General features: G+C 33.1%; 2 protein-coding genes, 2 long non-coding RNA genes and 2 other non-coding genes across 6 annotated transcripts; 4 read left to right on the top strand and 2 right to left on the bottom strand.

The window, feature by feature from the left end:
- Positions 1-14,337: 14,337 nt before the first annotated feature.
- On the top strand, positions 14,338-15,858 carry LOC125053410. Its single transcript, XR_007117570.1, has 4 exons — positions 14,338-14,474; positions 14,928-15,006; positions 15,260-15,483; positions 15,727-15,858. It is a non-coding gene; the product is annotated as an uncharacterized LOC125053410 (long non-coding RNA).
- Positions 15,859-17,979: 2,121 nt separating this feature from the next.
- LOC125053393 lies at positions 17,980-19,703 on the top strand. Its single transcript, XR_007117567.1, has 3 exons — positions 17,980-18,067; positions 18,520-18,768; positions 19,483-19,703. It is a non-coding gene; the product is annotated as an uncharacterized LOC125053393 (long non-coding RNA).
- A 21,954-nt stretch (positions 19,704-41,657) lies between these two features.
- Positions 41,658-41,728, bottom strand: Trnag-gcc. The gene has a single exon. It is a non-coding gene; the product is annotated as a tRNA-Gly (tRNA).
- A 77-nt stretch (positions 41,729-41,805) lies between these two features.
- Positions 41,806-41,876, bottom strand: Trnag-gcc. Its single transcript has one exon. It is a non-coding gene; the product is annotated as a tRNA-Gly (tRNA).
- Positions 41,877-52,197: 10,321 nt separating this feature from the next.
- LOC125053262 (pyruvate kinase-like) lies at positions 52,198-59,930 on the top strand. Its single transcript, XM_047654527.1, has 10 exons — positions 52,198-52,366; positions 52,683-52,909; positions 53,735-54,064; positions 54,580-54,723; positions 56,061-56,171; positions 56,450-56,577; positions 57,581-57,695; positions 58,063-58,285; positions 59,174-59,372; positions 59,883-59,930. The coding sequence occupies exons 1-10, from the start codon at positions 52,252-52,254 to the stop codon at positions 59,893-59,895; spliced, it is 1,605 nt and encodes a 534-aa protein (XP_047510483.1). The 5' UTR covers positions 52,198-52,251; the 3' UTR covers positions 59,896-59,930.
- A 1,459-nt stretch (positions 59,931-61,389) lies between these two features.
- LOC125053201 (pyruvate kinase-like) lies at positions 61,390-69,756 on the top strand. Its single transcript, XM_047654448.1, has 9 exons — positions 61,390-61,521; positions 62,063-62,195; positions 62,901-63,124; positions 63,707-64,036; positions 64,644-64,784; positions 65,493-65,594; positions 65,977-66,222; positions 68,153-68,375; positions 69,570-69,756. Exons 1-9 carry the CDS (start codon positions 61,483-61,485, stop codon positions 69,752-69,754), a joined length of 1,623 nt encoding a protein of 540 aa, XP_047510404.1. The 5' UTR covers positions 61,390-61,482; the 3' UTR covers positions 69,755-69,756.
- Positions 69,757-72,089: the final 2,333 nt, after the last annotated feature.

Raw genomic sequence — 72,089 nt, 5'->3', positions numbered from 1 at the left:
AGCGTACACACCCGTTCACACACTCTCACATTCACTCACACTTAATGTCTTATAAGACATAGTTGTAACACTACAATTACTTTTAAAAAAATCTGTTTTAACACGAATAATTGTTATCTAGTTATCCAACACAGAGCCTCCCTAATGTGGGACTAGCGATATATAAATTTTGTCACAACCCTTTTGTCATAAATAAAGTTTTTATTATTATTATTATAATTCGTATTCGTAAAGTACAAGTAGACAGTAGAAAGATCGTCATTTTGTTACAACGAAGCCTAAAATAAATTAAAATATTATTGTAAGAATGAGTCGCTAGATATATATTTAAACAAGTCGAGATAAACTAGTCCTCGAGTCAATTCTCGGGAAACCAGCTCAGACAGTATATTTGCATTTTTATTGGAAACGTTTTGTCGCTAAACTTCGTCACTGTGAAGTATGATAAGTGTTTCAAAACTGAATTAGTTTTAATCCGGTTTAAAAACTTATTCCCCATGTAGGAGACTCTCCCTTTGTTTATTGAAATTTATTGACGCTAAAGATATGAGCAGATAATATATCCATAATGCTGGCAGAATTTCTTCATTAAAGGTAACACTGTCACAGAGACCAAACTTTTTTAATTTGTTTTAAATTTCCATTTATAAAGTATTTTAACCTAAATTTACCATTTAATAACCAGTACTCTACTCCGTCTGTTTAACGCACTTTTAGGGCCTCATTTAAACGCATACTATAGAAAATATTAACAGACCATCAACAAATGATCATAGAGAAAAATAAACATTATCTGTTTATTACCATAAGAAAAAACATAATTATGGTAACCATTATTTCATCTTAAGTCTATGTTTGTAAATGGCTGTTCATAAGATAATTACATGACTTACATACTTTTAATCAGATAATTTTTTGATGACATAAAATTACGTCGAATATAAAACAACATTAGTATTTTTATTTTAATGTGATAATGTTCTCATTTGAGTAAGTCAATGAATTGGTAAACAAAATATTGAAGAAGTAATAAATTACTTAAATAAATTTAAGGATGTACAGTATCATCTTATTAAAAATTACTTTTTTGACAATGTTCGCGTAATGTAAAATAATTTTTGTATTTAGGTATCCAACGGCTTATATAAATTAAAGATCCATATGTAAAAAAAAAATTATTTTAGTTTTAAAAACACAGCCGCCAAAAAATACATACCAAAGAATAAAATACTCAACACACTGCATAAAGGCGAAGTGGTTACAAAAAATACAACTTTCTTACATTCAAAACGAGTACGTCATTCAAAAATTTTCCCTTTTCTCAAGTCTGAAATCTATTCATGTAGTCAGTATATAAAATGCAAAATTACAAAGTAGTTGAGTACTATCGTCAACTCTTTTCGGCTGAAACACAATCCTTCACAAGCTCTTCTTAATATTCCTGTTTTACTCTTATTTCACGTGACATTAGCAGGTCTCGTGAAACGAGATACGAGCGGTATTATTCCGATGCTGAATGCATCGTTGGATGTCATTATTTTCTTGAGGAACATTTGTATAAAGTTTTATTACGTAATGGTCATGTACAGGGATTAATAAATGTTTACAAATTCCTAAACAAAAGGGTTGAAATGGAATTTGGCATTCATCTACGATTTGAAGTTTTCAGTTTTGACAGTTTTACATATGTATATATTATTGAATTTACCTGGGGTTCAAAGTCCCATACTGATGATATTATCTAATATAATAATAGCTTATGAAGTATTTTTAGACCTAGACAATAACATTATCGTCGGACGTCAAGACAGAATACAGAATACCATCCGTATTACCTTGACATCCGTCGTTCCACAACTCAGCGTTTCTTAAGGCAATTTCTGCCGCGCACCACCAATATGTGGAACCAGCCGGCCACTGAAGTATTTCCGAACCAATTCGACTTAGGGTCCTTCAAGAAAAAAGCCTACCATTTCTTAAATAGCCGGCAGCGAGCTTGCGAGCCTTCTGGCAGTGCGGTGTCCATGGGCGGCGGTATCACTTAACACCAGATGAGCTTATTGCCCGTCTGCCTCCTGTAACATAAAAATAAAACAAAAAATCGGTTGTCTGTATAGTCGGTTTAATGACGATAGTTGAACGTGACAACGTCATAAGAAAATACTGATGGAATGGTTGCATTTTTCAAAAGAAAATTTTAATTTTATTTGTTTGATAGATATTTTGTATGATGATATAGAGAAGGAGGTTAATGGAAATCACAATTGAATTGATCAAGTTACATTTATTTGCACGATTAAATACAATTATGTCAATTTTTAACGAAAGAACGCTGTCGAACGCGGAGGCCGATTGTGCCTCTTTGTCGCTCGTTCCACGCTCTCGCTTGCACTTCAAGCCTTAAATGGAATGCCTCAGAGCGTGGCAACGCCGCATGCGTCATGTTTTTTCTTTTTGTGCGTGCAGCCGGCTCCATCGAATTACAAGATGTTGTCACGTCAAAAATATTAATAAAATCCATTAATTTCTTTCATAGCACAATCTGCATCAAAAGAATACGTCTAAAAAGTCAGAGAGCGCTTAAAATATTCTTTAATATGTGAGCTATTTGCGTATAAAACTAACAATGATACTTCCCTTTGCGTAGATGGTCATATACATGTATCTCTGAGAGTACAATTTCTCGCATAAAGACCTTTTTAGTGACAAACATTTTAAAATACCTAAAGTTTGAGAATAACCCTGCTAAATTAGGATGGGCGCATCTGGATGCAGGGATTTCGAGACAGTCTTGTAACGCGATACGTACATAAGCAAGTACAATGCTCTGTCTCCATGCTATTACGCTTTTTATTTTTTTGTGCCCCGACCTCATATTTTCAGTGAGCTTTGATGACAATCTTAACGTGTTTTAGTTCTTTTGTGGTTACAGTGAATGCTGAAAATAAGATAATGAGAATGCTTATGTGTTGCAGGAATTTTATATTATGATCTTCTATAGGATGAGAAATTCCGGACGATATTGTAGAAATGTAGAAATTTTAGATGAAAGTTTTCAACATATCGTTTAGAAGATTTTAAGAAAATCTTTACTAAGTAAATTGTATTTGTCAATTATAGGTTAAATAGTAATTTCGAGATCTATAGAACGGAGAATTAATATTTGAATATTTTTAATTATTACTATGCAGATGCATCTGTATGTAGAATTTATTGCAAGCTTATCTTCTAGCGTCTCACCGTACAGGGAAATTTGAGTATAAAGTAAGATACTATTATATAGGCGTTGAATAAATCTATCAGTAAAAATATTTGGCCTTTTTTATGAATCGGGTGTATTTTTACAATCGTGATGCTATTTCCCTATACAATGGTTGGTAACCATTGTATACTACTATACTAATACTGTTCTAACTACAATCTACTTTTTATAATGCCAAATGTTCTTACATTTATATATGACCGCGAATGCTTAATGTTGAATAAACAAACATACATAAATGAAGACTAATAAAATCTAATTACATTATATTCTACTTTCAGAAGTAGATAATGAGATTTCGTATATCTAACAGCCTGGCCACGGGACATTCGCCGACGCAAATATTCGCGCGGTGCGAACCGCGATGCGTTTAGCGACTGAAATAAACTCATAGCAATGTACTAATCAAGCCACGCGCAACGGCGACCAGCGATGCGACCGGCGAAATGTACCGAGCGAATCGCGCGGGCGACTGACGTCGCGACGGGCGAGCGAAACAAATGCATGAATCAGTATGGTGCAAGCCACGGAGTCGAGCGGCAGTCGCGGCGAATAGAGAAGGGAATAAATAAGTTTAGTCGTGGTCGCGGCGAAAAATGAATATAGAGTTTTTTGTTACTGAAATACTGGCTAGACCAGCTATTTGGAAGTCTGGCCATCCACAGCATTAATTTAATATACCTTAATCTCAAAAACAATTTTTCAGCGGCACTTAAAATTCTATTTGCATTAACTTTTTTCTCCAATTCTGGTTGAATATTCATAAGAATATAATTGAAGGTTTCAATACTCATTCTGGTATACTCAAAAAAATAATTCTGGATATATTCTGAATTTCTCATACTTCTTGTGGAATTCTCCACAATTTCTCCAAATATTAGGTCTTGCGATATGATTTCGATAAAGACATTTCGTTGTCGAACTTCCTTATTGGTCGCGGCGGCAAACGTGACTGGTCCGTGGCCTGCAAACGGCCCCGCGCGAATGGTCGCCTCGCCTCCCGCATCGCCGTTCGCACCGCCGATCCCCGTGGCCAGGCCGTAATAAAGAAATCTGCGCATATATATTTATATATTTCTTATCATGTAAATTTTAACTTTTCTAAAGTAATTCATGATTTTCGAACCTGTTTTTATAAACATAGTATTACTAGATAATCAGCACAAGCATTTATCAAATAACTTGAAATAACAAGATTTCAATGTCATTAAAGTCACATTTTACATTGAATCATTAAAGAAATCATTAACATAATTAAACATCTAATTTCTTTGTTACCTGCGGAAACATCAAATGAGTCGACTAATTAGTAAAAGCCAACCATTATTTGGTTGTAGCCAAAACACTGTCACGTTAATGTTTACCAAACACTTTAACAGATTCCGAGCAAACTAACTGAATTATTAATAACACAAACAATATAATCGCTTTATACCGTTTGTTAAACAACGCTTTGGTTTGATTTAATTACAGTTTCTTGGTCGTTAGAGTTGATTTAGTAAGCCCGAACTGCTGAATCATTTTTCAGTGGAGATGTAATAAACCTTTAGTTCGTAAAAAAGAGTTCCCTAAAAGGCCGGCAACGCTTCAGTTAACTTTATAGGCATCCACGGTCTGAGGTGGTTTTACGACTGACTCGTTGGCTCGTGGGTTGACTGACTAGGGACTACTAGATATGAGAAAAAAAATTAAGTGATAATCTAAGCTAAATAGAAATATTTTAGGGTGCGTCCACATCTGGCGAATGTGCAGCTCGCGAGCCGTTTGCGAGCTGCGCGCGTGCAGTCACGGCAATGGTTTGGTGCGCCTCTTTAGCGCAACTCATGCAAGGCTCGTATAAGGCGTGCACGCACTCAATTCTCGCGCTTACTGGCGTTAGTTAGCGCTTAGTTCCGTTTACTGGCGTGGGCGGAAAGAAGACGTGAGCCGCTAGCGCGCCCGCGCCCGCGCGCTGATCGCGTACGGCGCTTAGGTTGCGAGCGAACTGCGGCGCGCGAACAAAAATGCACGCGCTCAGCTGCACATTCGCGGCATATTCGCCAGATATTGACGCACCCTTACATAACAATAAATGTTCGTTTGAATTTTATAAATTGAAAATAATGATTCATAATTTTTTTATTAAATTTAGGATTACTAATAAAACACATTTTAAAAATAGAATAGATAAACTTTTCACAGCTATGTTATAAACTGCTGCAATGGAGCAGTAATGGTGTTAGTTAGCGTGTGATTCAGAATCATGAGGTCGTACGTTGCAATCTCGGCTGTGCACTAATCGACGATTGTATGGCGCAATTAATACTTGCACGAACAGTAAAGAAACAAGTGAACAAAAGGCGACTTCTCAGACTTAAAAACCGACACGTATCACTTATAAAGAATAGAAACTCTAAATTAGGGATAAATTGTTAAATTTGTTTTAAAAATGAATATTGTTATTAATGACTACTTGAAAATTCACCCTATTAAAAAATATACAAATGTCTTCAACATTATGAACGCGAATTTAATGACACCTCTCAATTGAAATCCATTAAGTGCGGAGGGTGTAAAGAGAATACTGCTTTTAATACATATATATTTACTTCCAAATCTGTACAAATGTATATTTTAAATTTCAAGCTTTATTTGATGTCGTATAAAACTTGAAATCGTTAAAACATGTTTGGTAAAACCGTTGTACTTACAATAAATCTAGGCTTGTACTGTGTAAAAAAAAAGTTTTATTTCCAGGTACAGCCTTGCGATTCTATAACTCACTTTTAGAACTCGCACAGCGGTTTCCGGAGCGGCGGTCGCGCTTAAATCCGTCGTGAAGCAGTCATTCTGATAAACAATAAACGACAAGCTCCCTCCTTATTCGAGTTCGAAAAGTGAGTAACAGAATCGCAAGGCTGTGACCAATAAAAAATAAAGGTATTTGTTTATAAGTACTTATGGTTAATGTAAGTAAGTTATCCAACAACAAAAATGTTGTAAATCGTATATTGATTTATACCATTTGAGCGTTTTTTAAGGCAGTTTTAGCCGCGCGCCACCACTATGTGGGACCAGCTGCCCGCTAAATTCCTAACCAATTCGACGTAGGGTCCTTCAAGAAAAGAGGGTACCAATTCCTAAAAGATTGGCAACGCACTTGGAGCCTTCTGGCAATGCGTCCATGGGCGGTGGTATCACTTAACATCAGGTGATCCTCCTGCGCGTTTGCCTCCTATTAGATAAAAGAAACCAGAGTAATAAAAATTAGGACAATTTAATGGGCAACTCAGGCGAAGACATTCAATTTTAAAAACAAAATTTAAATTAGTCTAAGAAACAAATTTTATCTCTATATTTATAAAAACTAGCTGACCGGGCAAACGGCTTTTGCCATGTATATCATTTATAATGAAAAAAGAAGGGTGAAAATTGAGGATTGTATGTATTTTTGTATGTTGTATCATAAAAAAATAGAAATTAAAATTTTTGTCTAAAAAATTAAAATTAAAATTTAGGGGGATGAAAAATAGATGTTGGCCGAGTCTCATAGATACCGGATAAGCACAAAAAATTTCATCAAAATCGGTCAAGCCGTTTCGGAGGAGTATGGCAACGAAAACTGTGACACGAGAATTTTGTTTAGAAGATGTTATGTTGGTTTGTGTACGCTTCAAAAACTCAAAAAGTTCTGCACCGGTCAAGCTGAAATTTTTGCATGATATATAATCCGCATCAAGGATATTTTTTTTCTACGAGTATTGCAAAATTAAACTTATATGAAATGTATTCTTTGTTTTGTTTCTTATTTCTCAAACAGCGAAGCGTGGCAGGGTACAGCTAGTTATACATAGTTATATGACACGACAGATTCGGTTTTTGTTTCAGGAGACAATACTTACTATAATGATTTATATTAAATGTAAATAAAACTCAGCTAATAAAGATATACTTTAAGTATTATATACACCATTAATTATATATATACTAATGTACTTAATTCGACGTTTTCAATCGTCGTCAAATTCACGGTCAGCGATACAGATTATGTTTTAAATAAAATAGTAATTAGTTTATATTATATATTTAGTTATGACGACTCAACAAACCGAAATCTGATGTTTTCTAGTTTAATGCACAGTACTTCCTGGATAGAACAGGTCATACAAAAGGAAGGTTTGAAATGATACACGTAAACTCAAACATCAAGAGTATAAAATGAAAAGCAGAAAATATCCTTAAGCCCACTTCAGCTTTCCTAAAGAGCAGGTTTACATTAGCATAGGAATGTTTCTTTTTCTCCTCGCTATGAAAATCTTAACCTGCGTCTGGTTCAAGGTGCCCAACTGAATTAATTAAGAAACGTTATGCAAGTATGAATTTTCTACAGAAAATGTAGGCTTTTACATAATAAAAATAATATAAATCAGTGGCGCTACAACCTCTAGGTTCTGGAATCTGTTTCATGATCATTTGCTGCCTCCAGTGCCTGACACACGCCGTCAACTTTTTGGGTCTAAGACATGTCGGTTTCCTCACGACGTTTTCCTTCACCGTTCAAGCAAATGTTAAATGCGCACATAGAAAGAAAGTCCATTGGTGCACAGCCGGGGATCGAACCTACGACCTCAGATATGAGAGTCGCACGCTGCCACTAGGCCAACATTGCTCTTATAATAATAAAACGTTTATTACTTCACACTCAAGTACAATATCGGTGTGAATTTTACTTAATATAAAAGTTAAGTATTTTATTATTAAACAGTATTAGTATAATACGTACAGTAATAGCCTTTTAGAAACATTATCTAGGCCAAGAAAAGCTCCAAAGGTTTGAGTAGCTTTATAGCAAGTTGAGAGTTAGCTCCTTACCCGGTCAACATAGCTCGTTCATGTTGTCGAATCTTGCAGTGGACTTCTAAGACATTTTGTTATACAAAAAGTTGCTCCATAGCACTTTTTGGAGTAACAATAAAGAAGCCAGTCTCTACTTAAAAATGATCTTATACGCCTAACTAAACAACGAATATCAACATTAAATTCATACTATAATTTATTCAAGATATTTAATTAGTGGCTGGTGCCACTTCGTCTGAAAGGATGAAATTATATTTGTCCAAATCATGTAGCGTGAAAGAAATTTTTAATCTGCTTTAAATACCAGAAGCGGTAAATGTATCTATTTTCAATTAGTAATCAATTTATTACTACCAAATTTGCATTAGAAATAAATTATCTATTTTTACTGTAGTTATGGCTCACTATTTTGGCTATAACAGCTTACACATAAGATATAGATGTATACTATGACGGCCTTTTTTGTAGAGCTATTTGAGATAATTATTTCCATCATACATTAATATGTGTAACTAGCGGTTTTGGCAGCGCACGCCAGAATAGCTCGCAGATTTTTTGCTACTTACTTGATATTTTGGAAAAATACAATTAATATCTTTATAAATTGTGCCTATGTGTTTTTCTGATGTAAAATCTATATTTTCGTAAAGTTTCATTCAGTAGTTTTTACTTGAAAGAGTAACAAATATCCATCCATATTTACAAACTTTCGCGTTTATAATATTAGTAGGATTATAAATTACTACCGTAAAATTTAAGTAAAAAATTAAAAATTCATAAATAAATGGCACTACAATCTTTTTAGGTCTCGGCCTCAGATTTCTATATCTGTTTCATGATCATTTGGTAATCTAATAGGCAAGTAGGTGATCAGCCTTCTGTGCCTGACGCACGCCGTTGACTTTTTTGGGTCTAAGGCAAGCCGGGTTCCTCAAGAGTTCCTTCACCGTTCGAGCGAGCGTGCGTTAAATGCGCACATAGAAAGAAAGTCCATTGGTGCACAGCCGGGGATCGAACCTATGAACCTCAGGTATGAGAGTCGCACGCTGAAGGCACTAGGCCAACACTGCTCTAAAAAAAATTGTAGTAGTGTAGTAGCTGTTGTAAAGTTTAAGTAATAAACGTTAAACACACGAATGATTGAAAGCGTTAACCGTACTATGTTAGTAACCAGCAATTAAGCCATTGTTCAGTAATCTGTCGATTAAACTTTAATCAATGAAGTAATGATCGCCATAATTGATACTGATAATTGGGCCTTTGTGACGCATGTGATGTCAGCACTTGGTGAACAGTGCTAAATGAAAAGTAGTTTTGTAGAAATTTTTACAAATCCCCATATCAATATAAACTATACCTACTTTGAATAAATAAATTGTTTTTATGGAACATGGATAAACTATAGCACAGGGAACGCGTGTGTTAGCGGTCTTTGAGGATATGGTATGTTCCTTAAAGTTGTAGCGGTTTAGAAATACTTGTTCGGGCACCAAGTTCCAGATAATCCCGGTGCCGGTCCAAAAAACTGACTTTAAAGGCATTGTTCGGCGTCAAGGTGATACGGATGGAGAATTCAGAGCTGATACAGTGAAGATTTTGAATTTAAGGTATTCTTATAATATAGCTTTATGAGTGATTTAAGTAAATATAATCCCTATATTAAAGGTATTATTTCTCTTGTTGGTCCTTCTATACGAAAGAGCTTCCTACAAAATAATATGCTTACAGTATGTTGTACTGAAACTCACTCTAAAACTAATTTCACAAAGCTTTGTAAACGCAACTTTCGCAAGTTTTTGATTAGGTTATCTCTAGTTTATTATTTAAATTATTAAAATATTTCTAGTAATAATAACACAGTTTGTTACACACACTAAATTTAAAAACATTTTTTAATTTTAATCATTCTGTTAATTTAATAAACAAAACAATTAATATACGAACAACAACAACCTCGAGCAACGTATATATACCGCAAATATATACTATTTATATAAAACAAACAATTATCTTTATGAGAAAGGAATAAAAATTAACAACTTTTTTAATTAACAAAACTATTCATTTAGATTATCAAACTTACGTTACTAGAGTATATTGATATTATACATCAAAGAAGCAAACAAACTCTCCAAGCGTTCGTCACATCCCCAACGCCAAAAACAGCCAAACATGAGAACAAAACGAAACGTCAAACAGCGTCTGGTCGTTTCATTATCTGTATAACACCGATTTCTTTTCTGAAAAAAGCTTTCAGGCACACGTCGTGGAGGCCTCTCAAAAATTCATCGCCCGTCTGCGAGTTTCAATGGCCCTTCGTCCACACTGTGCGCATAATCTGCTTAATAAGTAAGCGGGTATTGCCTACTTCTAGTTCTAGTCTAGTAATTAACTCGCTTTTGTTGCTGGCTTATATCGCAATGCGACGTTCATTTTACTTTTGTATAGATTTATTTACAGTAGTCCTCTGACAAGGTAAATGATAAATTTGCTGTAAAAACCTAAAATAGATTGACAAAAACATAGAAAAGAATATCGCTTAGGATTTAATAACAGTATGAAACACTTACGACCTCCCCTAATCTAAATATATATAAATTACGTGTCACGTTGTTTGTCCGCTATGGACTCCTAAACTACTGAACCGATCAAATTTGCACACCGTGTGCGGTTTGATCTAACTTAAAAGATAGGATAGCTTACATCTCAATTTATACCCGCAATATTATTTTATTGCAAAATATTTGTTTATTATTGATACTCACAATTCTAACAGATGGCGCTGTGTTGAAAGTACCAACGTTTCACATACGCCACAATTTAATGGCATTACCAGCAAAAAAGCATGGTTGGTCCCCATGACTGGTGTTCTCCTACCGTTTCCCTTGAATAGGTTACTACTATGTAATATAACTAAAACCTTAGCCACAGCAACGCTTGGCCGGTCTGCTAGTATTATATATAGAAAATTCATGAAAATTCAGTGAGGCAACATAGTATTGCGACCAGAAACATCGAGACAGATTTATATCCTTAATATGATCTTCAAAGCATTCAAACAGTGACAATATTTTCATAGGCGCCATCTCCAGACGTTGTCTAATGAATATTTCGCTTCATTATAACAGTGTACTGTGTGCAAAATTAACGACACCCCACTCCCGACTAACGAACACATGTATGGGAAGTTTTGGAAATCTGCCCCTTTTTACGTTACTAAGCTAAATGCTTTTCATCGCTAATGGCGAACTTTTACTACTTAACTCTAGAACCTTATAAGCTATTAAATAGTAAAACGATGTTTATTCATAATTAAATACAAAGTAAATACAGTAAATTTTTTATATTATAAATCTTATGATAGTACTAATATAATACTTTGACTCTAGCCACTGGTACATTTTAATAAGGGTTTATTTAATTTAAATAATGAAAGACGATTAATCAATCTAAGGATTTGAAATACCATTGACCTTTTTATTTCTAGCCAAAAAAGTTTTTTGTTACTGAAACAATAATTGTCTTGCCGTGGTAATCAAACCCAGGATTTACAGTGACGAAATAGTCGCGATCAAAGGATAGCAACCTTTGATTCCACTGAAAGATGCCTCAAATAAGTTAATAAAAAAAATCAGTGGCGCTACAACCTCTTTACATCTTGGCCTGAGATTTCAGAATCTATTTCATGATCATTATTAAATCTAATGGCAAATAGGTAATCAGCCTCCAACGCCTGACACACGCCATCGACTTTTTGGGTCTATGACATGTCGGTTTCCTCACGATGTTTTCCTTTACCGTTCGAGCAATGTTCAATTGTTGCAAGCAATATTCGATGGGGGTCGAATCTTCGTAGGTTGAGAGTCGCACGCTGAAGCCACTAGGCCAACACTACTCTGATAATCTAATATATAAAATTCTCGCGTCAGAATGTTCGTTCCCATAGTCCTCAATTCCCAATTTTATATTCATATTCAGTAAGTCTGAGAATCGGCTACTGTCAATCCTTCAACCCAGAGTGATAAGGGGTATTTGATTTTTTAGATTTTTTTTTTGTTTTTTTTTTTATGATACAGCATACAAAAATACATATAACCTCTACTTTTCACCCCTCTACGAACAACGCCTATTTTTTATACTTGAAGATAGATATTTTATTGAACTAAAAAAATGTTTCCTAGAAATAATATACATGGCAAAACAAACGTTTGCCGGATCAGCTAGTAAATTTATATGACTCATTACTATAAGAAAATTAATATCTTCCATTTCCATTTTTTCCGTCTGCCTCCTTAGTTTTCGAGTCGTAATATAACAAAGGACTCCGTTATTCGCCTTTTTAATGAAGTGGAAGACATTCAACTCTAACTCATTACTCTTTCGTCAATAAAATAGAAAAAACATCTAGCTCGGTCAAATAATACGACAGAAGGAAATTATCATTTTTTGTGAACTAAAGATTATTAATGTAATTGTTCGCAGTCAGCGTCTCAGGCACCCTTTTCTCTTACGTTTCGAAGCTAAAAGCTTTCTTTTGGTTCAAACTATGGGAAATCGATGGGAACACTGTATTTAGGATTAAGATATATGTAACTGTAGTTTTAAATCCTAAATTTTTATGATGTTTTTCACTTAACAAAACATATTGCGTTGTTGCTACGATTTTTTTAAAAATATATTTGTCTTAACGAAGACATCATGGAAAATTTAAGGATATTTAACATAAGAAAGTGTCCAATAACACTACTTACTCGTACAGTCTCTAATAAATGGAAGATACTCTGTTCTTGTGTTGCTACAATACATAATCGTTTTATTAGTGTGTTCTTGCTAGTCTAAATTTAAAAAGCTTTGTTTATAATACACTTATATATAAATATCGTTATATAAAACGCATTTAAAATTAATCTAAAATATGTCCATCGGTCTACAACTGTGCGTTTGATATTTTTTTTTTATTTAATAGGAGGCTCACCTGATGTTAAGTGATATCGCCACCCATGGACATTACGATCAGCGTTTAATTTATGTCACCAAAACACTATATAGAATCCAATAGAGATACATTATAAACTCATTATAACGTCATTCGTTGTAACAAAAATCTCAATATAACGTAAAAATTAGTTAAATTTATTTGGTTTAACTCAATACGCATATTTAAATTCTTCTCTATAATGAAACCTCTTTATAACGAATAAATATGCTCGGTCCCTTGAAATTCGTTATAAGTAGTTTACACTGTTTTTCCAAATCAATACCAAAAAAGGCTGAAACCGCTTGTTCTCACAGCTTGAACCGATAACTTAAGGTTCGTTCGAAAGGTGGAGGCGTACGTAAATTTCATTTACCGCTGCAAAGTGCCGAGGAACCAGCTCCAACGCAAACTCCACTTAATTACGCACATAAATTGAAGTGCTCTTCCTATACGATAGATGCCCGCATTTTAACTCGTGAAATATCGGAGCTTAATGAAGAAAAAGTAGGTTTAATGATATATCTCTGACAATTGTTTATCTACCCTACGTTTCTATTGAAACAAGTTTACTTTTGATCTTGATTCAATATAATATTCTACTATTTGGCAGCTACCTCGGAGAAAGAATTAGTCTAGCTATTCAAAGGGGGAACGCTGCCAGTATCTTCGGAACCTTACCTAAAGGGACACCTTTTAATAATGTATTTTAGTTATTATATTTTAAGGTTAGTTATTGTTTTTATTGTTAGTTTTTTTGTATTTGTTAGCTAGGTTAATATATTATTAGTTTATAAGAAAAGGCGCAAACCAAATATTTTACATATAATATCCAATTGATATCAATATGTATGTTACCTATAAGCTGGCCCCTCGAATTTTGATCCGCTTTAATTTTTTTTTAACTTGCCTCAATTTAGTAGCTACATATCAACACATGGAACATTTCGCCCATAGAGACTGTTCGCTTTTCCAATTTCTCCATTTTTTTTTCTCCATAAAAATGTATTTTTCCCTTACCAATTCAATTCAAAAATACTCGAATTCGTCGAGTCGGCTTCGAGTTTGGGTTTAGCAACATATTTTGCAATTCATTTTTATTCATCAAGATATTCTAATTTAGAATTGAAATAGCTTACATCTAGTTGGCCATGAAAGGTATCAGTTGTAAATAAAACACGGAAGGGGTAAATAAGATTATTAAGACTTTTGGTTTATATTTGTATTACTGAGTCTACGCTTCGACTCCACATTATTCATAATCTATAAGAAATATGATTATTTTATTTGCGGTGAGGTCGTAGTTCTTATATCATCCTTCCTTCATTATCTATACCGTAATTGATAATGGTGTGGTGGGTTGATAAATATACTCCAAGTCCGGATATTTGTAGATCTGGGGTGAGTAATGCATGTTAAATTATTAACTTTTATTCTGGGCCACGATATGAAGTCTGATAAATTATTCATTCTGACATGGCCACTGGAACCTAATTTATAAAGTTATAAAAAGGTTTTTTTTTTCAAATAAATGATTATAATTTAAACTTTGTTATACCCTAAACACACTACGGTGCATTGAAGATATAGCTATATATATATTATTAGATACACATTACTATCGCACTTATATTTTATTAATATGATTTAAGGCAAATTTCCATAGACATTTGACCAGTTTATTTAATTTTAAAAAATTTGGTTGATAACGTCATATTAAAACATTGATGCAAAATTGCATACTTTTATTAATTGAATTAATATCTCTAAATTATCATTATTTTTTTATAATACAAAGAATTGAAAATTACATTTTTTTTCACGTCAAAAAATTTAAACTAAATTTATTTCTAGAGTCTGTGCTTTTACCAGTATCAAGATCCAAACGAAGAAGATAGAGTGTTTCCTGCAATAAATATTATTTTTAATTTTTGTAAGTGTTCTAATTATGCTTTATATAACAGTGGTTAAAACAATTTTGCTCTGATCGATTTTTGTTCTATCTATCTCTGTCTATTTTATCACACGTGACTTTTATCGTCAATCGAACTCGTATAGAAGAACGTGAAAAGCTCATGATCTACATAGATTTTCTTATGTTAAGAGAAGTCTGCGAAAAAAGGGCCAGTTGGGCTTGTTTTAGGGCCCAGTGCAATTTATAAATTATTGTTTTTCCTTAATTATAGATAAACGAAGATATACCACGCATGATTTACATACCCTTATAAAGTCGGGTGTAAACATATTCAATATTGATCGAACAGAACACGATGAAGAGTTCTTCAAAGAAACTGTTGCTACGATACTTAAAGCTAAGAGAATGCCAGAGATGTTCCCTTCAGAGTACGAAGTCCCTATAACAATTGCAGTTACACTCTCAATCAACAAACCTATACCTATTGATGACGTAGTAAGTATTTTTTTATATAACAAAACACAGAAGATTCCTATTTCAAATTCATATAAAAACCGATTTGACTGTTGTTTGTGGACTGTTGATTTGGCATTTTGATGTTGTTAATTTATCCGACATATATTACAGATATTAAAATGATAGATGCTACTTAGTTAGAACACGTTACTGTTTGTTCTAAATTATCATAGACAAGATTTTGCGACAAAAATATTTAAAATGTTATAAATTCTTTATCAGGTGGATGTAATAATTATTAAAAATGTGAATAATTTGAACCAATACCTGAAGCTAAAACAAGAGTGCGAGTGGTCTAAAAAAACGATTCTGTTATGGTTAAATAAGTGGGATGATGAAGAAGCGGAACAATTAATCCAAGTAAGATAAAAGACGTTTTCACTATCACCAAATAGAAGTTAAAATCAGTGAAATACAGTTATTTATTTATTAACATTTCGTTACCATAGTATACAAAATCATACATATAAATAACAAAAAAAGAAGGTTACATAAGTTATTAGGCAACGGGCGGCCTTATAACAAACTAGCTAACAAGCGATTTCTTCCAGACAACCCCTTATATGGAACAATAAAAAAAGAAACACCTACAGCGGTTAAACTAAAAGAAGTGCATAATTAATTAATAAAAAATAACTCATAAACATGTAACTATAACGAAAATTAAATAAAGTAAAAATATAAATAATAATATGTAAAAACAAAAATGTAAAAGCTAACCCAAACGTTATAGACCAGTGCCGATAATTTTTGAAACCAAAAAAAATTACAGTAGGATGAAACCCATAAGAAAAGGGGAATATGATCAAAATAAAAGGAAAAATAAATTACGGTCGAACTGAGGTCGGGAAGGGTTAGGGGGGGGGGGGAGGTTTAAGGGTAAAAAACGGTTTATCTCGATTTCCGGCAAAACTAAAAGTCCTATCGAAGAAAACCAAATGGCAAAGTTGTAGGTCATACAAAGATCTACAACTTTTGTATTCACACATTTTTCACATAACCTCAAAATTTATGTGAAAAATTCAAAAAACCAACTTTTTAGTTTTTTATTTCTATCTTTTACAAAAATTTTTTTTTTTATACGAAATTTGGTGAAAACTTACCTTATTATGTCCCAAATATACTGTAATTTATTTGATTAAAAATATTTATTTTTTCACCTTATTTTGAATTAATATCGAAAAAACACCCTAATTTTCAATCGAAAATTCTGACGTTAAAATATCAGCTTTTTTCAAAAAGTTGGTGTGCTTTCAGTTCGTTGAAATCTCTACTTTCCTATGGTAAAAAATATATATATATATATTATATTACCATAGTAAATCTTCTCAGAAAATGCAAAAAATCCCTACTTCTCTATGAAATACGAATATTTTGGAATGGTTCGGGAATAATTTTGCACGAATTGCTTTAATTAGCAGTATAAAAGTATTCATTAGTGTGGTCAAATAGTCATTTATGTAGTAGAATACAATATGTATTTATTGCGCTATCGTACACAAACATGACAATTTTGCGCCAGCTGTCTACTCTCTATCCGTCTTACGAATTTTCGATGAGGTCACGTGTCCTGTCGCGAGTTTAACATTTTTTACCCATTCCAAAAAAAGTGTACAAAGTGCTAAAGAAGTTACTGGTCACATGCCGACTGTAGCGTCACCTGCATTTTAGCCTCGGACCTATTGTCGATTACCACAGTAATAATGCGTTTATTACAAATCGTTTTCTTAATATTATATTATATATAAAACAGGCGTATATACGTTTACACAGCGAGTTCACTTTAACCTTAATTTATTTTCAATTCGCTTGAAAACCACATCTAGGCTAGGGGGTGTTAGTTTTGTGTCTCATAATGAAGTTGCAATATTCTTCAAGGCGTATTACTTTCATATATTTTCAAGTACATTAAAATCAAACATACTTTTTCAAATAAGTTTCCCAATTGGGAATTATATACTGTATGGTTATAACCATACTCAATATGTTAAGAACGGCTCGGTAATGATATTGTAAAGACGGTATTGTATACTAAATATCATTTAATATCAGGAGAGGCTTCTGCCCATTTGCCCTCTGTTCTATAAACAAACAATTTGAGTGATACAAATAGTTAATGAATTTCTCTTTATATTTGCACATTTAATATTTACATGTATGACGATGGAACACTATGAAGCTGGTATAAAATCGACAGCCTTCCGGCTGCTTACATACTTGCCTATACAAAAATAGTTACCACGAAATTTGTCGTCAAAATAGCTATAATTTACCAGTATACAGTATACAGAAATCTCGACGAGCGTCTCTGTTTTTTTAACGAAAACTTTGGTGCGGTTGGGGTCTGTAAGCATATATGAACTGCTATAATTTCGTTGAAGATATGTCCTATTGATTCATAAGTTACTTTGTTATAGTAAATCGCAGCCTATTCGCCTTCATATGGAAGATACCAATAAGATTAATAATTGTATAGTTTTCAGATGGTGTCATACTTGATCATCAGAGAAATAATCTAGTTAGCGAAGAGTATTGTGACTGTGCTTTAAAATTTTGTAAAAAAGTAAGTGATAGAAGTTAATGGTCGTAGTGTGTTATCTCTAAATTAACCTGGACTTAGAACCTAATTAATCGATAATGTAAAACGAATGGCTTCAAAATATAATTCAAATGTAGAATTATATGCTTTCTAGAAAAAATATATAGAAACCTGCTTGGTATCGTCTTTCTCTCTTTGGGTAATTATTATATCTATTAGGTTTAAAGACATATACTATTATATACTAAAGATACAATTTATCACGTAGTGGATCATTGAAGAGCTTCAATTAGCGAAGTAGAACTTGTGTGGACTTTCATTTACGTAGAGAACTGGGACCACATAAGAGATGGTCTTTTAGTCTTAATTATTAAGTACATATTTGTAAAAACGCTTTGACGTTCGGAATTTAAATATTACCACGATATTCGCTACATCTGTGGAAATTTTCAAACAGTTCCATTTTCAAATTTCAGTATTTCAAGCCAGTGTTCTACATCAAGCCAAATATTATAGAAGATTATTACAATTTGGTCGACAGAGATATAAGGATAATTAGTACTATTCATGATGTAGTCAGGAACCAGGTTGATGGTATTGTTGTAACGGACAATGAAAACGTTCAATTACCGCCTCGTGATATTATTAGATCTATCGTCAGAGCTATTAGTTTTGCTGAAAAGAATATCAATTATGAAGATGATTATTTAAAACTGTCATTTATGGTATGTTTATTATTCTTATTAAGTATAATACGCTTTATGAAGTCCGGTCTATCATAACAAAATAATAAGACTCCTGTTCATCTATCGCCTACTGCCAGTGGCGTAACAATAGGGTGGCAGGGCTGGCAAAATGCCACGGGCCCCCGACCCAAGAGGGCCCCTGCCCAAGAGATATTATGTTCTATGGATGAAAGTTAAGTCTGCAATACGTGTGGCTATTGGGCTAGTGTGGGTATTACAGACCATTCCCTCTCGCCAAGAGAGGAGTCCTATGGCCATTAGTGGGACATATTTGTCAGCTGTCTGAATATAGCGTACTCACGCTGTATTCAGTTTCTTCTGAAAATCTCGAAGTTTATTAAAATTAAACTGAGTACAACGTGACGATTTCAACTGATAGGGCCCCATCAAAAGAATTTGCCACGGGCCCCAGATGGTATAGTTACGCCACTGACTACTGCCATGCGATTCTGTAACTCACTTTTCAAACTCTCACAGCGGTTTTCACAGAGGCGGTCGCGCTAAAATCAGTCGTAAAGCAGTCATTTTACGATTTGGCATTCTTATAAACAATAAACTACAAGCCAAATGCCAGAATGCCGTGTGTGTGAGTGCGAAAAGTGAGTTACAAAATCCCAAGGCTGCTCTCGATATTCATGTAACACGTCGTTCTGAACTGCACAAAATACCTTAAGTATTTCGTATATTCCACAGACAAAGATACCAGCACTGCCATCCATAACCATAGCGTTAGCTGCATGCCTTGCCGCTCTCAAGTGCGAAGCAAAAGCGATAATCGTCCTTACAAAATCAGGGATATCGGCTAGATGGTGCGCGTACTCATCGCCTCCCTGCCCAATTATAGCTATAACAACAGAAGAATCTACAACGAGACGCCTACATTTGTATCGGAAAGTTATACCATTGTTTTATAATGGTTAGTTATTTTATAAAATAAAAGAATAACTTGGTCATATTCATAAAAATTTCGCAAGACTTTTTTTCCCGTAATAATAGGCGTAGTATGGGTCAGTAAAATTATTATTGAAGTGAAACTTCTTTATCGGGGTTGGAAAAAAATTTAGTGTAACATTTTTTCGTTACGCGTCACATTTTTCCGTTACGCGCCATGTTGCTTTTTGAAGTCAAACTTCTTTATCGGCATTGGAATGAGTTCTTTATCGACGTATGGGAGAAATTTCGTAGCAAATCGTCACGTTTTTTCAATGATAGTAATAATTCTATTACAATTAATGAAATTCTATAATAATCTTCGTAGTAATAAGGTAAAATGAAATATTTGTATTCATGTCTATGATAATAAAAGCCTTTTGTTAAACTTTATCTAATTTAACGAATTTCTGTAAAGTCGCATATAGTAGATCATTTTTCGAAAAATAAGACCATAAAGAAGTTTCACTTCTTACGTGTGTACACCTAGTACACGCACAATTTTTTTAGCTGCTTATCGAACTCTACTGAGTTGTGTGTGTTGTGTTAAATGTGTTGAATTTACGCCTTATACATAAATAAACCAAGTAAATAACTAACGTAAAAAAATACACACATACATATATAATATATATCCTTATTTCTTTCTTAGAAAACACCGTAACCATGGTCTCCAACATGCTGTAATCTTTGAGCACTTAATATTAGCGTACAAATTATCACGCACTAAATGACTTGATTTTGCATCGCAGTATCCTGAATAGACTACATTAGCATAATGCTTACAGCGCCTCGCGCAAGTTGGCAAGTGGAGTGGCGGAATCGCGTACGTTTTGGCACAACTTTCTCTCTGAAGACTGGTTTGTTTAACCCTGGAGCCAAATTGGTGGTGATATCCGCGTCAGAAGAAAGCTATTGTAATGGATTTCAAGTTTTTACGGCACCGTTTGAATGTGATTCCGAAAAAAAGAGAGAAATTTAATTTTCATATGAACCAATTTATTTCGTGATCAGTCTTCTTTGCCTGACGCTGTGGAATTTTTGAGTCTTAGGCATGCTGGTTTCCTTGAATGTTTTTGTTCGCCGTACGAGCGAGTGTCACATACATACACGGAAAGTTCATTGGTGCGCCAGAAATCGAATCTACGACCTCCGGGATGGTGAACACTTCTCTGAATTGTTATAACAAAATATTCATAAAAACTGAGTTATAATGCACTTTGTTAAGTGTAGACATTTTAGGATCTTCAGTCAAAGTGTGTACACTTAGTAATAGTAAAAAAAGATAAATACAATAAATTTAGTTTTAATGAACAAAATTATTGTATTGATTTTATTTAAAACAATAATATTATATACTTTATACTACTATTTTTCTATTCAATCGGCGAGACAAAAATAAACGTTAGTTCAGTGTTAGTAGGGACATGTTGTATATCTAAAATATAAAATTCTCGTGTCGCGGTGTTTGTAGTTAAACTCCTCCGAAATGGCTTGACCGATTCTCATGAAATTTTGTGTGCATATTGGGTATAACTGAGAATCGGACAACATCTATTTTTCATCCCCCTAAATGTTAAGGGTAGTCCACCCCTAATTTTTTTTTTTTATTATAGATAAAAAAATATTTTTATTTTTTTATGATACAGCATTAAAAAATACATACAACCCCTAATTTTCACCCTCTACGATCAACCCCTATTTTTTATTATACATGATTTACATGGCAAAACGACGTTTGCCAGGTCAGCTAGTATTTTATAAAAATAAACTGTGTATACAAGTTTTTATCATTAACAGTAACAAAAGCGGAAAAATAATCTGAAGGCTTCAAGTACGACCACACAATCTAACATAATCTAAATTTATTTTAGATTCTAAGTTTATAAATCATATATTTGTAAAGCCATAGTCACTTCCGCTAGTTATTATATAATTAATTAGTGTCCTGAAACATGTCTTGATAAGCATGTCTTTGTTCTGTGTGACAAAGCAGAGACGTCCGGCACTCCAGTGAAGTTTGGCAAGTGGCATCAGAACTCCGATGCTTGTACATACTAGAACGACTAATATTTTTATAATTCAAATAAAGTTCTAAAGACTAGGCTAGTTTTTAAGTCGAGTAACCGAAGGGATTAAGTGTACAAGTGTATGTACGCAGTTGACGTTCATTAATTTCTTTAAGTAAAATCGAATAGTTTGATTATAAAGAAATAATTGATAGATAATGCTAACATATGTAACAATAGGCTAAAGACAGTATAAAGATGTACTACAAATGAGAGTAATCTGTATAAAACCTTACTTAAAAAAGACTTAAAATAATAAAAAACTAAATGATAAAAACAAAAAAGTATAACAATAAAAAACAAACAATATAAACAAAAAACGTAAAATAATATAAAAAAACCGCCGCCCATGGACACTCTCAATGCCAGAGGGCTAGCGACTGCGTTGCCGGCCTTTAATACAAAATAAAATCCATAATTAAAAACAAGAGGGTCACATATCTTCTCCTGTCTAATGCTAATATTGATATTATATATATTATTGACAATGATTGAGATTAATATAATTAACTAAAAGAGAGTTTACTTAGTCAGAGACTATTTTTTGTCAAAATTTAATATAATATGTGTAAATCTCGATTCTATATATACTTAACTTACCTACCTATAAGATTCTTCGAATATTCTTACGAAAAATTGCGTGTATTTTTAAAGAGTTCTTTGAAGAATAGTTGTCCAAGTATGAACATGCCTGTATCCTTAACAAGAGCTACACGGTGTAGGGTGCTCGACCTTCCCCAATAAAGGGAAGCCTGTTTTAACTTGATCTTAGCGATACTTGTCGCTATTGATTAATAATCTAATTCTTACATATTTCGTCGTTTATAAATAATATACTGGCGTGAGATACGTAACGAAACTTTAGTTAAGTTACATATAAATATGTTAGTTAGTAATTAGAAGCTTAAAAAAAATTTAGAAATTTTTTGTTTGAAGCCAATGAGTACCACACTCATAAATTGTAATTTAACATTCGCTTTTCCGATAATGTCCAATAGCATGTGTCATTTAGATTTGTGTACCCTTAGATAGGCCACGTTAGTTTTTGTAAGCGTCTCAATCTCACTACCGGTAATTTTATGTTAGTTATAAGCTCCAATTTTAAACCATTAAAATTAGTTGTTAACCGGTTTCAGACACTTTGAACATAATATCCATACAAAAAACCGCCACCAAACTTAATTCGTGTAAGAAATTTAAAATATATATTTTTTAAACAACACCTTTTACTAGTGATAGATGTATATTATCACAACCATATTTATTTGTCATAAATAAAGTTTATTGTTTTAAGACAAAAGAGGTTTATTGAATAGATTAAAGTTGTTTTTGTCGTTAATATAATTAAAGTAAAGGCAAGCTTTCGAAAGTGTAAGGCGTGTCGTGTTATTAAACAATCCATCAATCAACACACACTATCATCAAATATTATGTTAAAATTTTAATACCCTACCCGTTGTATGCCATTTTCATAGAAAACATCTAGTCTATAATTCCTTTGTAGCGTATTTTTCTGAAATGTCAGAAAAAATAGTTTACATAATTTTGAAGGTTTTTTACTTCGTGATCATTATGTTTTCTTACAAGTGTTTGTCAAATTAAATGTTGTTTTTTTCTTCTTGTAACAATGAGTCAGTATGCTAAGCGTTAGAAAGCTCTTTTAAACATTTTTTTTAATCCTCCAGCTGTTTGAGGCGAATAAATACGATGAGTCTGAGAATGTCTACCTATACGTACGTGCCATAATCAGCTGATGCTTATCCACATCACGCTTGCAGGTTTAGTCTCGAAAGCCACCCTCCGAACTACGTATTTCTTAGAATTCGATAATTGGATTAAGATTTGTTGCTTCAAGTCCATGAGACATACAGGCGGTGCAACCCACAAATATAAATTAGTTTTGCGTGTCTTATATTATTGACATAGTCACTAGTAATATTAAGCACCCAAAATCAGTCACATATTAACTAGATTAATGTCAGAAGTAAAAAGTGTTTTTTGCTCTATTGCTTTATATGCACTACAATAGTATAGCGCCTATTGCGCAAAACAGAACACTTTTTGGTGAAACATAATTACAAGAAGTGTTAGAACAGGAAAACAAATGTAAACGGTAATTAACATTCTTCACAAATGAATTAATGTATAAATAAAACAATTATGAACGCGTGTTATATCCACGAAGCCGCTCGTCCGGGGACATAACGAGGCTTCTTCGAGAATATATGATAATTTTTGTAGGATAAGTAACAATTTTTGATTAACAAGGATTCCCATACAAAATTATACAACAATAACAACCGAGTACTGCTTAGGCCTTAGACCCTTGGACTTGGATTTCTGTGTCTGGGTCCATGTAGGGTTGTAGCGGTATTATAATTATAACCAAGTGATAAGTATTAATAGCGCATATATTAAAATCCTAAAACTGGTTGTCGAAGACATGATTTAAGAGTGATAGTCGCACCTATCCAAAGCACCAGCCAGAAATGGTTTAAATGATTACGTATCAAAAGTCATAAGTCAAAAATCATTTATTCATATAGGTACACTTATGAACCTAAAAAAAGAAATATACATTAAATGCTTCTAATTTTACATTTACAGCCAGTTCTCAAATCAAGGGCGTAGAACGGAAGAGAAGAACTGGCAATAAACTCTCCGCCATTCTTTTTAATCGCCAAGTATGACATCTTAAGTAATAAATAATAATAAAATAAATTAAAAACAGAGATTTGTCCTCTATCAGCAGGAGGCATTTGATTTTTTTTTAGTTTCTTACTGTGTGTCGCGAACATTCGAAGTTGTCTAACAGCCATTGTGAGTGAATAATCTCAATGAACACTAATTAAATTTCTTTACGTTCCCTCCGTAAACTCGTTAGCACATTACGATTGTTCTGTTGTGCAAATTTGTCTTTTTAGGGTCTTCTATTTATTTAAATGTTTTCATTCGTAATTAGGAATAAGAGATACAATTGTATAAGATAAAGTCGCATTTACGCAAGACTATGGTATCGTATATAGTGATATCATCAGGACATTTTCTAGACCACGACTTGATTTTAAAAAATGGATTTAAAAAGTTAGTTTTAGCCTATGTGCCCTGCAGATATTGCATGACAACGTAATATAATAACATTTTTGCGTTCGAATTACAGCTATGCACTAATAAATTGTTCTCTCTATGCAATTAACACTGGCTTATACGGTATAGGCAAACATCGAAAGCAAACAGACATGTATAATCCGAAAATTTACAACATGTGACACAGAAAGCTGTTCACCTACTCTTATTAAAAATCAGAATTGGATAAGAAAAAAATAAGAAAATTGAGCGGAAAATTATAAAATTTAAGAATACTTAACCACCATACAATTCAAACTTTTTGATGTAACCTTTTCGCGTTTGACTTAACATTGACAGAATGCGTGATGCAAATATCGTCAAAGAGGATGAAGAGAAAAGAAAAATTAATATCGTTTAAACAAATGCTTCGATCGGAGTTGTTATATTGATAAAATTCATCTGTTCTCATATCGGAATACCAACTAAACTATTTAACCAACATAACTAAAACAGAAAACAAAAAACAAAAAATGTTGTATATCATAAAGCATTAGAATAATAAACACTTTGTTTCTGAAATATTTTTTTAGGTAATTATACCAATTCGTAATAGTCATAGTTAACTATAACAACGTCTGTCGGGTCCGCGGTTCAAAAATAAAATTTTAGGGTACTCGGGTATGTTTTTATTCTGTTTTCTGTACCAAAGATTAACACAGTTTATGATATTAAAAGTTAGAAAAACTAGTTAATAACATACAGTAGCCAACTCACGTACACAACTTGTCTCATTTAATAACTAACGTTATAATTTGCTTTTGCGTAATATTACTGCGTAGATAACTTTTGTACCTATATAGATTTTCCTATAGAGCCCTCAGTAAGTTAGAAATAAAACAAGTATAAATAATATGCCTTGTTTTTTTTCTTTAACTATGGCTGATTTACACAGGGTCAGTAGACAAGTCAGTCGCAGCGCCAATGTCGGCGCCGCGACTGACTTTAACTGTTTACATGAAGTAAGTAGTAGTGGTGCGTTTCTCACGATGAGCACACGTGTGTGAAGTCAGTGGGATAAAATGAATTCTAAAAAACAACTGAAACGACGATTTAATTATTTGTTGAAAAATTTCTCAATTTTGCTGTTGAATGATTTAATAGAAATGGTAGAAAATGAGATAACTAAAAATAAACAACGCTGTTGACCGCATTTCTTTATTGTGGTAATTTAGGGACATAATATCCCAAAGGCACTCGTTTTCGCCATATAATTGCACCAATTTTAAGGTTTCGTTTTCGCTAAGCTTCATTTTTATCGCCAGCGAAAAAAACGTGGTCACTCTAGAACGCAGCGGCAATGACTAACCACGCACTGACTTGTCTGTTTACACGGGGTTTATTTGGCTGGCGCGGGGGTGCGCGGGTGGCGGGGGGCGCCAACTGACTTTAAAATATTCGTGTCCGAATATTCAAGTCAGCGCTGACTTCAAGCCACTGTACTGACTTCAAATCAGTTTACACAGGGTTTTTTTCGGGTCAGCACTGACTTGCCACGATTTTGTAGTCAGTTACTGACCCTGTGTAAATCAGCTCTGACTTATAGTAATTAAGCAAAATACAATTAGGAGAATTCAAAGTTATTGTATTTTTGGTAGCTCTGTTTATATAAGATTTTATTTTACCTTTACTTTTTTACACATATCAAATTAAATAAATAAACTTAACAACACAATGTAACGGGCTGTCGAAACTAACAGGTACCTCAAACAAAACATAGTTTATTAGATCATAGCGATCGTTCTGTACCCATTCTACCATAAGAGAAACATTTTTATTTATCATTTTGGGGAAAATATAGAATTATATATTTGCATACTAAGATGGCATACTTATGAAGCGAGGACATTAAACTATGTGCAATAACAACTAATTCAGGGGAGTAGAGTGAAAAAAAATATCAACACAGTTTAGTACTTGATATAATTTTTCGACAGTAGCTACGAAAACACAAAAATTAAGTATAACTTACAAACATACCCTTGTTTTAATTTAAAATAATTTAAATTTTATTATTTTCTAATTATTTTTATTATTACTATGTAGGTTAAACTTGAATGTAATTATTAATAATAAAATATTATTCTATAGATAAGTCGCTAGATAAAGAAATAAAAAAAAGGGTGCGTGTACTTATGTACGCGCGTAAGAAGTTATACTTTTTTGGCATTATTAAAAATAGTTTTTGATTGCATGCAAATAATTAATTACAATTAAATAATTAAAGACTGGAAAAGGAGTCATTATGGTCAATAAAATTCAGTTTACATTTGAAAAATTAAATAAATAAATATTTATTATTATTCTCTTACATTAAGTGTAACATAAATTCTACTATTATTCGAATGTTGTTTTTAAATTATGTCCAATGCCGTAGCATCTTCCGTTGGCAACTTCATTCTGTTAATTTTGTGTCACGGTGCGCGCGCATCGTAGAATTTCACTCTCATTAATTTTTCATAACGCGCCTAAAGAAGTAGAACTTCATAAATAATAATAAATTAATATCAAAAACCCCTTTTTCTAAGATCGAGTGCTCGCGTCCAAACGGTTTAAAGATGTTGACAGGAAGAAATAACGTGATCGGAAATTTTAAAATCGTATAGGTAACTTCGCGGAGAACGATTTATCAATTCCAACTGTGCTGACTTAGATTTGACGCCGCAGAACCGAGTACCTTGGAATAGAGAAGAAAAACGTGTTTATATTGAATGGAATCCGTATAATGAAGTTTTTCTATAGATTTCTTTGATACGTCTAAATCCTTAGTATACGAAAAATTTAATTTATTTGCGTGTATAATGCATATCTAAGTACCATTAAATCGAATTCGCAAAAAATGTATATTTGTATTTTATTGAGTAATTACGCATTTTTACCGATTTCATAAGAATTCAATGAGTTTGTTCAGTACGTATTTTGTTGAAATTAAATATTTTTGATGATGCATGTTTAGGCTTTCTAACAATTGTGCTAAATTTAATAAATAATTGTCCGCAAAAATCCACCAACTTTTCAAAAATTAATTACTTTCATTATTGACGCTTATAATAATGAAAGTAATTAATGTCAATTAATTTAAAATTAATTAAGTTATTATTAATTAATTTCATGTTAATTATAGGATGGAAAGTATAAAATCATACCAATGTCTGTACAATGTTAGCCATTAAGTTCAAGAACCATTACGGTCACGTTATGATGACATACAACCTAGATGATGTCTCCCTCGATTAACATTTCATTAAAATACTGTATAAACCTAACTTTTAATTATTTAGAACTTAGATGAACTTCGATTTCTCAACACTATACCTTATTTTGATTTCTTTCAAAAATATATAATATTAAAAATTTTCTTCGAAAGATTTAAAACCGTCTAAACCATTTAATCTGACCAATAATTTGTTTCGCGAGGGAACTCTAAAACTCAGGAACATTCGTATAATTTGTGGCGTCACTCTCCCTTACTCCACAGGGTAAAAAACCTGGAATGGATGGCCTCCCGAAGTCGCAGTACGGGTTATAAAATGTTCAGCGCTTTGTTGATCTGTGACGACGCTTAGGCACCGCCGAAGGGTAGACTTGCGGTAGGTGATGTCTCCTAATATTACCATTTAAACAAGTTTTATGTAAATCACGTCGGGCCTGAGGGAGATTTTCAGGGAGATTTTGAGACGCGTTTTTCCTTCGAAGTTTAAACGTGAAGGCGAAAGTTACAAGATTTCTGATTCTGACTTAATAGAATCGACCGCTGTAATATAAACTAATTTAAAATAATTGTTTCTCATATTTAGGATAATATAAGAATATTTTTTTATTTGAAAGGTTAAAGTTTGCAGAGGCATGATGTTCATTAGAGAATTTGTACGAATTTAACATCAGTTATAAATATACTGTTTCTTTATTAAAGGCCTTTAATCTTTAACCACTTTCTTAAACACAAAGTTTTCACTATCTATTCATAACTTTGTACATTCCCTAACAATCTGAAGCAACATCTTCTAAACCTGTTCTATGCAGAAATGAAGAGTATTCTTCTTTTGCAACAGTAGTTTAGTAATAAAATTGTATGACGTATGTGTTATACACAATTTATTACATCAAGTACCTTAAATCATTAATATGTCAAATGGAAGAGACTCCACACGACACAGGAAATCCTAGTGTGGGGGCTAATGCAGTTTAAAAATTACACATCTTTTTTTATTATGTGTAATAAAGTCTCTCTTCTTTCTGATGAACAACAGACTAGAGTGTGAACGTGACTCTGTATTGAGAGTATCATATAGACTATGAAACAAACATTAACCTAATATTTAAACTACTTTTATAAATATCAGCTAATATAGAACTATATTAATGACTAGAAGAAATGTAATATTTAAATGATAAATATAAACATGTATTTATGTGTTTATTCCTGCACTTTGTGGCGGACACAGGTTGCTTTGCATCTATGATGATTTCTTCGTAACTGAAGACTTTTAAGCGCACGGCTAGAGTTATAACGCATAACGGATTAAGAATCACAACATTAGCCACTATGCTAACTCTAAATGCGAAAGTATTAAAATATATTACTTGTTTAGTACCAACAAAATTAAATAATACCAGTCAGGTGATTTAAAGCACTCAATACTTCAGAACAATTATTAGTGGAGCTCGAGACGTTTTCTATTTACTTAGAACCACTCAACTATCGCCATTTCACACTTAAACTCCACTGAAATTGATTCTACACTTCAAAAGACGTTAACATTATTGCATCTTTTTTCTCATTTTATTTTGTAACGGTGTCTTCGATCGTTTCAATAGAAACACGCTGTTATTTTACTACTTGTTTGCAATGAGCTGTGATTTGTTTGAATAGCGTTCTTTAAAATTGGAAATATAAAACTGTAGTATTATGGAGTTATGAGTAATAATTAATACAATTGCGCTACAAATAAATGTATTTTATTTTATTGTGTACTTGTATTATCGTATAAGTTTTAATTGTATTTTTTAATTTTTAATTTCTATTTTTTTTTGTGAAACTTATGTTTACATTAATTGTCACACATTTTAGATGTAAGATTTTGTTAAATAATTAGTAGATTTAGTACTGTCTTTGATGTTGTAAGCTTAATAACTAAGCAAATATATAAATACAACCTTTTGTCAGCCTTTTCTGGTTTATCTTAGTGTTTCAATGATATCTCGTCATCAATATAAATTATCTTCAATTTGGATTTGGATCTAATATGCAGCTGTTTCGTAGCTACCTACTATTATATTTAATACAAAAAAATAATACAGCACAATACCCTGATAAAGGATTAAAGTCATAACTTTAGACTAAGAGGTCGGATACTGAACCACTAAGATAACTGCTCTATCTTAATAGAAATTTAGATTATTTGATACAATTTTAACAAGGACCTTTTGAAAACCTACATAATGAAACACATTCAAATTTAACAACATATGAGACTTTTGAACAGCTGTTTCTTAAACAACGTTCGTTTTAATTACCAACGCAAATGGCGTATGATTTTCGGAGGTGCCACGTGCCATTCTGTTTTGTTCCAGTTATAAGTTTACAGGGCTATTAACTTTACACTTTTTTGTGAAGTTATTTTATATATCTTACCACATTACGCTATTTACTTACGTACAAAATAATTTCTTAACAAGCTGAATATATTTCCTAGGATACATAGGAATATTTTCTCGTCTACACTTGAGCTTAATCAAAGCAGTTCGTAGACTGTTCGTAGCACGTAGCATGGATCACGTAGCACGTACCAAAAACACGTAGCATGAATAAACGTGTAGCGAGAATGGTCGATGCTTGTACGTCTTCTAGTAATGTCGCTAACTATTAATAATATATACTTTCATAGAAACCAATTTATATTGATGTAACAAAATATATAGGTACAAAACTTCGAGCCTGAGTACACAGTATAATATCTTAATTTGTATAATGAGCATGGAGAAAGTTAAAAATGTCGACTTTAAAACATGTGATATAACAAAATGATCATTCAATATTTTATCAATTGTAAGCGATGCAATGTATTTTTACTCTTATTGCAAATTGACTCCAAGACTAAACAAATAGTAATAAAACGTGCCTATAAGATGAGTTGAGATAAATATTACTATTCAAGTCGCATAATGTTAGGCAAACTGGCAAAAGCAATAAAAACTTTAGGCGTAAAACAGGAAAGTTTAACGACAATCGCAAAAGTTAAAGTGGTGTGTTGTAAATCTGAAGGTTTGTGTAAAAAAGTGTATTGCTCTATGAGTTCATTACTTAACAGAAATAACAAACAGTGTCGAATAAATTTGTAATCACACAAGCATAGCTTTAAAACCTTATAAAAGCATCTAGAATATACACGTATTTTACGTAGTGTCTTTAATTAATTTTATTCCATACCACTACATCCATTAATTCTATTTACATCCCATCTCTTACAATCTTACTTACTTCGAATTAATATTAATATATATGATTGTATTATTATAATTTGTAACAAGGTTTCTAATTTATTACTTGTGAATCGTAATCGTAAAATTATATTGATTCCGTTAACCTATTTAGAAAAAATCCTTAAAGATAAAACCTTAAAAAGAGCGTACCAATACTTAAACACACGCGCGAGGTTTCTGGCATTATGAGTCCCCATGGATGGGCAACACTCAAAAAGTCCAAAGTCAAAGTAAAAAATCATTTATTCATATAGGTAACACAATGTACACTTATGAACGTCATAAAATAAATATACATTAAATGCTTCTAATTTTACATTTACTGCCAGTTCTCAAATCAAGGGTGTAGAACGGCAGTGAAGAACTGGCAATAAACTCTCCGCCACTCTTTTTAATCGCCAAGTTTTTTTGTTTTACACAACGTTTGTAAGCTGCAACCATTACACCATGTTCCACATGACATCATAAGTAATAAATAATAATAAAATAAATTAAAAACAAAGATTTGTCCTCTATCAGCAGAAAGCATGGCGAAATAGGAGCACGCACTTACATTCTCGTGGGAAGAACACGCAAATACATAGTCGAAATAACTAACATCACCGCATAGGTACACGAATTCAAGTACGACCAAGTAGCACCAGTTCACGAGTACGACTCAACACTCAACATCTGGTGGTCTACCTGCCTACCTTTATTCTTAAAAACTATCATAATAAATTAAAAATACTTTTAATATTACTGAGAATCTACAAAGAATTTCAATAAAGGCCTTGGAGTATTTAAATTGATCCTCAAAAGAAACATTTTGCTGAAGTCAACGAAAACAAAAGAATACCGAAGCTCACACTTATAAGGATTCAATGAGTGACATTTGAGAATCCTTATAATATTTAATTCCGAATATTCTCTTTTTTTACATGTATAGAATTTAACACCTCTACAGATTATATAGCCCTCAGCTTACACTATAAGTATATTATGATTTGGGATAACTTTATTTACATTGAGATTCTTTGTCAGAAGTTATAATCCACAACCTTTTGAAGCAAAACAAACAATTTTAATTTTTTGTTTTTATTTTAATTAAATAGTGTAATCGCTTCAATTATCCAAAATACTTTTTAGATGAAGAGAAGCTTAGTGGTCCAGCGTCTGACTAAACTAAAACTAATATGGTTAAACAACGGCTACCAATGGATGATTTTTTTCTAGTGAAACAGAACAGGAGACATCATAAATTAGATCCAAATAAAACCGATATAGTATGTCCGAGAAGGCATACCAACGAGGCTCATTAAATCGTGGATGAATTTCTATATTATAATAGCTTTATAAGTAATCATAATAATCAAATACAGTATTTACAATTTTCTTAACCTATATTAAAAATTAATAAAATTAAAATTAAAAAAAAAAATTAAAAGTTTGTCCCTGTGGCAGTGTATCTTTAACGCTGGCAGCATTTCCTCACTGTATTGCGATACTCAGAGAGCTAGGAAAGCACCAGCTCTGGGGTCACCGATACTAACCAGGTGCCAACTTTAATCTTTAGTTAGCGCCTGTACATTTGAACCCCAAGGACAATAGTAGATTATAATGGTAATAATAAAACCTTGAATAAATATATAGTTTACTATAGCCATTTTATAAATATACACTACACACTAATAAATATAAGAATTTGACTTGCTTTTGAGGATCTATTTAAATACTATCTTTTACAATTATACTCAGAGTATTTTTTAATATTCTACAAATAAAATAAAATACTCTGTTAGTTACAGCTATACTAGCAAGTGTATAAACACATTTACTAATAATTGTTGTACTATTTTTATTTGTGCCGACAGCGGTGCAACGCAATAAAAGCTATTTGGTTTTCTTTCAATGTCCATTCCATCGTGAAAAATTACGGTAAGTGATTGTTTTTTTGTTTTAAAACAATAGTCAAGCATTCAAAAATAGAATGCAGTATTTTTTTTATAAAATCATGTTCGAAATTTAAAAATAATGTTACAGTGACAGATCTTTGGGACCGACTACGTATTTATGCATAGTTTACTGATCACATTATCAGTGTCTAGCAAGAGATGACTCAGCCATAACACAATATAAGTAAAACAACGAACCGCACTCAAGGAGCCATCTCACAAACGAAGGGATTATTCTTATAACAATAGATATATATTGCGATCATTTTTATCACCAATTGATTTGTAATAAATTGTAAAACGTCCTACTAATCATGATAATATTAATACAAGATTAATTGTTTTGTTTTTTATATCGCTGATGGAAAATGGAGCAAATGAGAACACTTAAATAATTAGGAAGGCAACGTGCGACCATTTTACTTCCAAACAATCTCTTCTGTAAGAAAAGATAAAATAGTTATAAAGAAAGAGAAGTGCAAAACTACAAATGTATTTAATGATATTAAGAAAAACAAAATTACCTTAACAAATAGACAATGTAAAACTAAAAAAAAATATATGTAAAACTTCTCTTCTTACATCGTCTAATCGTTTTAGTATCAATGATACAACACAACTTTACATTTTTGCGCATTATAGAATACGTATACCTAAATACAATGCATCAAGGATGCCATTACAATCAGGCAAAAATATAAAATTGAATTAGTTGCGTATTTGCGCCGCTGATTCGCCGCTGTAGATAATTTGCCCTGAATTTTATATATGCCTAAAGAATTAAGATTTAACAACTATCACTGAATATTATTCCTAAAATAACCACTCTAATTTATTATTCATGTGACGAATCAAAATTGTTAAAGTCGAACGGGTTAGAATAGAGGTTGTACGTGAGCGAAGGAAGCGCGGGGCGTGGACATAAATTCCCGAACGCAAACTCGAGCCAGATGTTTCCCTACTTTGGGAAAATAAATACGGATTAGACGCGACGCTAGTTCTACAACTGAATTATTGATTACTAATAATATCATCTTTTGTTTGGCTTTTAAATTTATGCAACTAAATATTAAATAATGACAACTATATGGATAGCACCAAAGGGAGAAAGGAGAAGAGGGCGCCCCAAAAAAAGGGGATAGAAGAAATAGAAGCGGTAGCAGGAAGCGAATAGAAAAAGAAAGCCATAGACAGAGTCTGTTGGAACAAGCTGGAGGAGGCTTTTACCCGTGAAGGGGTTCCGATCAACGGTACTGGAAAGGTAGCTAGGAAATATAGGATAACAAGATAAAAATAAAATGTAAAAAAATCTAAGCTGTATATTATGATTTTATTGTCTGGATTGGAAATTAAACAGGCTTTTTATTATTATTATTAAACATTAAATAAGATAATAATCCCGTGCAAACAACGCTTAGCCTCATATTCCATCTGCTTCTTGAATCATTTTTTTAATGGTAAGTGAGTCAATTGTCATAATAGCAAGTGATAATGGTGCAGACAGAAAGAAACAACGTTGTCAGGGTTGAGTGTATATTATATATTTTGTTTTAATTTAGAAATGTCTCGTGGCATCGTGCACATACTAGTAAAGGAAATTTTAAAAGGTTTATTTATACATCGATTTGGGAGGCGATAATGATATTTCATTCAGAATAAGTAGTTGTTTATGATACTAGATATTTCTCGCATCTTCTATCGCGTAGAAATAATTAAGGAATATAATTCATACAGAACAAACACGAAGCTTGACACATGAAAAATGTATTATGAAAGAATTTTCAAAATCGATTTAATTTTTCTAGCAGCTTTAAATTTTAGAAGCATACCTTCAGTCCCTGTTGAGATCAAGGAATTTTTAAGATGATTAAAAAAGGGGAATTTAAGATCCGACGATTACGATAAAAAATAATAATGGTTAGGAAGTATCAGGAGTTGTAACGTCACTGAATTATGCAGTGTCGACTATGGAAGTAAATAATCTATTGTGAGTGAGATTAACCGGTAATAAAGTTCTTAGATATCCTGAATTAATAAGCATAGACGTGACATTCTATTAATAAACTAAAAATCTCAGTTAAACCACGTCTCCGTGTACAGGATAAGGTAATTAAAGTTAATTTAGTATTCAACACTGTGAGCCAATTTAAAACGTACCCCTGGACACCCTGGTTGCATGTTAAACCAGACAATCTTGGTTTACATAGCTTTATGTATATAGAAGTGTCTAGTATTTAATATAACTTCTTCAATATATAAACGTGAAATTATTATATAACTTTGACGTTTCATTTGCATTTCAATCGTGGTCAAAGAGAAACTGTAACATCAAGTCGACAAATAACAATTTAGTATTATAATTACTCTAATAAAGTGTTGTTATCAAGGCCATCTATTGCCGCAATATTCTGTTAAAGCAATGAATGTGTAGTGCTCACTTTCAACTATGCCTTTGTTTGAATATAATTTGGCACTATAAAATTAGTTTAAAATACTTTACTGTAGAAGACGACAACACGGTGTTCAAATAAAAGCAGTGTCGTAATAAATTATTACGAAAAAATCTTTTGCAATTATTTTTAAACTATTCTCGACAATACGACTTTTAATACTTGAAACAGTATTTATCTACCTACAACAATGTAGGTAATTTTAATATACATTCCCCTACCTACCCCTCCCCATACGAACTTCATATAGGATAAATTACTAAACCAATTTTGTTGAAACTTGACTCATCTCTAAGTTGAAAAACAGGTGTTTTGTGTTTCTTTTTATGTATTAAAGTATACAATAAGTATACAATAAATACATCAATATAATATTTTTCTTTTCTTTTCTGCATTTATTATATTGCACACCCATACTCAAGTGAACAACACTAATATGTTTAAAAAACATTGTACATAATGTTAGTTGTATATGGTAAAATAAACAATTTAAGCAGTGTTGGCCTAGTGGCTTCAGCGTGCGACTCTCATCCCTAAGGTCGGTCATCGGCTGCGTAATATGGGACTTTCTTTCTATATGCGCATTTAACATTCGCTCGAACGGTGAGGGAAAACATCGTTTGGAAACCCGCTTGCCTTAGACCCAAAACAGTCGACGGCGTGCACAGGTCGCTGCCTATTTGCCTATTAGATTGGCAAATGGTCATGAAACAGATTCAGAAATCTGAGGCCCAGACTTAAAAGGTTGTAGCGGCACTGATTTATTTTATTTTTATTTTTTTAAACAATTAACAATATATATTTTGAAACACTTCCACATTTCTATATCAATGTTAAGACGTTCGTCTTGCATAGAAAATTACAGTTGAAATTGATGTCGTGGCCAGGATCACAGCTCAAGTTTAGGATTAAGCTTAAGACGAACCCGCTAATTAAAGAGTTTGATTGGCTATTTGCCATGCTGCACCTGTTCTTGCATTTATAATTAATTAAGCCGTCAATTAATTGTAACGCTTCTAAATTCTACGCGCTTTATTTGCATTCGATTTAATATAGACTTGAACTGAAATTCACTTCATTTATAGATATAATTGAGTTGAAACTTCTGTATTTTAAAAGTCATTCAATAAGGGTACCCAGTTTCAAAGGGCCAGCAACGCATTCGCGAACTGGAAGAATATCGCACTGTGATTTATAAAATGAATTTGTGTATTTCACGATTAAGCTCTAATTATCAAATCAAAAAAATGTAGTTACGAAATGAAGATTTTATCATGGAATATCACTACTTTTCAAATATTTATTAACAAATCAAATCTCCTGTCGTGTACTTGATAAATCAACCAATTACCAAATAATTGGTAAGTCTATTTTCTTTTAATTTCGTACGTAAATAAATGCCCCGAAATCCTCACATTTAACAAAGCCCGCATATCAACTTTGTCATATTTACTTCTCTTTGATTACCATCGTAGTTAAATTAAACACATCTGCACATTCACGTGATTGTATGGAATGTGATAAAATATTTTAAAAAAGGGTTTTTAACATTACTACTTGCTAGTATTAAAATATCTTTAAACAAAAGCATACACTCTTCTTTTACTACGTAAACGAATTACTATAGACAAGAATCTGGGCAGTCCTTAAGCGTATTGAGGACTTAAGGCCGATTTACATTATCTTAGTGTTTAGGAGAGTGCTTTAGTACAACTTGAAAGGCAAGTTCTTTAGTGCTTTAGTGCGTTGCGAGTGAACGTTTACATTTCTTCCAGTAGAGTATCATTACAGCGCCACAATGAACGCGCAACGACGTCGGCAAATACGCTCTATTCTACGCAAAATAATAACTGTAGTTATGGAACAAATAGAAGACGAGATTTTATTCGAAATAAACAAAAATAAAAGCACAACGCGCATAGTCCGCTCTAAGGCTTAAATGGAAATGGTCATATATCTAGAGCGGGATAAAAGATGGACACTTAAAAAACAAAATGGACTGCACCTACTGGAAAGAGATGTATAGGACGAGAAAAGAAAAGATGGACTGATGACGTATTGGAAATAGCGGGGAAAAACTGGATGAATGTTGCTCAAGACGAACCATTTATGTATGGTGACGTCTTTTACTCTAAATGGGGTCTTTCAAATACCAGAACAAAAGAAAACAAACCTCAATTTTCAGCATTTTTACTAATACAACTAATAATTATATTAAGAAATGTAAAACAACAATTGTTGTATGGATTAATTAATAAATATTTTTTTATAATAATAATAATAATACAACTTGTATCTGTCGCCGTAAAATTGTAAACACCGTTAGATTGTAATCTATCTCACGAGATTGTGAACTGTTGAAAGATTGTGAACCTCAACGCACTGCTTATAATTTAACGTATTATTATTCGGAAGATTGTAATCTATCGAAGTGAAACCGTCAAATTGTGAAACGGATCGCACCTCGCGCGCTGATTGGTTGAACGGAATATGCCCCGCGCCACCATATTTGTTTGTTAATTCGACATATGCGTAATTGTGCATTCACACTGTCGCAAAACTGTTGTCACAAACTTATACTTGACGAACCTACCGTAAAGTTTATGCTAATGTATGAAATATTTTATGTTCAGCAAGAGATATGTTTTAATATAAACTTTTACATATAAACAAATTTAAACTGCTGTCCTTTTTGATAAACTGTGCAAACTGCGCGAGCATCCGGAAAATCCTTTTGATCTTCAATCAAAGGCCACGGTTTCCCCACACGGCTTACTAATTCATTAACGAACGCACAACTTTTGACTAATTAAATATACAACACTTCGGTGTAAATTTATATTTTTTTAAATATATTTTTCTGACGAATGCGTAGGGTACTTTTCAGTTTTAGCTTGTTTTGCAGTTTGTGTAAGTTTTCTCTTGCGATTTTTCTAGTAAGCTTTTCCTCAAAGTAGAAGAAAACATTGAGTGTACATATATAGTTTTTGTTGACAATATTAAATCTGTATAATAATTGTTTCTTCCCTCCCAAAATTCATCAATCATAATTAGTACTTTACGTGTTGTTCCCACGAATGTAAGTGCGTGCTCCTATTACACCATGCCTACTGCTGATAGAGGACAAATCTTTTTAAATTATTTTTTCTATTATTAATGAACTATTAATTACTAAAGATGTCGTGTGGAACATGGTGTAATGGATTCAGCTCCTTACAAACATTGTGTAAAACAAAATAACTTGGCGATTAAAAAGAGTGGCGGAGAGTTTATTGCCAGTTCTTCTCGTCCGTTCTACGCCCTTGATTTGAGAACTGGCAGTAAATGTAAAATAAGAAACATTTAGGATTTAACATGTTTTTCTATATTGACGATCATAAGTGTAAATTATGTTACCTAAATGAATAAATGATTTTGACTTTTTCTTTGACTGTTATTTTATATTTTAATTTTTCCTGATACCTATTATAAATATATATATATATCCCTGAAAAAGCAATGTTGGCCTAGTGCTTAGGTTTCAGGTGTGAATCTTATCCCTAGAGCACCAAAAGACTTTCTGTCTATGTTCCCATTTAAAACTCGCTCGTACAGAGACGAAAAACATCGTGAGGAAACCGGCATAGACCCAATAAAGTCGACAGTGTGTGGAAAAGTAGAAAAAATCACAGAACAGGTACAGAAATCTGAGGCCCAGACCTAAAAGGTTGTAGCGATTGGTAGATATCCCTAAAAGAGCACCACTCGTAAACTTAGTGAAGAGAGATTGTGAAATACGTCGAAATAGAACTAGAATTGTTTATTCTTCAGTAATATACAGTGTGATGTTTAGATGCACTATCGAGCAGAGCAAGTGAGCACGTTTTATATTGCACGCTCGGAGGCTACTTCGTGTCACTTATTTTTGACATTAAACGAATTATGTCCGTGTTTCCGCACGGGTGAGACCATTTTTGATAAGATTTTCTTATAAACGTAAAGTTTGCAGCGTTATTACATTTGGGTCATTTTCAGTACTAACTAATGCAATGTTATAACAGTTTAATCTTATTTAAAAAGCAGCGTTTGCGTTGTTTTTATGTATGATATGTGGCAACGTTGTCCCACGATTGGGCCACGATCTGATGACAGTGCGACCTAATCTTGAAGAAATCAAAAAATGTCATTTTGGAAGCACGAAAGATGATAACAAAATAATGGTGACTTACATAGACAACGTCTCTTAGTCGAAATTTTAAATTTAATTTAATTGTAGCCGCTATATCTATATATATATAAATGTTATGTTGGTTTGTGTACGCTTCAAAAACTCAAAAACTTCTGCACCGATCTGAAATTTTAGCATGATACATAATCCGCATCAAGGATTGTTTTTATTTATTTTTTTTATCATTTTTTTTGTTTAATATTTTTTCATCATTTTTTTCCACAAGTTATGCAAAATTAAACTCATATGAAATGTTTTCTTTGCTTTGTTTCTCATTTCTCAACCATTCAATCACAATGTGCCACAGCGAAGCGTGGCCGAGAACAGCTAGTTTATTCCTAAAACTAAAGAAGTGTTTAGCATATGTTCAAGTGTGGCAATGAGAAACACATTCGTAGTACGAAATAGCCCTCTCACTGTTAATGGAGATCTTAATTTAATTAAATTAATTACTTTACTTAATTTAATTAAATTTGGCTAGTAAGTACTGTAAATAATTTATTACTCATTTGTCATAAATATTGTATAAGCTTGTAAATTGTTTTTTTGTAGACTTTTAAAACATATACTATAAAACTAGCTGACCGGGCAAACGTCATTTTGCCATATCATTTATAATAAAAAAATAGGGGTTGATTTTAGAAAGGTGAAAGTTAGGGGTTGTATGTATTTTTGTATGTTGTATCATAAAAAAATAGAAATCAAAATTTTTGTCTAAAAAATAAAAAATAAAATTTAGGGGTGGACCCCTAACATTTAGGGGGATGAAAAATAGATGTTGGCCAATTCTCATAGATACCGGATAAGCACAAAAAATTTCATCAAAATCGGTCAAGCCGTTTCGGAGGAGTATGGCAATGAAAACTGTGACACGAGAATTTTATATATTAGATACATATTTAACCAAACAAAAACAATTTTTCCAGAAAAATATATTAAATTCAACCTACCAAACACACCTGAATGGATGTTTATAATTTGTGAACATACTGTATACAACTCCTTATTATACTGATTTGTTGAAGTTCCCAACTTCTCGGAGCGCACCCAAGAGAAATAAGTCTTAACAAAATGATTGCAAACATGTACCTACGTTGTTAGTTCCATTTATCAAGGTGTATTTATTTACCTTACCTCCCTAAAGGATAATTCACTTTCTAAGCATCGTATCGAGCCACTGGGACATATAATGTGTTTTTCGCTTTCAGGACGAGTTTAGTTGAAAACTAACTAGGGTAGTACTTCGAAGGCAAGCTATTTAATTAGTGCAACACTGATTATTTTGTCAAATTTGAATGTCCTAAAAAAATAACATCAGGTATTTGTTTAGAGAGATTGATTCTGTTTATTACACACAAATATTATGTATTTACAATATTCTTACCCTACATAGAAATAATAATTAAAAATTGATTAATGGAAAATTTAAAAAAAATTAAAAAGTTAGGTCACTGTGGCAGTTACCTTGAATGGCAGCATTTCCTCGCTGTATTGTGATAATTATTCGTTGAGCGAGGAATGCACCATCTCTGAGGTCACCTATGCACTGAAATTAGTCAAAATTTAGATGTACAGACATATGGAGATTTCAGTTTAAATGATAAATTTTTTTTTATTAAAACTTGACTATTGCTGCCACACAAACAAAAATAATGTTCCAAAAATATATTGCATCGGCCGGGAATCGAACCCGGGCCGCCCGCGTGGCAGGCGAGCATTCTACCACTGAACCACCGATGCTTGAATACTTTGTATCAAATATTTTATTACATTACAGAGATTATTTTAAAAAGTTAAAATAATTCTTTAAAATACGATGCATCGGCCGGGAATCGAACCCGGGCCGCCCGCGTGGCAGGCGAGCATTCTACCACTGAACCACCGATGCTTGTACATGAGTCTCTAAAATAATTAACTAAATCATGATAATGCCTATAATGTCATATTTGTACAGCTTTATTTTCTTTACTAAACAATTATTACATATTTTTTACACAATAAAATATTCCACATGTAACACGGTAGTGAATCTAATGGCTAAATGCTACTTTGGGTGGCCTTGACTGTGGCTAATGTGTCCACACAAGTAACATCCCATACCAAAGCCCGTCCCATCCTCCAAGGGATCACAATGGAACATGCCTAACATTAGAAAATGCATTATTTTTGGTACTACGATGACATGAAATCGAGGTACCGAATCAATATACAGCTGATTGTCCTGGTTACGTATTCATAATGACAACTTCTATTGCTACGGACATATTTTTACTCCTGATCTTAAATTCTTTATTTACAAGGCTTAGCATTGGTATTTCACATATAATACCCGGTAGAACAGATTCAATTAATTTTCTGGCTTAATTCTCTAAAATAATGTTATTCTATTGTTATTTCAACAGACTTTTGAACGCATATACATTTTATTTTGACCTCACCTGATGTTAAGTGATACCGCCGCCCATGGACACTCTCTTTTAAGAATTGGTACGCTAAGTCGAATTGGTTCGGAAATACTTCAGTGGGCAGCTGGTTCCACAAATTGGTGGTGCGCGGTAAAAACTGCCTTGAAAAACACTCAGCTATGGAACGGCGGACGTCGAGGTGATGCGGGTGGAATTTCGTATTCTGCCTCGAGGTCCGATGATGTACATGAACATATATTCTCCAACTGATAATTTTTGCTTAAAACATTAACCAATTAGGCGCTACAGCCTTTTTAGCTGCAGATTTTTTGCATTTTTGAACATTTTTCTATATAGACAAGGTACGCATTTTCTCACAGATCATCAAATTTTGAGTCTAAGCCTCCACCATTGAGATACCAGTTGGCTTTGAAACCTCGGTTGAAACTCCATAAAAATCCAAATCAAACAAAATCAACAGTAAAGCTAATACTACAATGACACGGTAAATAAAAATCTTTATGATTTCACGTACCTTAGATCTCGTATTAGAGCTGAGATTAGCAGGAATATCGGAATGAACGGCGGATTAGCAAATATTGTCCCGGGTCAGCCCGTGTGGACACAGCACTCGAGTTTTTCCATTGAAATCCGCAAACCGTGCGTCGTGTGGACACTTTACATATTGACTTATTGCTTATGTTACCTATTGTCAGTTTTTAAATATTTTTTTAAAAACTGACAATAGGCTTAGTAGCTTAGTTATTTTTTAATAACTTCTTTTTTTTTTTTTTTTTAGTAGACTACTATATAAAAATTAGTCGGGTTTTCCTTCCTGACGCTATAACTCCAGAACGCACGAACCGATTTCCACAGTTTTGCATTCGTTGGAAAGGTCTCGGGGCTCCGTGAGGTTTATAGCAAAGAAAATTCAGGAAAAATTTCAACAGAGAAGCGGGATCACCAAACGAAATGTTACATAAAACGAAGCCATCTGGTGACGAAACGGAGTTCGCCGAGTTTGCTAGTTTTTTATATATTACAAGCGGACCCGACAGACGTTGTCGAAATCAATTTCGAATTGGTATAAGTAACTAAAAAAATATTTCAGACACAAAGTGTTTATTATTCTAATTCTTAATGATATACAACATTGTTGTTTTTCTGGCGGGTATATAAATAGTTTTGTACATAATTATTTTATATGTATTTTATGGTGGTTAAGTATTCTTGAATTTTCTAATTTTCCCCGCAAATTTCTTAATTTTTCTTAGGTTCTTTCATAAGAACCTTCTCCTGACAATAACAAACACAACAAAAAAAGAATTAGCGCAATCGGTGCAGCCGTTCACGCGTGATGCCGTGATCAAGGGAAATAGGGATTCATTTATATATAATTATATATATAGATTTGAGAATATTAATCACATTATTTATATCGAATTCTGATATAATTACCAATAAACCTAATTACTACTCAAAAATATACCCAGTGGCGCTACAACCTTCGACTTTTTGAGTCTAAGTCCGATTTCCTAACGATGTTTCCTTCTCCGTGCGAGCAAGTGTAAAATAGGAAAAGAGACAGAAAGTTCATTGATGCGGCGGCATTCCAACCTACGATCTCGGGGATAAGAGTCCTCCGCTGAAGACACTAGGCCAACACTGCTCACAGCCAAATCATACAAAAATAACAAAAAACCAATTTTTTGTATCTAATAGTAGGCAAACGGGCAGAAGGCTCATCTGATATTAAGTGCTACCACCGCCCATGCACAGTCAGATTGCCACAAGGCTCGCAAATGCGTTGCCGGCTTTTTACGAATTCGTACGCTCTTTTCTTGAAGGACCCTAAGATGAATAGGTTCGGAAATACTTTAATAAAAAACTAATTTTGGTTGTTGCCATCCTTATAAATTTGGGTATAAAAACAATTACAACATATTCAGGACTGTCGAACTTTTTTTTTTAAATTCGGTCTATCTGGAGTAAGTAGTTTAGTTAGAAGCACTAAATTATCCTGATATCTATCCACAAGAAAACATATAATGATAACCATTCTTTGTGACATTGAAACAAATGAAATAATAATAAATAATCGAACTTCCTATTAAACTAATAGAAAAATAATTTTAATGCAGTTAATTAAAATTTCTATAAAATTAGTCATCGATATTTACACTACTTCCTCTACAGGTGGAGTAATTCGACCTGGTATCGACGCCACGACATTCACATACAATAAGGGTCGAAAGAGCACAAGTCCAGAAGTTACAAACGTATATTTGTTTGAGTATTCAATGATTTAAAAACTGGATTAGTACACAATTTACCTCAGGTAAAAAAACAACTCTTAGTACAGCCAGATACTTAAAAAAACTACTGTAGCCGAATACAATATTCAATAACAACAGCATTTATAGGCGCTTAATTATCTATTTCATGGTATGTAACGACACACATGAGATTAGCTATTACAACCTACTTGATAGTAAAAGCCTATCAGAATTCCCGTAAAATCTACATAGGTTGCTATAATCGTCCATTAGTCAGCTAGTGGCCAATTACGCGTCCATTAGAGTTAAAACATACTCTTATAAATTCGGTTCGATGTTACGGCAGATTTCACAGTATTTTTTTATTAAAATTATAACCTCTCCTAAAATGAGAGGAGTTGTTTGGTTATGAATCAAACCGTTCAATTACAGTTTAGTAAATTTTAATCACTCAAATATATGTATTCCATCTTTGGCATATATAATTGATTTGTCATATGTAATTTCAGTTAGCTTTAGGATTACGAAATAAATAAACGAAACGTCTGCAAGTTCATAACTTAAAAAAAGATTGATTTCAATCTTACTTAATAAAATTCATAATGTGAATATTTTTGGAATATAAATCACGCGCTCGTTGTCCCCGGAGCTGTTGTTTTTCTCTCACAGCGTATAAGCAATACATAGCAGTCAGTTAATACTGGCAGCATTAAGGAACTGCCCCAGGAACCAAGTTTTAAATCAATTTAAGGGCTAAATATTTATTGCTAAGTAATTTATTCACAAAACTAATTTCTGGTATATGCAATTTAAAAGTAGCGTTCAATCAACAACATCCTTCCCTTGTTGTTTCATCGCGAATCTCTCTTAATAGCTATTTCACCGTAAAGAGGCCGCGTCGCTCGGAGCCTTCCTCGGAATTCCTATAATGAAATAAGTAACGACCTCCACCATTCCTCGAGCAAAATGTTGCCAGAAAGTTTCCAACCACGTACATAGTGTGTGTTGACTTTAAAGTTACTACTTCGTAACTTTCCAAAGTATAAATTGCTATGGTGACCGCTAACATCAGTAAGACCCGGTTCAAGTTTGGATGGACTCAGGTTACGGAACTAAAAATTGTATTCCGAGCTTGTGGGAATTTTAAAGTGTGTTTATTTCATCTTTACCTGCCCTGCGATTCTGTAACTCACTTTTCGAATTCAGACAGCGGTTTTCGCATCGGCGGTCGCTCTCAAATCAGTCAGAAAAGTGAGTTACAGATTCGCAGGGCTGAACGTAATAATTGGTTAAGATAACTAAGTGCGTGCTGCTATTTCACCATGCCTCCTGATGATAGAGGACAAATCTTTGTTTTTATTTATTTTATTATTATTAATTACTTAAGATGTCATGTGGACCATGGTGTAATGGTTGCAGCTCCTTACTGGCAATAAATGTAAAATTAGAAGCATGTAATATGTATTTCTTTTTTTGACGTTCATAAGTTTAAATTCTGTTACCTATACGAATAAATGATTTTGATTTTTTTTAAACATAAACAAGTACAATATTTATACAGTATAATATAACTATTAGAAAGATGATATGTAAAAACAGGAAAGCCGATAATTAAATAGGAATGTTCAAGTTTCGCAATTGCCAATGCTACGACGAAGACTCAACTTGAAAGTAATTACGACGTAAGGCCTGAATTAAGTATTTTCCTTAATAATCACAGACCTGGGTGAAGTGAATGGCCCAGTGAAAATCAGTGTCACTGATGACAGCAGAACAGGTCCCACTTTAAGTTAAAGTGAGTACGTCGTTCTACATCTGCCCTGCGATTCTGTAACTCACTTTTCGAACTCACACAGCGGTTTTCTCATCGGCGATCGCTCTCAAATCAGTTGTGAAGCAGTCATTTTATGATTTGGCATTCTGAAAAGGTGGGAGCTTGTAGGTTATTGTTTTTCAGAATGCCAAATCATGAAAATCATCTTTACGAGTACATCGGAGACCGTAATGGGTCCGTTCCGCTCGCAGAGCAAGGCGGGCATCAAGGTCTGATTTTGCCATTTAGAAAAATATAACCGTATAGTGCGAGATATAAACATTTAGGAATTACTTTATTTAGTTGTCGTTTATACATTTATTAAATTAAATCACGTCAAAGTACGATTAAAATTCATAAATTTACATGAGAAACGTTGCTCAGTATAATTTACATTTCAGAGCTTTCACTAATTTCTATGAAAACTGATATAATGTTAAATAATAAATGTTTTTATATATAAGTTTTTATATACATACAATATTAATTTTCTGGGTGACTTTCATGGCTGCTTCAACCTCCTTCGTTTCACATGATTTTTAACCTACAAAATAATTAAAAATGGATAAATAGCAAACTAAAATAAGTTTAAAAAGCTTAGTCCTTGTGGCTATGTACCTTTAAAGCTGGCAGCATTTCCTCGCTGTATTGCGATACTAATTATTCGTTGAGCGAGGAATAGGAGGTATTACGCTGTAAAACAACACAGTAACTCCTTCACTCACAACCAGCCACACACTCTTGGACTCACGCGTGATGTAAACAGTTAAAAAATGTAATTGTAAAAATAAAAATTGTAATGAATAACTTAAGTTTGTTATGGAAGAGCTGAGAACACAGGTATTTTTTACTTAAAAAAGTTCCTAAATCTTAAACATTATAAAGCATTGTTTATACACATTTTTATTTAAAACCTGGTTGCATAGATTTCCCACTGATGAAATCGCAGACAATAGATCATTCTACGAAATCATTTTACATATATTGTTTAGATGGTTAGGGAGAATTTAATAGAAAGAAAATATGATTATAATTTGCAATGAGGTCGTGTGAACGGTGCAAGTTGGTCAAACAATGTGGCATGTTGTTACGAACTTCACCAACGCGCCATCGGTGCACGATATTGTTTGCGTTGCTTATGCAATATCAATAACAAGACTAATTTAATTTTAATTACCAATATACTAATGTTGATACAATTACAGCTGACAAAGCGTAAGATTGTTAGAAAGCTAATATTAGAATCTACTTCCATATAATAGTTACACTGTAGCGTTGAGCAGTGTTGGCCTAGTGGCTTCAGTCTCCGACTCTCCGGGCTACTTCTACCTTTGTTTTACAAATATATATAGACAATATATATTTACAATATTTTTAAACTACAAATTTATAATAATTATTATTAAAAATGGATAAATAAAAAAAAATGTGTGCGTGTACTAGGTGTACACACGTAAGAAGTGAAACTTATATAAAACCTTTGTTGTACGCAGAGCCATAATTGGTTTGTTTTAAGTTTAGAGGTCCGAAACTATTTCTTTAAACACAGTATATTTTGATACACTGCCTAGCATACAATTTACAAATTAATTGCTGTAAATTGCGATTAGGAAATTTCAAGTCGAAAATGTAATCCGTTGTCAAACTTCAAAGTCAAAAACATACTATATGTCATATTTTAACGCCGATAAAGAAGTTTGACTTCAAAAAGCAACATGGCGCGTAACGGAAAAATGTGACGCGTAACGCAAAAATGTTACACTAAATTTTTTTCCAACCCTGATAAAGAAGTTTCACTTCAAAAACAAAAATAAATAAGTATTTGCAAACGGTAACTAAATGTAACAAGGTAAAGGTCTCTATCATTAATATGCAAAATGAAAGAAACAATTATTTTGAAGACGTCTGAACATAAAGCACAGATTTGTATAAGCAATGTATGAAATACATCAACTTGACACTACAGAGTAAACAAGTTTCCAAGATATGTAAGTTATATTCTGTTTTACCACCAAAGTTGGTCTCGTCATGTAATCTATGTCTCGTAAAAAGTTAATAAGGTTTCACTTTATTTATATTTATAAGCTTATTATAGGACAAACAAGAAAAACCTTTTAATACATTGCATATTTTGCATGATAAAATTCGGAGTTAGGAACATTTGCACACTGTAGTGTACTCTGTTGTTCTCCATTAAATGATCTCCAACAATAAATAGACCAGGGCAGCCTTTAAAAAAAAAAGTGAAAAAAAATAATAGTAGGATGAAACCTATTGGAAAGTGTGGAGAATATTATAAAAATTAAAGGAAAAATAATTTACGGGCGATCTGAGGTCGAAAAGGAGAAGGGGGGAGTTTTAAAGGTAAAAAACGGTTTATCTCGATTTCCGGCAAAACTAAAAGTCCTATGGAAAAAAGTCAAATGGCAAAGTTGTAGATAATAAAAAGATCTAAAACTTTTGTTTTCACACATTTTTCACATAACCTCAAAATTTATGTGAAAAATTCAACAATCAAGTTTTTGGTTTTTATCTTTTACAATTTTTTTTCCCCACGAAATTTGGTGAAAACCTTTTTATGTCTTTAATACGCTGTAATTTATTAAAAGTATAAGTAGTCTACACCATGACGCAAAAGAATTAAGTTATCATTAATACCTTTGTAACCCATAAGATAAATCGTGGGTAAACGCAAACCTGATAAGACCATAATGTCGGTGACAGAACATCCGGGTGGTTCGGGGTCAAGTCAATGGAACAATTAATAATCGGAGATAGGACCAGGAAGAAGAATCGTAGAACATCGCAACTCAGTTTTAATAATCACCTCAGTATTTTACGAAGCTATATCACAGTGTAGGACGTTTCGACGACTCATTGGTCTAGTGGTTAGTACCCCTGACTGCGAATCCATGGGTCCCGGGTTCGAACCCCGGCTGAGGCGAACATCGATGTGATGAGCATTTGGTGTTGTTCTTAGGTCTTGGGTGTTTAAATATGTATTTATATGTATATCTATCTATAATATGTATGTATATCCGTTGCCTAGTACCCATAACACAAGCTTCACCAGCTTAGCATGGGACTAGGTCAATTGGTGTGAATTGTCTTTAAAAAAAAAAAAAAACATAAATGTATAGTGAGTTAATCTTCCTATCCGGTGCACTCTTGACAGAGCGGTCGTGATCGCTATGAAGTAGTGGTAATAGAAGGGGCAGATGTGATGCGCTTCACGACGTTTCGCCATCGTTGCCTATTAGAGGTCATCCTGCTGCACTGATTGAGTGAGTCTCCTACGGCAGACTTGATTTGGTCAGTCCAACGCGTAGGTGACCTTCCGCGCGGTCTAGTGAGTTAATACTAAATCGGAACTGCCGGAATCAGCAGCCCGTCGAAGTATTTCCGAACCAATACCAATTCTTAAAAGGTTGCAAGCAACGCACTCTTGAGCCGTCTAGCATTAAGAATTTGCATGTCATTCGCTATCACTTAACATCAAGTGATCTTCCTGCCCGTTTACCCCCTGCCTTGCGATGCTGTAACTCACTTTTCGAACTCACTTTATGATTTGGCATTCTGGTAAGGAGGGAGCTTGTAGTCTATTGTTTATCAGAATGCCAAATCGTAAAATGACTGCTTCACGACTGATTTGCGCGCGACCGCCGCTGCGAAAACCGCTGTGATAGTTCGAAAAGTGAGTTACAGAATCGCAAGCCTGTTCTAAACAAAAATAATTCTTATAAAATAACGAGCTGATTCTACAAGAAGAACTCGAATCGTTACACTTATAATTGTCTATTTTTATAAATCAATGACTTCGCAATAAGAATGGTATATAGAAAGAAACATTTTGTGATTATTGAAGTCATTAGAAACATTATCATGTATACGGTTCTAAGAGTATCACGATTTGCAAAGTATTTCAAGAACCTTTCCAAATACCTATTCCCTAGAGCTGTGGGAAGTTTTGCAAGCGTTCTCAGTGACATCAAACTACCGTTCCTACGGGAGATCTCGATGAATTATGGAAAAAGTTTGGAAAAATCATTGTTCTACCGTGTCTATTTTTATGAGCTCCTTTTTAGTTTCTGATTACAATATATAATCCAATAATAAACCATACCGTATGTATACCCTTAAACATATATATGTATACCCTGAAACATATATATGTGAAGGTATTACGCTATTCAATTTATCTCACTTACCGTAACATATATAAATCACGCTCCAAAATTGAATACCTACTCTGAGTTTGCTGTTATTGTATTTCACTATGGTAAGCTTATATGGAAAAACTTTTCTTACGTTTAATATAAACATGTATCCAAGCTTGCTCAGAGGCTGTCCAGCACTTTATTTTATCTTTATATTTTATCTATGGATATGCGATGCTCCTTTGTTTTGCTTGGCATTCGAATAATAAATTGTGAACGAATTGTTATCAAATTACATAGTGCGATTAGTTCATTAAAATTCTGCGATCCTGGTACGCAGCATCAACAACAACCTCATTAACCTCATAAACAACATTTAAAATATCTATTCCGAGAAACCATTCATATTAATAGTATTGTCTCTGAAAAGATACAACGCGGTCCCGTAACTAAAAATCAACATTGTCACGACGGCCCCTTGTTTGTCCATTAGCCTGCTGCGACTGAGCAAACACTGCCATTCCTTGCCAGAGATTCTTTTGTTAGTGATTTTATATCTTATACGCTTTATTGGCGGCAAATTTAAATCAATATGAACTAATAAGGTTCGATAGAACTTTATATATTACGTTTTTCCATGTATATCATTTATATTAAAAAATAGGGGTTGATCGTAGAGGGGAGAAAATTAGGGGTTGTATGTATTTTTTAATGCTGTATCATAAAAAAATAAAAATAAGTTTTCTAGAAATAAAAATTTAGGGGTGCACTACCCTTAACATTTAGGGGGATGAAAAATAGATTTTGTCCGATTCTCAGACATACCCAATATGCACACAACATTTCATGAGAATCGGTCAAGCTGTTTCGGAGGAGTTTAGAATATGACAATTTTATATATTAGATATTGTATTTCCCTTAAGAATCACAAATCACTCAACTCAGAGGTCTTAATTTCCACTTGTTAGGTTGATCATAGTACTTGGAAACAATATCAATAAGTAGACACTCTTTAGATATCAGCCCCATTTACGGAACTTAATACGATAGCTTTTTGCTTTATATTTCTTAACACAAAACATTTTACACTCACAATATAATTTCAAATATTTTGAAATGTTTAATGTGACAAGACAAACGTAACTTTTGGCGCTAAAAGTGCGCAAAGTATAACGCGCTGTGAATTTGGCTGTTCGCCATATCTATAGATTTGCCAAATACCGGCATCCGGTTTACTGTTTTGAAAAGTTAAATAAGTTATTGTACTCATTTACAGTTAACTTAAAGTAAGTGAATGCTTTTAGACTCACAATTTCACATAATTTTTAAAATTAAAACATCACTTGTTGCATTTATTAATCTATGTCTTAATACATACTAATTTTGGAGTTTACTCATGAGAAATGAGAAATGAGAAAAAGCCCATGCAGTTGTTGGTTCACTTGTCTATGGTAAACTAAAAATACTCGTTTAATGCACAGATTATAAATATTTATTGTAACTGTGTCTTTACCTACTCTTGACTACTCTATGGGCGTTTGACACTTTGCCTTTCAGAATTTTGTAAGCGTTTTATTGCTAAATAAAATAATTTACAAAGTAACGAGAAAAAATGGTTGAAAAATATCCAGAAAAGATTGAATTTGCTGATGTCGACATTAGCGATCCGGGTATATTGGACCGGCCAAGTAATCGTTTTAGAAGAACTCCAATTATTGTTACGCTGTGTTAGTAACCCATTTATGTTTTCTTAGCATTACCTTCATTCTTATTTTTTTTCGAAAAATTAGACATTTTTACATTAACAGACTGGGTAAGAGTTTTGAATTTCGTCGCGCGAATTTGATGATACTGACTATGCAGGAGTCTCGGGGGACCTTCATTGGAACATCTCCAAGTGATTTTTGCTTCCGGAAACGCGTCTAAGTATTTTAAAAAATATCCAACCCCAAACTTTAATCAGATAACATTTTACACATTCAAAATTGGAAACGCTATACTAGTATAGATATTAATTTTAATTATAGTTACTTAATATTTTAGCTAACACCGATATAGCAACTGTAGAAATACAAAAACTGCTAGAGGCAGGTATGAATATTGTAAAATTCAAAATGTCGTTCACGACAAAAGGGGACAGAATTCGACTCCTTGGGAGAGTAGATAAAGCAGCAATGGCGTGTTGCCGCAAAACTGGCATTCATGATTGGCCTGTTGCGTCCTGTGTTGAACTAAAGACTTGTATTGTTAAGACTGGATTGCTTGAAAGTGTAAGGAAACGTTTTTCATTACATATTTTTAATTATAGCTCATTCGAATCCAGATGCAATGATAGGAATCTATATTTTTTTCTTCTTAATGACCTTAAACGATTAATATATTACAAATTATTGCAAGATAACGCTAGACAAGATCACTAAGCGAGTGTTGTGGTTGTTGCATATAAGGTCACCAAATGCACAATCATACCACAATTATACACACATTTATGATGTAATTATACATTTGTATAATACTGAAAATGTTAAGCTTTTAAAAAAAATTAACTCGTTAATTATAGATAACAATTTACTCCCGCCAATTTGTACCAGACCCGTAATTGTTATTAGATTTTATAGTAGGAAATCACCCTTTTAAATCATGTTCGAATTACGTGTTTTTTTATTGTATAAATTTTGATCCATAATATTTTAACTCGGCCGATCGTCACATTTGATTTACTTACTTTCTTCGCTTGGGTCATGATAGATGTATTTGGAATTTGATTATATTTTTGCTGTTTTTATTTATTAGTTACGTCGTTAATAATAATTTTATAATTTCTAAATGAGTGTTCTCTCTAGTAATCTCTCATTATCCCCTTACTAATTTTATTGTTATCCTTCCTGCCTTTCATCTTAAAAAAGTAACTATACGAAGTATGTACTCAGAGCTTATTATTTAAGATAAAATTATGTATCAAGCTACCGAACCGTTCTTTCTGGTACCTACGCAATATTGATCCATTCCATACGCCATCCCAATTATTTTAATAAAATATAATTCTAATAAGTAGAACTCTCAACAATCAGCTTATTTATCACCTATAATTTTAGAATGCCGATTTTATTCCCATTAAAGAAGGCACACGACTTATTTTGACGTGCAATCCATGCGAACTGAACAGATGTAATGAGAAAAAGATATTCGTTGATAATCCGACCTTATCCAAAGATATTGTACCGGGAACAGAAATATCTATTGGATCTAATGAGATAATACTAAAATGCGAAACTGTGATTGATCGCGATCGTATTAAATGCTTAGTTGTCAAAGGAGGTAACTTGAGTAATGTATGTAATGTATGTGCGAGAGGAGTGAAACACACCCAACCATACATAACGAAGAAAGATTTGGATATTGTCAAGTTTGCATTGAGGTATCAAGTACGTATTTATCAATATTTCTGTTGTTTCAATTGTTTTAAATTTTAGCAATGAAACTAATAATTAAAATGTAATAATACTACTTTGGTGACTTGATACTATTTTCAAAAAAGAACTATGAAGTTTTTAATTAGCTTAAAATAATCAGTGACGCTGGCTTTTTAGGTCTGGGCCTCAGATTTCTGTATCTGTTTCAAAATCATTTGTCAATCTAATAGGCAAGTAGGTGATCAGCCTCCTGTGCCTGACACAATAAAGCAAGCCCGTTTCCTTCACCGTTCGAGCGAATGTTAAATGCGTACATAGAAAGTAAGTCTATTGGTGCACGGCCTAGGATCGAACCCACGACCTCAGGGATGAGAGTAACACGCAGAAGGCAGGCCAACGCTGCTCTTTATTAGCTTAATACATTTCACTATGAGCCAAAAATATTTTAACATACATTTTTGATATAAAATCTGCTTTATTATAAATACTTTTTTTATGAAAACCGTTTCATTAATTTCCGATTTTAGATTGATATGATAATTGTGAACTACGTTAGACAAGTGGAGACTTTGAGGGAAATAAAAAAGTTTATTGGCAAGACTACGCGACCGTTAATATTTTGTGGTATCTGTACTGAAGATGGGTTAAAAAATATTGATGATATTATAAAGGTGAATTAAGTTAATTAACGATAAACTAATCTATAACACAAATCGCTATTTATTTACATATCTTTCAAGCAGTTACACACAGAAAAATATCATTGCTCAATTGGAGGCGGAGTTTGAATGCATATTCTCGGGCTTGGAATGTACACGCTGATCTTGGCTAACAATTATATTTAACTTGCCTGTGACTGTCTTACTGAGATAGTGATCTCACATGTCTTACTGAGATAGTGATCTCACAGCTGTTCTTATTTCCCCATTTATTCATATCTATAGTTGTATAGAACTATACATTTATTTAAATGACTATAATTTTGTACAACGTTGGTAGGAAATTTAATGCCCGATTTCTCCACTACAAATTTGAGGACTCACGGGAAAAGTCGTTTCGTTGGATCTATTGTGAACTTATTTTAATCTTTAGCTAACGCTTTAAGTAGCTCTTATTTATTAATTATCGATTCTGTAAATATAATCTACATATACACATTTGTGATATTCATACTCACGAGTATGAATGCAAAACCTAAGCTCTGGCATCTTAGGTCTTTGGCATTCTGAAAAGGTGGGAGCTTGTAGTTTATTGTTTATCAGAATGCCAAATCATAAAATGACTGCTTCACGACTGATTTGAGAGCGACCGCCGATGCGAAAACCGCTGTGTGAGTTCAAAAAGTGAGTTACAGAATCGCAGGGCAGTACTTGCACCCGAATCCACTAGGCAATGCTATTTGTTTGAAAATCTACAAAAATTGATTACACAGCTCCTTATATTAAGATTTCTTCAAGAAGACATTTCTTATTACAATGTTTTATACTGCCTTTAAATTACAAAAAAAATAATCTCCTAAAAATAATATTGATTCGGAAATCGACCCTATGCTGTTTTTGGATTACAAAATATATTAATTCTAACCAAAATTCTGAATTTCTACGTTCTTGCAAGACAGCGATTGCTATCAAGTAACAAGTTTGAGGTCACAAACTTAGAACGTTCGGTGTACATGAGTTGTTTCCTCACTCGGGGATGATAGAACTTGACATGAATATTCCTTATATATCATAGCTATAAGGTGTTTGAAAAGAAATATTGAAAGAACACAAAATTAAAGACAGTATAAAATTATCAAAAAATTAATTTTAAAAAAGGTAATGCTTATTATATAACAAATCAACGTGCAACGTCGATATAACAAATCGGAAAGGAATTAAAATTCTTTATATTAAATAATTCGTTGAAGGGAGGTTTGTTATGTTGAGGTTAGTTAAAATATTCATAAATAATTAGTTTTATTTAATCCAATACAAATCATAAAAACTAAAATTATTGAACTTTGCAGGAATCAGACGGTATAATACTTTCAAGAGAGTTTTTACCGTTCGAAATTGAGGCTTCAGAAAAATATCGACTGCCCCACATACAGAAATGGATAGGTGGAAAATGTTTGAAGGTTTATGATATATTCTAATTTTTTTTGTATTCAGACTCAAGACCTTTTGGGTGAAATCGATAAAGTTTTAAAACATTTAAGGTTTAAGCTTTTAGACCTGGCATTCATCGGTTCGATTCTGAGAACAATAACTGTTTCGTGTTTGTAGGCGCCCCGATTACGATCTAGGCACATTCCTATTTACTTCGGTATTTATATGATAATTCAGAGCATAATCTAAATATCTTAATCTTCAAAGGATTACCACTATGGTTTAATTAAAACTAATTTGTTCAAAGGCGGGGAAACCATTTTATTTATCTGGTGGATTGTTCAGGGAAGCTTTATATAGTGGTCAATTTCATGACAGCGAAATATCCGATGTTGTCAATGCAATCATGGATGGAGTCAGCGGTTTTATACTCAGGTATAATAATTATACACTTTTGTATAAAAACTTAATGTAGGTCAGTTATACATACATATTTGAGTAAAAATACTGCGTATAACTGATCGGTCAAGTTTATTTGTTGTTGTTCTTTTCTTTCTTCTACTTTTTATTTATTGCTATCTATTAGTTATAAAACTTTTTATGAATTTGACGAATATTTAAATGATCCTAATCCTGGGATTAAAAAGAGTGGCTTTGACTTGCGAACTGGTAGTAAATGTAAATTTAGAATCTTAATATTTAACATCTTTTCTGTCTGTGGCGTTCATAAGTGTACCTATATGAATAAAGTTATTTTAATGTGTGTATACTATGAATTTTTTATGTAATGAAAGATTACATTAAAAAAAACATATGTTTTTTTTGGAACTCGTGTTATTTGTGTAAAACTGATCGTTTGTATATCATTTATTAAAAATAATAATTAAAACAATCGGATTCAAGTTGGAAACGATTATCGACAAAAATAACTGTTTGTGGTTGTCATACAAAGTCTTGCAACGTGTTAAAAGATGCAAAAATGTCTGCTTTATTTGTCTATAGTAACGGAAAATACATATTATGAATCCTGAAGCTTAAAGTAAATATTTAAATAAGTTCACAATAGATCCAATTACACGCCTTTTCTTGTGCCTCAAAATTGTGGTTCAGAAATCGGGCATTAAGTTCCCTACCACCGTTCTATAAAATTATTGCTAAAGATGTAAATAAATCAATTCTGCCTTGCGATTCTGTAACTCACTTTTCGTGAAACAGTCATTTTATGATTTGGCATTCTGATAGCTTGATTCTATAGCTTGTAGTTTATTGTTTATCAGAGTGCCAAATCGTAAAATGACTGCTTTACGACTGATTTGAGCGCGACCGCCGCTGCCAAAACCGCTGTGTGAGTTCGAAAAGTGAGTTACAGAATCGCAAGGCAGCTATCTCGCAAGATAGTGCCGCCACATGTTAAAATACTGATGCAATTTAAACACAGGGACTGCTTCAACGTCGCTCACGCTTTGGAGGTATTGTATGCGATTAATGAAATATGCTACTTTGTTGAACCACTAGTTACAAGTCGAAGAGGATTCTGGAGGTGTCTGGATGATGTAATCTTTTATACTATTTTTTAGCTCACAAAAACAAGACATAATTCTAAAATTGTGAATATTTTTAATTTATGAATAAGTTTTAAGAATATATAATAAATATACACATCAAGAAAGGGCACAATATACTCGTAACGAATTAGTACCCGCACTACAAAATTAGTATAATATAATAGTATAATATTAAAATATTTTAATTGTTGGTAAAGTTTAAATAAAATTATGGCTCCCAGTCCCTTAAAACCTTCACCTTCAAAAACCTTAATATTATTTATGATTTAATATATAATATTAAATCTTTACTTCAGGCAAAACCTATATTATACATAAAAATTATGTATTGTATAATGTGTATATTTATTTCCAGATTAAAGTCCCAGTTAACGCCGCAGAAGCGGCAATGATGTCATGTGCACTAGTTGCGAATCAAACGAATGCGCGTCTAATTGTATTGCCCACTGTCTCCGGGAAGACCGTAAAAGCCTTACACTGTATGAGACCTTCATGTATTGTTATCGCAGTGAGCACTAAGATACATGTATTCAGGCTGTTACATACCTACAGGAGCGTCTTACCTCTGATGTTTAAAGGTTTATAATGATGACTAAGCATTTCATTTTTTTTTGACGTTAATAATTAGTGTACATTACGCATTGATACTACACACAAAAAAGTTCAAAAGTACATAAATTTATTTATAAAAAAAACACAAATAAATAACATCGACTCCACTTATTAGACGCGAGACTATTTGAAATGAGCGCACAAATTAGAATGTTGCGCTCATTTTTTGAGGACGTTTTTAGACGTTCAGTGTGCATCTTGGGTTTTTTGTATATCAATGACATTACGTTACCTAGGTGATACCATATTTTATTAAATATAATCCCAATTCGTTAAACAAAACTTAGACCAATTCGTTAGAAAATATTCAATTCGTAGCAATTAGGTTTAAACCTTTTTATTTCCCACAAAGTAGCAATTATATAAGAAAACTTTTAACATCTATAAGTAACTAGTTAAGCGAAACTCTATCATATTCACGTTAGGATTAGAGAAGTCTGAATTAGTAAGTGAATAAAAATCGAAAAAAAACGTGGGTTGAGGCAATTCCTGCAGCTGAGTTTCATCATCGGACGTCACGGCAGAATACAAAATACCATCCGTATCACCTCGACGTCCGTCGCTCCACAACTAAGCGTTTCTTAAGGCAATTTTCACCGCGCCCCACCTCTGTGTGGAACCAGCTGCGCACTGAAGTATTTCCGAACCAATTCGACTTAGGGTCCTTCAAGAAAAGAGTGTACCATTTCTTAAAATGCCGGCAACGCACTTGCGAGCTATCTGGCAATGTGAGTGTCCTGATCACTTAACATCAGGGGAACCTCCTGCGTGTTTGCCTTTCTATTACATAAAAAATGTTAGTTGAATCGTACTGACCGTACGTAGCCGAACCTATAGAGGCTGTTTATTGGCAGAAAGCCGGACATCAGCAGGAAAAACCTGGGAAGATGCTCTTGAGGACCGCATACACTTTGCTATAGAATACATGGTGCAGCGAGGTTACGTAGTATATGGTGATTTTTATATAACTCTACAAAGGGGCTCCGAAGATAGCTCTTTTTGCGATATGGTCAGAGTATGGAAAGTCAGCATTACAAAGAAACTCTTGGTTGAGTAAGTGAAATTATAATACTTGGCTATTAAAAAGAGTGGCGGAAAGTTTCTTGCCAGTTCTTCTTACCCGCTCTACGCCCTTGACTTGCGAACAAAGTAAATGTAAATTTATGATTAATTTAACTTGACGATTCAAAAGTGTACTTGGTTACCCACTTGAATAAAGATATTTTGAGTTTGAGTTTGAGTATACAATCACTAGCAATATATTACAACCATAGTCATAGTTGTTAATTAGTTGCCTAAGAAGCTTAGCAACTCAGCTACAAAACTCAAAGCCCGATTAGTTACATTTATGAATAATAACGCAGTAAAAGAACTATATGATTGATGAACTTTTTTAATTATTTGTTTATAAGCTTAAGGAAACTTAAACGGTGACTGAGAAACGTTGTTTGTATAAGTTTCAGTCACGTATATCAAAATAGTCATAATTCGCGCTGAGTCTGTATGAATCAACAATCAAAATAAAGAGATTAACTCTTTTTCATTAAAATCTTGTTTTTACAGGTGTCCTGAGTGAATATTATCTAATTTTGAGGCCAAAGTAAGTTTACAAATAAATTTGAATTTGTTATTTGTTAACGTTTTAATAAAGAATCTTTCTTTTATGTTTTTTTTATTAAACAATTGTGCTAAGTAAAGCTAAGAGAAGCGTTTTACCAGCTATCTAACTATAATATATAAACATATGTATAGAACGCTGAATTTATTAATAAAAATGCGTGATCTGCATCAATGTTTAGTATTTTGTGAAAAAATATAATTTATAACAGAAGATGCCGACTAATAATATCACATCTATAAATCTTATTACTACTATAGCTCATCATGTACATAGTTAATATACTGATTATAGGGAAGGTATCGGGTCCCTAGATATTGTAATACGTTTCATACAGATTGTTGATACTAGTTATGTTAATGGGAACACAAAACTAGCTACGTGCGGGTAGCCTACAGAAAAAGGAGAATATTTCCTCAATTGTAAAGGTTCCGAATCTATTGTCTTTTACATGGAAGATTTGATTTGTTCTCGAATTCACAGCGTAAAGATTTGTAGCTATCCTTGTCAAGGGTAACCCTCTGGAGCGGCCGAGTTTTCCTATTTTTTTATTTATCTCAATCCCCGTTTTGATCCCCTAATGGTTTTCCCACAAATAAAACAAGCCTTTGTTTATTTTTGCAAGACTTGTTTATTTACGTTGCCTTTTGTTTGCGCCACGGTTAAGCTGAATTTGTGACATCCAAGATGAAAAGATAAGTCGCCCTTTAATTATTGAAACTTAAGCTGTTTAAACTTGTTTTGCAAGTAACATTAAACAATATTTATTTTTCACTTTGTGATTGTCGGAAATGGTATATAGTATGTTGAAGGGTTACAAAATATGGTAGGGTTTGACGATAGAGGACTTGAATATATGCACGCATGCACTATAAAACTGGAATTATTGTAACGGTAATTTTATTTACCTATGGTAGGATTTGAAAAATTTTGGACACTACGCTTTTTGTAAAAAGCAATTGTACAAGATTAATGTATTATGATGTAACTTCAATTGTTTATATGCTCGTTAATTTTATTGTTGTCACAAATCAGTCGTAAAACAAAACACGGAATAAAAACGGTCCGATCTTCGTTTGTTATTCAAAAGCTATCAGTTTTGTGTATGAATGTCATTTTGTACTGTTCACGAATAAAAATGTTTCATATTAAATTCTTCAGCCTTGCCTTCAAATGTTGTGTATGTAACTTACATAGCAAAAACTGCGATTTTTAACCCACAAAACTGGGTGATTGAAAATTAAAAACTACTGACCCGATTTGCAAGGTTTCTTGTTACAATGGATATGCAAAAATATTTTGATATTACAAATATCTGAATCCGAGAGATCCAACTTTTCGGTCTAAAGACATACTAACGTTACTACAGTGACTAATAACGTAAAATGTAGACGTATCTTATAATCTGTGATAGCAACTGTGTCTTCTGTGTCAAGGAAAAATTATGACAATTATAATGGTCTTTCTTTTCAATACATGCGTTTTGCTATAATATTTAAAGAGATTTTTTGAGTAATAGTTGTTATTTATAATATATTCTTAATCATGGTGTGGCCGACTGAAGGCGATGTTAAACTTGGAGAGGTAAATATATTATTAACGTAGAAAATTTTTTCAGTTTTCTTAAGAGACCTTTGAACCTTGAAAATGGTAGAAGCATATCAAAAATCGTTTTTACTAATGTTGTTATTGACGCACTTTTAAAAAATTTATTGAATAGTATAAGATTGGAACTTTAATATAATGTAGTCATTTTGCATGATTTTCATTTGGAATGTTTTAAATTCCGCAATTCAATCTTTTAAAATTTATTTCTTTCCAAAATTTGTCATGTCAAAAGGCCATTTCTTATCATTAATTTATACAGACATACTCTAATAAAAGTAAAACACCTGAGCTTTATTTGAGGCCTTTTTTAATACGCTATGCGTGTGCAAAAATTCAATCGTTTACTTGACAAATAAAAAACTTACCGATGTTTGATATGAAACAAACCTCGATTTTCCATAGTAGCTCACTAGTAAGGTCAAGACAACTCTGAATAAAGCGCAAGAACAGCGAAACTATATATAAAACCAATAATAGTTAATACAAGTACAATAAATAAAGACATATTTGTATACAGTTCAATGCAATGGAGCTTCCCGGCCAGCAGCTTCCGGCGTCTCATGCATACACGCCGTTGGATCACGTACTCAATCTCGATATCAACGCATCACCGGCTTGCCAACGACTCACTGGAATTATTGCTACTATGGGTAAATACGGCGCCAAATAGGTTTCAATGCATTTTATTTGGACTTAATTACCGGAAAGCGATAGTTCAGTTCAATAACCAATCAGATCAGAGGTTTACCTTATTTATTTTATGTTATGATTTTAGATATTTTAATCTTTACCAAAAAGGAATTATTTAATAACAGTTTTAGGTGCTGCAATGATAGTTTTATGGCATTCAGGAGTAGTAATAAAATAATAATATAATTTCAGTATATAATTTTTCCAAGAAGCTTTAATAAGTAATTTTTGCTCTATTCCGAAACAATTTAGGTAATTACTTCCTTGTAAGTTTTTAATTTTTACACACATTGACTAAGTTATTACTATTCTTAAAAAAATATGAATAGTATTAGACATAGACATAACATTTATTACTAACGAAACACACACACAGAAACACATAAAATAATAATAATAAAAAAGAACCAAAAATAACCATTTTTTTTCTTTTAAAGAACAAGGTACGTTTTAAGTGTGTAATGCGTGTGTGTTGTGGTTGTAACTGGCCTTTGCTCTGAAGAAATCAGAAACAGACTGTTCCACAGCGCTGGTCCTTCTGCCAGAGACCACAACAGCTAGTTTGCGCTTCAGTCGCAAAAAAAGAAAAAGACGCATATTACGCATTACTATCAGTAATAAGCATATCTTTTTATCTTAAATTCAGAATTATAATAAACTTTTAGGACGAGCAACATACGATTTAGAAGTTTTAGAAAAAATGATTGCTAGTGGTATGAACATGGCGCTCCTTAACTTAAACTTTGGTACCAAAGAAGATCACATAGAGGCCATAAAGCTTCTGCGGCTGGCGGCGAAAAACTACAGCACTGCGGTGGGAAGAAACTATCCTTTGGCGATTGGAATTAAGTTGAGCGGACAAAAAATTAGGACTGGAATTATTGCCGACGTAACTAAAGATTTTTGTTCTATTATTTATCGATCTTGAATGTATTGCTATTTTTAAGAAATTATTTTCTATATTTGCGAAATCTCACAAAATTATCAAAACTTTTGACGGTTTATATTATCAAAACTGTATATGTCAAATATTTTAACAGAAATTTAAAAAAATAACATTTCACAATAATCATTCTTATGTGCTATTGTATACTAATGGGTTAACGGCAATACCTTTGTTATACATATATAGATTTATCCGGACCCTCCACTATCTTCTCATCAAGCGTTTCTGCTTCTTTCACAATGTACGTACTCTTAAATATAAACGTATCGCTTCTGTATTGTACTTTCATATACAGATATGTACAGTACAATAAAATATGGTTTTTAATTTCAAAAGCTCTTTAACACGGACATTAATATCAATTTTCACTTAACAATAAGTTGCTTAATCAATAACAAATTACTCAAGAATTCTGAGCGGCGAAAGCAAGTAAACTCAGTCCCCGAATATTAAGTGACTTAACAAGATTAATGGATTGCGAGCTAAGTGAGTCAGTCTAAATTCTCACTGTTGGATCGTTTCCAGAGTTACGGAGAGGCTGTGGAATTAAAAACTGGTGAGACAGTGCGCCTGACGACAGATGAAACATATAAAGATAGGTGTTCAACATACACAATTTACGTAGACTTCATGTATTTCGCGGACCAAGTACACAAAAACGACTATGTGCTGTTGGACAATGAAACTATAATGCTCAAAGTGGAAGTCATATCAGCGACCACACTCACGTGCAACATTGAAAGGGGTGGTTTTCTAGGGTCGTGTAAAGACGTGTTTGTACCAAACGTTAGCTTTGACATGCCCAATTATTCGGATAGAGATAAAGAGTATATTGCCATGGCTATTAGTAATCAAGTAAGTTTAGTATACTATAGATACTAAGTTGAATGAATGAAAGGTCTATCTAAAACGTTAATAAAGATTCGGTTATTATACCAGCACTGGCACTTCAATTCAGAATTTACTAATAATAATGTAAATTTAACGTTCATAAACTGATAGAGCAGTTGGCCTAGTGGCTTCAGCGTGCGACTCTCATCCCTGAAGTCGTAGGCTCGATCCCGCCGGCTGTGCGCCAATGGACTTTCTTTCTATGTGCGCATTTAACATTCGCACGAACGGTGGAGAACATCGTGAGGTGACCGGCTTGCCGTAGACCCAAAAAGTCGACGTGTGTCAGGTACAGGAGGATGATCACCTACTTGCCTATTAGATAGGCAAATTATAATGAAACGGATACAGAAATCTGAGTCCCAGACTTGAGTGGGTTGTAGCGCCGTTGACTTTTTTTATTTTTACATTACCACAATCAATCAAATCAAATAAATCAAATGCAGAACGTATGTAATAAGAAAGTTGTTTTCGGAAAATGGTATTTAAAAATCAAATAGTATTCACCAGCATTCAGTAGTATTCAGAGCACTTCATGAACTTGTGCTAACTAAGTATGTGTTCCTTTCAGTTAGACGTAATAGTCGCGCCTTACTCGCTTAACGCAATTACGGAACTTAGAAGCATAATGGGCGAGAAAGGAAAGAAAATAGCTATTGTCGCGAACATCCAAACTATTGAGGGATTCCGGAACTTGGATGATATACTTGCGGTAAGTGACAGCTAATGAACTTTCGTACTTTTACCAATAACATGGGTATTCTTGTAAAGGTATATTAATACTTGTTAATGTATTTGTGTACTGTGATTTTAACATAATATTTTGTCATAAACAATTATGAGATAATGTTTTAAATGAAACAATACTCTTGAATTAATTAAAAATAATGATATGTACGATACAAATAATATAAGAATTGACTTTGACTAATAATGTAAAATTCCTTGTATATTAAGAGAAATTTGCGCGCCATTGTGTGTGGAAGAAGAATATGCGAATGATTTACGATTGTGCCACCTTAACATTGTGTACCAGATTCTTGCAATAAATAAATTATTACTATTATTAAATTTAGGTATATTTGTTTTGATACGACGTTTTATAAATTTAATCTTATGGCATTGTAATTTTTTTTAAATTAGGCGGATCACATATAGTACAGATTTACGAATTTTTAAAATATGTTTTTTTGGTTAACCGTGCACATTACTTAAATTAAATTTTAAAGTTTGTTAATTTAATTAGGCACTTTTTGTACCCCTAAGTAGGTATTTTTTTTACTTTTTTCATAGGTTTACCTGGAAGCTACCCGTTGCCTAATAATTTATGTAATCTGTTTTTTGTTTCTATGTTGACGGTAACGAAGTGTAAATAAATTATTTAATAATTTATTTATTAAAAAAGTTAATTTTATTTTAGGAAGTTAACGGCATCATGATAACGAGACAAGAATTGGGATCGGACATTACGCCAAAGAAATTGGTGGTTGCTCAAAAAAATATGATAGCGCGTGCTAATAAGGTATATTTAGTACTGTAACTAGACATTCCCTTTATTTTTATATTATGTTACTGACCCGTCAAACGTTGTATTGCCATGTATATTATTTCTAGGAAACATCTTTTTAGTTAAATAAAAACAACTATCTACTATAATAAAAATCCGGGTTGATCGTAGAGGGTGAAAATTAATTAATAAAAAATAAATTTAGGGGGTCCACCCCCTTATCATTTAGGGGGATGAAAAATAGATGTTTTCCGATTCGCAGACATAACAGGAGAACTATATTTGATTTTTAAAGATGCTATTAAAACTTAATTCTTTAATGTCGATAGTATGACTAACCAAGCGTTGGAAATTGTTTCTCAATTTATAAATTACTTTAGCATTAACACATTTCCAGGCAAACATACCAGTCTGCATAAGCGCTCACCTGCTAAGCAGTATGCGAAACAAGAGAGTGCCCCTTAGATCGGAATTGTTAGATATCGCAAACTGTATCCTCGACGGTGCTGATGCCCTGGTACTTTCAGCTGAGACAGCTGTTGGAGAGTATCCCATAGACACAGTTGTGTGTCTGGCTGCCGCCTGCAAGGAGGCCGAAGCATGCATATGGTCGAAACAATTGTTTCATGATTTTGTTGATAAGGTATTTAACTTATTTATTTATATTCTGTATTTATTAATAAAATATTTTAATTTATTTAATCAAGTCAAGCCAAAATCATAATATAGGTAACACAATGTACACTTATGAACGTCAAAAAAAAAAATTAAATGCTTATAATTTTACATTTACTGCCAGTTCTCAAATCAAGGGCGTAGAACAGAAGAGAAGAACTGGCAATAAACTCTCCGCCACTATTTTTATTCGCCAAGTTTTTTGTTTTAATATAATTCGACATAAAATAACATAGGTAATGGGTCAACCAGTATAAATAATATTATGGTAATAATAATTGAATTGTAGCTTAAATGATGGTATAAAAAAGTTGTTATAACTTAAAGCACCCACAAGTAATACCATTCACTCAATACAAATATTATTTTAGCATCGATTTTAATCCAATAACACTCCATCTTTGATGTCATTATTTCCGGATTCTCTTTTATCAGCGGCCGAACACAAAGAGCATCAAAAATAAATTACTTGTGAACACATAAATAAGCATTAAGCGTACGAAATAACGTTATTTATATTGTTCCATGTGTGTATTGAGATTCTGCTGTAAATTTGCAATTATACACTAACGTACATAATGGGATACAATGATTCATTATTAACATTTACAAGTTTTTAATTTCAGAAACATATGTTGGTTGGTATTATGTTATTGATTTTAAGGACTAGTTAATTATAAACGTAATAAAAAAACGGAAGGACAGATATTGAATTCGGAAATTTGTTTTTTTTGTCTGTCTGTCTGGGTCGGTAATTCAAATATGAATATCGTAGCTGTAGGATCTGACGCGGATGATTTTCCTCTACAGATTTCTGTCTCGCGCTTTTTTATTTTAAACGCTAATCGTTTAATTTTTTTCTGTATTTTCAAGCATAGCTGTGCTGTCTGTGGAATAATCTGGATGATAGACGTGTCAAATGATACGTGATTTACACCGAATAGGTTCCATAGATAGGATTTTGTAATTAGACAGATAGTTTTTTTTTTCTTTTTAGCTTTCAGGATATTATCTTATGTCTCATAAAAAATCAATACGGCCGCGTCTTTATTAGTCACTAGTCGATGGCTTATGAATCGTTATCGAATATCGTTTAATAAATTTGTCAATAAATATAAATTATAATTTTGCTTTTTGTTCACATTGTAGTGTGTTCAACCCAGTACTTGTATAGGTGAGATTTCTTTAATGAAGCAAGACAAACAAGGTTATTTTGAAGACATAGCTAACCGCCGCCTTTGGACATTACATAACTAACGCGGGGAGACTTGCAAGTGTGTCGCCGTCTTTTGAGGAAATGGTGCGCTATTTTCTTGAAGGCCTTATCGGTTCGGTAACACTTTGACTGGCAGCTTATTTTTCAAAGAAGAAAACAATATATAGTATGACCGTATTCAACGAAGAACGGTTCGAATCGTCGAAGACCAATCACTTTCCGTGCGGCTTGATCCCTTGGCGTTGTGTAGAGATGTGGGGTCTCTCTGCATCTTCTACCGCATTTACCATGGAGAGTGTTCAGAGGAGTTGTTCGGTCTAATATCTACAGTTAAGTTTCATTATCGTCAACGTCAAGGCAAAATGCAAAATATCATTCGTATCACCTCGACGTCCGTCGTTCTACAACTGAGCGTTTTCTAAGGCAGTTTCTGCCGCGCACCACCACTATGTGGAACCAGCTGCCCACTGAAGTATTTTCGAACCAATTTGACTTAGGGTCCTTCAAGAAAAGAGCGTGCCAATTCTTAAAAGCCCGGCAACGTACTTGCGAGCCTTCTGGCAATGTCCATGGGCGGCGGTATCACTTAACATCAGGTGAGCCTCCTGCCCGTTTGCCTCCTATTACATAAAAAAATAGCCATAAATGTTATCTCATATGAAACCCAATTAATTGTTACCAGACACCAATACCTTGCGACCAAGCAACTGGTACTGCTATAGCGGCGGTGTTGGCAGCTCAGCGCTCGATTGCCGCAGCCATTATTGTTGTGACATCATCAGGGAAATCGGCCCAAGTCGTCTCGAAATTCCGACCCAGGTGCCCTATTATTGCTGTCACAAGATACGGCCCAATTGCAAGACAGATGCATTTGTGGAGAGGAATAATGCCGTTGATATATGAAGGTAAATAACGTCATTCGTTCTTCTTACCCGCTCTACGCCCTTGACTTGCGAACTGGTAGTAAATGTAAATTTACGATTAATTTGACTTGACGATTCAAAAGTGTACTTGGTTACCCACTTGAATAAAGATATTTTGAGTTTGAGTTTGAGTTTGAGTATGAAAAGCTTTACGAACTTCCCAAAAGTATTACCCCACAAATTGAAAATGCGTTCGAGTTTATTTCAATTTTGGGATGACATACTACCTACGTTCATATCTATCAGCGCTGCGAGTTGAACTACATTGAGATTGGATCATTATATACAGATTCTCTGTGTTATGTATTGTAATTATGAGGGAATAGGTCTAACAGAGTAACAAGCAAATTGCTTTGTTCATTCAATATTAATACTTGTAAAAATGTGTAATTAAACCAAACATTTTAACGTTACGACGTAAGAGCGTTTACAAGATTTTAGCTTCGTTCACGCATGTTTTATATTAGGCAATTTACGGCAGGTTTGCAGCGCACCACTATTATGTGGACCCGAGCTACCCACTGAAATATTGCCGAACCAATTCGACTTAGGGTTCTTCAAGAAAAGAGCATACCAATTCCTAAAGGCAGGAAACGCACTAGCGATCCCTCTGGCATTAATAGTGTTAATGGGCAGCGGTATCACTTAGAGCGAGGCCCCACTACTGCGTTGCGTCGTCGCGCGCGACGTTTAAACGGATCGACGGACAAGAGACGCAGCAGGGGGGAGGGTGATCACTATTTCTTAATGCTATTAGAGGACATATCCAGAATCTTCTATGGTTTCTAAGTTTAATTCGGCGGTGGCGTAATAAAATCAACAAAAGAACACATTTGTGTCTGTCTTCTTGCGTCGCGACGTCGTGCGTCGACGCATCTCAGATGTGGCGTGCAATGCGTCGATCCGATGCGACGACGCGACGCAACGCAATAGTGGGGCCTCGCCCTTAAGGTCAGGTTAGCCTCCTGCCCGTTTGCCCTCTGTTCTATAAAAAAAAGCAAATGATTTATTCATGGATCAAAATTTTAATTCACATATTCGTCTCTTTCTGACTCATACTGAAGTTCATTGATGAAAAGATTTGAATACTGTCGTTGAAACTGTGCAATGTAACTGATTTATTTTGTATCATTCGAAAGGTTACAATTAAATAATAATAAAACTATAATTTAACAGGAACACCAGACATAGATTGGCATGTAGATCTCAACAAACGTGTAACATTTTGTACCACTTGGGCAATGGAGAGAGGTTTCGTTCGAGTGGGAGATCCTCTCATCATTATCTCAGGTTGGAGACAAGGATCCGGATATACCAATTCCATGAGGATAATGTACGCTGAAGCAGATGTCACAATGTAAAAATAATTGCTAATAAATATTTATTTATGAGAAATTGTTTAACTTAATTCATAAACTATCATACCTAAAGAACTTTTTCACATTTAAAGAAAACACTTTTTTACCGGATTGAAGTTAGGTATAATTAAAAATAATTTTACATAGAAAAAATAATAAATACAATACAATAAGTAAATATCGATAATAAATTTTTTCTACAGCTGTGATACTTTTTGACATCCAATACCTTTTGTCTTCAGTCACCGTGACCACGCACGCTCTAAAGCACGCGAAACGTCGGAAAAAAATTAATTATGTAAAATAATTTATAATAATACATAACTTCAATCCGGTAAAAAAGTGTTGTCTTTAAATACCTAAAGAACTTAGTCTTATAAATGTACTATAAGCCTATATTAGTTAAAGAATCTTTTGTCGTAATTTCACCTAAAAAATTTACACAAACTATTTGATAAATCGAATGTTCCAAATTTCATCACGATAATATATTTCCCTCATGTAGTAATTAAAAAAGATTAAATATATATACATCTTTATATTCTTCCTAAGCTTATGAAGGTAAAATAACAAGCCTGAGATATTTAAAATATAAATAATGTCTCCTTATCTAAATCCTGATCTAAATTCAGTACCGTTTGACTTCCATTAAGACACTTCAATCTAAAGCTCTAGAGGAATTTAAAATCAAAAAGCTTAATCGAAAACTGTAGATGTCGCTTTGATGTGTCTAAATAGTGATTCAGGATATTCAGGCTTCAAAGAGTTGCCAGTGCTTACCGTCCAATACCAACGGGCCAATTTGTAGGCCTCTCTCGCCTAAATTGAATTTATGTAACCCCACCTTGACCGATACATACAGCTACAAAAGGTTATTATAGTTTAAGTTCTCACGCAATTACTGATTACTTACTTCCATTTTAATACAGTATACAGTCTTTATAACGCCATTCGTTATAAACACTCTCTATAACGAAACATGAGTTAATTTGTTTGGTTTAACACAAAACCCATATATTACTGCACTCTTTATAACGCAACAGCTATTCTCTATAACGAATAAATTATTTTCATATGTAGACATCAATAACATACTTAAGTGTAATTCTTTCTATAATCAGCTTACAAAACTAAGCTATTGTGCCGAAATTGCTAAGAAAGACGTTTTGTTAATTTCATTAACACGTGTGGCATTATTCATAGATTACATTGCCTGTAGGAAATTTTGGTCACAGTTACTAAACGCACCATCGTCACCTATCTATTATAGATAAATTATTGTAATTGGTTAAATTGGTTTTTTTTTCTCAACCCTCTCTATAACGCATAAAAATGCTCGGTCCGTTGAAATTCGGTATAAGTTGACAATATATAGTGTCACTCTATTTTTGTTTTTTTTATTATATGATTTGCTATTTTAAAAGAATACCGAGAGTTTTTTACGCCTTCTATTGATAAATAAAATGATGGAAAATTTATAAACTTGCGGATTTTGTTATATTCCGGTGACATATATATATGAAATATATCCTGCAACAAAACAAACATTGATTAATACTTATGTTTGTGTGTACAGTAGTGAGTATTCTCTTGACCAGTATGTCAGGCGTAGCGTACAGCGAAGCATTATTGTCGTGTACGTAGCCCACAACGGTCAACCTCCGGTCTTCGTCAAAAGCACTATTCCCGCCCACGTTTCAAAGCCTTTCCTACTTGACAATTCCCTTTCATTTGATTCTTACTAAATCCATGCTTCATAGCGATGTTTTTTAAATTATTTATAGAAGTTTAACGTCAGTAAAAAATTGACTTAATTTATATTAACCTGAATCTTTGCATTATCTTTTAAATGGTCTATTGAAGAGTTAGGATATTAAGTAAACAATCAAATAGATCTAAAGCAACAAGAATGCGTATGCAATAAAATATTCACACACGAAATAAAAACAAACATAAGAAATGAATTAGAAAAACAATTTAAAAAACATCTACAAAATCATAAAAAAATAATTATAGACACTAACAAATAGTAGAACTATTGTCAATTCACTCAACGGACAATAAAATAGGACCTCCTATGTAATTCGTGGAATAAGGTAATATATCGAAAAATATATGCCCTTTTTAGAAGGTCCTAGTGGACACATGTAGTAATGACAGACGATGTCACCTCCTGACGCACCCATCAGGCACATGTGAGTATTGCCGTCTGTCTTTGACATGTAATTTTATTAAGTACATCGAAAGCGTTCTCTTAGCTCATTGTAGCCCACTGAACCAAAAACCAAGATATATAACTTGCTTATTCATCTTATTATAGAATATACTAGCTGGTTTA

Source organism: Pieris napi, chromosome 10 (assembly GCF_905475465.1).
Source record: "Pieris napi chromosome 10, ilPieNapi1.2, whole genome shotgun sequence".
Taxonomy (NCBI): Eukaryota; Metazoa; Arthropoda; class Insecta; order Lepidoptera; family Pieridae; genus Pieris; species Pieris napi.
Note: the sequence above shows the minus strand (reverse complement) of the source record. Positions and strands in the feature narration are given on the sequence as shown.

Excerpts from the sequence above, each read along its gene's own strand:
- LOC125053262 (XM_047654527.1), top strand. The coding sequence starts at position 52,252 with ATGGTTGAAAAATATCCAGAAAAGATTGAATTTGCTGATGTCGACATT. Across the intron at positions 52,367-52,682 it reads TCCAATTATTGTTACGCTGT|CTAACACCGATATAGCAACT; the intron begins GTTAGTAACCCA and ends TTAATATTTTAG. Across the intron at positions 56,578-57,580 it reads GTCAGCGGTTTTATACTCAG|GGACTGCTTCAACGTCGCTC; the intron begins GTATAATAATTA and ends ATTTAAACACAG.
- LOC125053201 (XM_047654448.1), top strand. The coding sequence starts at position 61,483 with ATGGTGTGGCCGACTGAAGGCGATGTTAAACTTGGAGAG. Across the intron at positions 62,196-62,900 it reads TGGAATTATTGCTACTATGG|GACGAGCAACATACGATTTA; the intron begins GTAAATACGGCG and ends ATAAACTTTTAG. Across the intron at positions 63,125-63,706 it reads GGACTGGAATTATTGCCGAC|AGTTACGGAGAGGCTGTGGA; the intron begins GTAACTAAAGAT and ends GATCGTTTCCAG.